This window comes from Barbus barbus (genome assembly GCF_936440315.1).
Source record: "Barbus barbus genome assembly, chromosome: 34".
Lineage (NCBI taxonomy): Eukaryota > Metazoa > Chordata > Actinopteri > Cypriniformes > Cyprinidae > Barbus > Barbus barbus.
In genome coordinates this window covers 3,163,621-3,218,157 of record NC_136762.1, presented here as the reverse complement: position 1 = coordinate 3,218,157, position 54,537 = coordinate 3,163,621, and the positions used below count along the sequence as shown (strand labels likewise).

Here is a 54,537-nt window from a genome sequence, read left to right as displayed (position 1 = left end):
TCTTATGTTGCACGGTTATATTTGTAGCAATAGCCAAAAATACATTGTATGGGACAAAATTATCGATTTTTCTTTCATGCCAAAAACCATTAGGATCATGTTCCATGAAGATATTTTGTAAATTTCCTACCATAAATATATAAAAACTTCATTTTTGATTAGCAATATGCATGGCTAAGAATTTGGACAAATTTAAAGGCTATTTTCTCAGTATTTAGATTTTTTTGCACCCTCAGATTCCAGATTTTCAAATAGTTGTATCTCAGACAAATATCATCCTATCCTAACAAACCATACATCAATGGAAAGATTATTTATTCAGCTTTCAGATGATGCATAAATCTCAATTTTGAAAAATGACTACTGGTTTTGTGATTCAGGGTCACAAATAAATACAAAAAAAAATTAAAATCTAAAATTAAATACATAAAGTAAATAAAAATATATCAAGGAAGGAAGGAACAGAGATACAAACAGGTGAGGGGGAAGAAAGGTGAGAACATTGCGTGGATTTGGGGCATGCTCCACACAGAGTTTGCTTTACATGCACATTTGCAGTTACTTTTTTTTACTAGTAGAATTTTATATATATTGTATGTATATATATATATACTGTATATATATATATATATATTTATTTTATTTTATTTTTTTTTCTTCTTCTTCTTCTCATTACCTTGTCCAAAACTGTAATTTTTCACAAAAAAATAAATTCTTCTTGCAACATTTTACAAAAATCAAGATTGAATATTTGGTCAAAATGCCATGTTATACATTAAAAAAAAGAAGTGCTATTTAAGACAATATTGGCTGATTAGACTGCAATGCTGACCTAAAATGCAAAAATGTTTGCCCTCTCTCTCTTTTCACCGTTCCCACATCTCAGACCTCAAATACATAAAATGTTACCCTTTTTAGAAAATTTTTGAAGTAAAGAATGAAGAAAATACCATGTAAAACGTATTGAAACATCCAGTTCTTTTTTCCCCCCGTTTTTGTTGTTTTGTTTTTTGATGGTCAACGGTAAATATGAAACATTCAAAAACACCCCTACATTACAAAAAATCTTTTCTGTTCAAAACATTATTCCAAAACACACATTCAATCAATTTACAAAGGGAACAGAAAATAAACTAACACGAAGATTATAGATAAAAATAAATCCAGGTTTTGTCCACAAATGATCCTGTACGAGAAAGAAATCACCTGTGGAGAAAATTCAGAAAAAGTTTCAGAAAATTCATGAAATAATTATAAAGTGTATTGCCACATAACAGCAGATACATACAGTCAGGAAAGATGATCAGCTGAGTTAGTTCAACTGCTCTCCCTAAACACACACACAATACTATTTTAACCAAGAAATTGTGCACTATGCGTTAGTCTAATAATACTCAAATAAACTCCCAGCTCAAGTGAAGTTTGGTTCATGATTACAGCCATTGGTTATCAACACCAGGGGTGGGGGTCATGCTGTTTATACCTTATTTTGAGACTTGTTGCGAGGACATTTTCTCAGTGAGAGTGGAGATCTGCTTCCTTACGACACTTCAGGCCTCGCTGATGCCTTTCAGTGAAGTCCAACTAAAACACAGCTGCACATGAAACTAGGTTGAAACCTCAAAAAGACAGTAGGATTCGGTGTAAACCAACCCGAGCCTCCAAGCTTTTGACTTTGGCCTTCCCCTGATCTCGTTCCATCTGAAGATCTTCGACTTCTCTCCTGCTGGCCTGCAGGGAGTTCACAAGAGATTTCTTCATCTCCTGTGCCTCCTTGTTTTTACCACTGTAATGCTGTAATTGTGTGAACATGATCTTCAGCTTCTCCAGGAGGTCTTTATTCTGCTGCTCCCATCGTCGAGCTATGTTTTTAAGAGCGAGAATGGAGCCGTTTTGCTTTTCCACCTTCAGCTCCAGCTGAGCTCGAAGCCTCTCGGATCTCAGCTGTTGATTCTTCATTTCAGCTTGAAGAGAACTTATTTCAGCATCTCTCTCTGAGTATGATGTTCCCTCACAGCCCTCTCAAGCTCCTGAGCTTTTTCTCTTAGCATTGTTTGATGGCAAAGCTCCCGTTTAAGCTCAGATTCCTTCACCTCGGCCAACTGGTTCTGAATAGAAGTCATGTATTCCTTCAACACACTGTGTTGTGCCTCTAAAACAGACAGTTCTTGTTGTTTCCGCACTTTATTTTCACTGTAACAGCTCTTTAAGAGACATTACCTCTGCTGACCGAGCCAGCATTTCTGCTTGTTTTTCTGAAGCAATTGAAGAAGCAGAGTCAAGCTCTTGCTGAAGTTTCTTAACAGTGTCCTCATGCACTTGGCAATTTGATTTGATCACTTCTTTTAATTCAATATTTTGTTCCTTCACAAGCTTCAGCTCATGGTCTACAGAGTCATACTTGTTCCTCAAATTTGTGATTTCTTCATCTTTTAGGGAAATCTGCTCGGACAAATCCAGAATTTGAAATTGAACGCTCTCGATTTTGGTCAAAGCCAGAAAAGAGACAAGGTTAACAATAAAAGTTTTATTTTATTATTATTTTTGCATACTAGTAATTTATAGTCAACAATGACGAGAGATTCAATAGACATTTCAAAATATATAAATCATGTTACAAAACGTTAATTTAAAAAAACATTTTAAAACAAATTAAACAAGCTGTTTAAATGCATTTTTCAATTTCAGTGTATCTTTTTGAAACTGAAAAAAAAGACAATTCAAATGGTTTAATGTTAAAATAAAAATAGTCCATTTTAAATTATTAAACGAATGACTTTAAAATTAAATCTTTTCATTTAATTCATGTTATAAAATATAGTTAAAATAAAAACAAATTAATAAACCTTTAACAATTTAAAACATGAAATAATAGGATAAAATTTTAAATAAAACTCATGTTTTACAATAAAAAAGGTACACAAATTACTTTATTTTAATTCAGTTTTAAAACATGAATTAAAAGTTTTAAATATGTCTATCAATTTGTCCATTTAAAAACAGATTTCCAATTTTATATTGCATTATTTCATTGATAATGTGTCACGGGGCTGACGAGACGTGAGACGTGCAGATCCATGTGCAAAGCTTTATTATAAAACATGGTCATACAGGCAGGGTCGGGAGACAGCAAACAGGTATGGCAGAGGCAAGACAGAGCAATCCGTGGAGCAAGCGTGGGTCGACGATCGGCGTACAAAATCCAGACAGGGCAAGGCAGAGAGAATAATCCAAGAACTCGGGCAGGAATCAAAACACAGGAAAACTGACTAGAAAACAGGGAAACGCTTTGTAGAGTAGACGGGCTAACAATACTCGGCAGTGAGCAAGAGCAAGTCCCAGACTTAAATAATGAGTGATGGTGATTGTGAAATTGTGATCAGGTGTGGACGAGATAGTGAACAGGTGTGCGTGTCGTCAGTGCAATGGATTGTGGGAAATGGAGTCCAGTGTGTTGTGAGTGAAGTCAATGTGTTGAACGGGTGACCTCTAGTGGTGGTTGACCGGGAGAGCATGGACCAGATTCGTGACAAATGGATTCCTTCATTTTATTTAAGCATCACTCCTAGTCATCACCACTCACCTCAATGCTGGTTCCCAGAACCTTCTCTTGAGATTGATCTTTCTGGAGTTTATCCTCCAGAACGGAGCTCTTTCCCTGAAGTATCTGGGCCTGCTCACTTAGACTCTCCTGCATGAGAATAACAGGAGGAGGAGATGAACAGTAAAGCATTCATAGAACGAATGGCTCTTCACTAGTCTACAAAATTACCCATCGAGTGATGGCCTCGTTCAACGAAACGTTTTACTGCTCTTCCACTCAGCTTGTGCCGATTCGTGAGCCAGCGCGAGTTTGGCAATGTTCTCCTCAGCTCTCGCCAGTTGAGCGAAGGCGTTTTGCACCTGATGGGCCCAAGTATGAAAGAGGAATTGGTTTTAAGCAGGTTAGCAAAATAGAAAGGAGAAACAATTCAATTGTATCTCACCGGAGCAGCAAAAGTTTGGTTCTCCTTTGTTAGTACATCAATAATTTTCTTTTTCTGAGTGTTTTCGGTTTGCAAGTCTTGGCATTGCTTTACAGCCTCATGCACTCTGTGGACGTTTTTTTATACTAAATTACTGGAAAACCAAATTTTGCCCTTAGTGCACCTCACCTCTCGTTCTTCTCCTGGAGCTCCAGCAGTGCAGCTTCATGGTCGTTCTCCAGCTCTCCTTGTTCCCGCAGCATTCGCTCCACCCTGTGCTGTAACTGCGAAATCACACCCTCTGTGTGCAAAAGAGAGAGAAATTCCACCAACATCATATCAAGTTTCTCTCATTCACTTTAGGCAGCATAAAGGAAACCTTTCTCTAAATTGATGCTGATCTGATTGGCCAGTTCTTTCTCCAGCTCGTCTCTCGCGTCTCCCTCACGTGCCAATACCTTCTGGAGTCTCTTCAACAACGGTGGCGTGCTCATAACATCCTGCACTGGAGAGCTGGAGAGCAAAGATGAGAGCGTGTTGTATTGCAATTTGCCATTCAGCCACAGTCAGTAAGTGAACCCACTGATCATTTGCATGAATTGGCCATATTATTTTCTCTCATCTTCAAGTTTGTTAAAATCGCAGGGCAGAAAAGTGTAAGGGAAAAAAAGTTAACTGGTAACAATGTGTTAAGAATGGGACTCAAAGATTTGACAAACAAAGAAAACATTTTCTCTGATGACCCAGTCAGGCAAGTAGTTCTGTTTTTTTATGTCCTGCCAACATTTTTCTCTGGAACCACAAAAGAATGATCCATTTTCATTTTAATTAGCTTTGTCTCTTTGTGTGTGAATGTAAGCATGTCACTTTTGTCAATTTCTTCTATAATGAAAACCAAATAATGAATAAAAATATTTTAGTAAAAATCTCAATTTTTTTAAATTTACTATAAGGTGGATATTATATAGCTATAATGCAACTCAAATACAGAAATAATTCTCTTCCGTTCACTAAGGCTGCATTTTTTGACCAAAAATACAGAAAGAACAATAATACTGTGAAATCTTTTAAATAACTTTTCTATGTGAAAGCATTTTAAACTAATTTGTTTCCATGACGCGCAGCTGAATTGTCAGCATCATTTCTCCAGTCTTCAGTGTCACATGATCCTTCAGAAATCATTCTAATATACTGATTTGCTGCTCAAAATACATTTCAGATTTTTGTCAATGTTGAAAACAGTTGTGCTGCTTCATATTTTTTGCGGAAACTGATACATTGTATTTTTCAGGATTCACAGATTAATAGAAAGTTCAAAAGAACAGCATTTATTTGAAATTAAAATCTCTTTTCTGTTACTTTTTATTAATTTAATGCATCCTTAAAAGTATTAATTTCTTTCTGAACCCAAGCTTTTGAGTGGTAGTATGTACAACATAACAGGTCCTACCTGACTGAACTACAGGCCACTGTGAAATGCTCTTGAAACTGAACTCTGGGAGGGTTTTGGACTCGGCTGAAGATCGGTGACTCGTCGTCAGTGTACGAGCAGCAGCTGTTCTCGCTGCTGGAGGTGGAGAAAGTCATGACAGCTAGAGAGTGAGACAGAAAGAGAAAGACGATCAATAGACCTGCAAGGATGGAAATATAAACATTAACATCACTCGTTTATTAGTTTACTTTAACACCATGTCAGCATCCAAGGCTTTAATGTCCAACTGAATATGGACTGGATGAATTAAAAACTACTTCTACGGTATAATGCATGAGCAGAGAAACAAGATTTCTTCAAAAGACTGGCGTCAACTCAAAAGGTGTTTTACAGGTTGTAAAGTAACAAATGTGATCATGTGGCTGCTTACTGGCTTTGGTGAGGAATCTATCTAGGCCTTCGTCAAAGGACAGACCATCAGCATCATCTTCTACAAAGTGAAACATGGATGCGATCATCAACTGACACAGAAACACAGAGAGAGAGAGAATGATGAGAAAATGCACAGATGTCCCAGAACCGTCGGTCAGTACTGGACACTAACCCCTGTCTTTGTTTCCAAAGGCACCACGTTGTATGTTTCAAAACCACAATAACAAGGACCACCTGTACACACACACACACACACACACACAAATGCATGAACAGTATTCATCTTCTTTTTTAAACTAACACAACACTAAAAGTGCACATTCAAATGCATGTTTTCCAATGTGGAAAGTCATTTTTTTTAAAGTCTAAGTTACATGTTTTTGAAAAAAATAAAATAAAGAAGAATTTCTCTAATTAATTTAATATCTTGAATACATGCAAGTAAGTCTCATTTCAAAAATGTTTATGTAAATTAATTTAAAGTCAAAAAGGCTTCTTGTGATTTAATCATAAATGATCTAATATTTAAGCAACTTTGACTTGTGAGACAGTTATGAAGATCTTTCAACATCATTTTATGGGTTTCTTGTTAAAATGACTTCCTTCTGGCATTACCAAGCAAACTTTGATTTGGAGGATGTTGCAAACATTATTAATAGGTTATTTATCCATTTTTCCATGGTTTTAAAGAAAAACAAAAACAAACTAATTTTTGAAGATTCTTTTAAAAAGAGTAAAATTAATAAGAATAACAGTTTTCAAAGGTTTCTACAACCTTTAGACAAAATCTTAAACAAATGCTTGCATATGAGTTTTTATACACCAGGTTTTTATGGTTCATGTTGTATGATATAGTGAGAATATGGAGCTCATACTCAATTTCTAAAAAATAAATACATATGGAGAATCACGTAAACCTAGTGTTCATCTTGAAATATCAGTAACAATAAAGTTATTCTTATACTTCATAAAAATCAGTAAACATTTCACAGCACAAAGACACATGAACAAAACAAAAAAAAGGCTTAGAGGACAGAAGGCATGTAGTAGATTGTGAGCAACAGTTGTTGTTTTTTTCAGCAAATCTTAATTTAGAAGACTTTCTAGTGCCAATGTATTATTTACATTAGCAGATACTAATGTCACATCACTGACCGCACCTTGGCAAGCTGAAGCTCAGGCTCCATTCCCTGACTGATTTTCCCTAACATGAGGGAGGCCTGTCTCGGGCTGAAATGGAAGTCAGCTGCATGTAGAAGGAAATAAAGGTAAGCAGCAGTTTATCCAAACATGTGTGGAACCATCGCACAGGGATCCCGATGCCTCGACAGGCCCTGTCAGCAGGAACCAGCATTACTCTGTGTGGCGTCTGGGACTACAGCACTGCTCGGCTCAGCAGCCACACTGGGACCAACCACAGACTGAACGATCACAACCCGCTCTGACCCGGAATCGAACCTGCAACCTTCTCACCCACGGTCCAGCTCCTCATCCACTGACCCACTGTTACTCAGGACTGGTCTGACGAGTCTGGAGTTGACACTCACCCTGTAGCATACTGAAGATCACTTCCATCACATTAGGAAACGGTGACAACAGCAAACCATCACAGAAATCTTTCCCCTGCCTACAAACAAGACACACATTAACCATTTAACACATGCTTTCATCCAAAGTGACTTACAATAGGGGAACATCACAAGGAATTTGTACTGCCAACAACATTCACAGTATACAAAACCAAGTTTATTAAAACTAGACTAGTAAACAAGTTAAATGCAGAAAGGAGAAGCTATTTAATAAACCACAAGTGAGTGGAACTTTTTCAGTGGCTTCTGTTCAGTTTTTTCCACTGGCATTTTTATGAACTTTGATTTGAAGAAACAAAAAAGTACAAATCAAAAGGTACAAGACTATATGAGAGAACTACAATCCAATAAGGCATTGCGACTAAAAATCAAATTAAATGTTTTCGAATGAAAAAGTAATGTACAAGTATAAAACCTTGCATATTTTGCAATTAATATTAAATATTAAGTAGTTAGAGATTGCCAATTGCAAGTCTTTATGGGGGCAGTTAAAGAATCATGGGAAATGTAGTTTTAACCAGGAACTGTGCTGTTAAATAGCACTATTTTAAAAAATAAGGTAAAATAATGCAGGCTGATGGCTTCAACAAAAGCATATACCACCAATTAACAACAGTAAGTGTGTCTTTAACAGCTCATAAGTTGAAAGTTAAGTCAATTATCCTATGGAGAAAGTGAATGGGATTTTTATGCATATGCAGTGTGACTCATTCACAACATAGTAAATGTATGGTAGTTCACAATATAAAGTAAGAGTAAGTGAAAATGGACATATTTCCAGATGTTACACACTTAGGAGATTATATATCTATATATTCATCTGGTTCTGAATTATGAAGTTCAGTATTTCATATCTGACCTGACCAATCTGAATGTGATGCATTGTGATTCAAAAGCCAGAAACACTGAGGGAACTACAAAATAAGTTACGAAAAGGCATTTCTATCATAATCACAGCTCACACTCTATGCAAACTTAAGGAGTCGATGACCGTCCGTCATCTGGATGATTTTGGTGAAGGGCTCCTCAAACACTGTTGATCTGTCAGAAGAACATCAGTCACTGTAAACGTCTGTTTAAACGTAATGGTAAGCTACAAAACATTAAAAGATGCCTCCTTCACCTCATTATGGACACTTAAAATAGATAGTGATGACACAAAAAGTGGATTTAGATGGGTACATTTGTGAGCCTTGACCACAAAACCAGTCATAATTGTCTTTTTTTTTAATTTTTTTTATGAGATTTGAATAAATAAGCTTTCTAGTTATGTATGGTTTGTTAGGGTAGGACAATATTTTGGCCGAGATACAACTAGGCCTACTTGAAAATATGGAATATGAAGGTGCAAAAAAAAAAAAAAAAGTTCAAATGAAGTTCTTAGCAATGTATATTACTCATCAAAAATGATGTTTCGATATATTCACGGTAGGAAGTTTACAAAATCTCTTTATGGAACATCATCTTTACTTAATATACTAATAATTTTTGGCATAAAAGAAAAATCGATAATTTTGACACATACAATGTATTTTTGACTATTGCTACAAATACGTATACCCGTGCTATGACCCTCGACCACAAAACCAGTCATATTTTATAATTGTAAAAAATTAACAGTAGATCACGTACTCCGAATCTGATTTAAATGCACAGCTGGCAGAAATCAAGAGGACATATGCTAACAATCAGGGTATGTTCCGTTAATTCGCTTTTTTATTTAATATTAAAAACAGAAAAATAAGAAAATTTAAAAAACAAAACAAAAAAAACAAGAATTATGCTTGATTTTCCATTTTTACATTCAGGGCTAGAAAATTAATTAACTACTTGAATATTCCATCTCTGCATGTGGGCGGGAATAAAACGCCCCTTTCCGCTGATTGGTCAACCAGACAGTAACCCGTGTCGTCATTAGTTCTTCCACAGTTCCGTGCAGTCCTGCTGCTACAGTTGTATGCATTCTTAACGCTTTATTGCAACTATATTTCATCACTTTCTCATCAAACAACCAGAATAACAAACTACAATGTTTGTAACATGAAAAAACAAACCTCTATAATCAAGCGACACAATAATGTTATGTATTTAAAGACTCTATACCACTTTAAAACGTGAAACGCGAATTTCTGACAGTTTCAAACACTTTGGTTTGGTTCATCTTCGATCAATAACGGTAGGCATAATTATATAATTAAAAAAATTACCGTTTACCGTATTTGTATGAATAAACAACGTGCAGTCTTATCACCTACAACACCTCATCAAGAAACGACCTTCATTAGTAATTTATATATAGGATGACGTAAGACTTCTTCCTCTGTGTTCATTGGCTACTATAATTACGTGACCAATGGGAACACTCCTTTTCCCGAAACATAATTTTAAAAATAATAAGCAATATAAAGTTTATAAAATCTTAGAATAAATAAATAAACCCGTAAAAATCAAGAAACAGACAGTATCCTTATCCTTGGGAGTCACATTGTTTTTCTATCATATCTTTTAGTAATCATAAATTAGGTAAGGTTATCATTCGAAACACTCAAAATTCATCATCTGGAAACCTTATTAGAAATTAATTTCTTCAACTATGCTAATGTTTCTAATATTATCATCCCTTTAATAATACCACCACATGTATGTGTAGACTGCTTGTTCATATACAATAATTTGTTACCTGACTATACACATACGTTTGAATGCAATCCTCTGAGAATCGAGAGCTTGACTGTTAAAAGGACTTTGATGGGGAGTTTACCACATCTGAAAACATTCAGAGTATGAATCCCAGTAGCAATACTTTTATTGAACACCTGGTTGATTTCATGCAATCAGTAATTTAATATCGTTTGGTTTTGTTAGAGTTCTAATACGGAACACTTTTACAGTCTCTCAGCTTGTTAATTAATATTGAACATTAATTCTATTAAGTTTTATCTGACTGGTACATGCATTATCTCAATTTTCCTGGCAAAAATCGAAAACTCTTTAAGATTTCTCTCAAATATAGATGTCTTTAATTGCTCACATTTTAATATACAAGCAGAGTTCTTCAACATCCAAAATATATCTTGCAGCAGTAAATTTAAATTACACGTTTTAAAAAGGTAAAACAATATACATCTCATTATATAGCTAATTTATTCTTTATTCAACTCGAATAGCTTTAATATTATAAAAACAATACATTTCTAAAGCACTAAACATTAAACAGAACTGCGAAAATCATTGCATCCACTCTTAATGCATATTAACTTTCAATAGAAATTTATGGACAGCAACAGCTGAAAAACCTGAAAGATTTGATATAAAAGACTTTATTACAGAACAAGGAATACACTTAAATATTATACAACCGGTTACATAAACAGGACAGTAATTAAGACCACTGCATCCCATAATAAAACTTTTGAAAAGAGAAACAAATGGTTTTGGAGTTAAAAATCCTCAAATTTACACCTTAATCCTGATCTTCGTCTGAGGAGAGAAAGAAAGAGTGGAGAGATTATTCAATGCATTAAAATACATATGAGCATGAAAGTTAGAAATTACAATTGAAATAAGACGACAAATCACGTTTTGAAAGTGAGACACTAGATGTTACTCTAGAATAGATCTGGAGTTACACCAACATCGGGTGAAATGTGCAGAAATGCAGTGAGACCACCACCAAACCTATACAGAACTGAACTGTGATTTGTTTTCCTATATCATGTACATAGCCTATATTTGCATGTATATCTGTGGACATGACCACTATGTTAATCACATGCAAAAAAAAACCTGATCAAACAAATACACGGAGAAGCTCAAGTATAGACACACCGTAAAAGGGGAGTTTAGATTTTTACATTTGCTGAGCAATTACTATAGAAATTAACTGATGTGCAGCCATGTAACAACAACTTCAAATGTGGTTAATTTGGTTGGAACTGATCTAATATTTATAATATTTAATTCTTATGCAAATACTTAAAAACAAAAGACTAAGCATTATAAGGATGATGCCAGACTTGTGTGAAACCATTTCCTTCAGTTGAAAGAATTAAGTACAAATTTATAAGGTTTTACGTTGAATGCATCATCCAAAAATTACCTTTTTAGCAAAATTTCATGAAATAAAATTAGGTCACACCGGCCACCAAACTCACAAAGCCAGTTTGTTTTGGTGAACTGAATATTTCACCCAAATATAATCTGGAAATGTACTCCCTTTCAGGCCATCCAAGATGTAGATGAGTTTATTTCTTCATCGTTTATGATGGACTTGCTCAGCAGTGAATGGGTGCCATCAGAATGAGTCTCCAAACAGCTGATTAAAAACATCACAATAATCCACTCCATCTTGTGAAGCATCTTTACTTTAAACTTCTGGTTATGTCCTCCATCCATAACATTGCTCTCTCTAATGCAAAAGTCGTCTTGTCTGAATCAGGAGAGAAATATGCTGATATATCAATTATTGATTTCAAATCAAAGCCGTCCAAAACATTTCAAGTAAATATTTTGGAAACTTTTAATGTGAGGCACCATTATTATGGATATTTTGTCTACAAGTGACCATTTAAATTTAAAACATCTTAATGATGGATTTGTTTTTTTGTCAGAAGCCAAAAGCAACAAACAGCTGTTGGCTTCTGTAGACATTAACTGATGGACTGGAGTGGTGTGGATTGCTTGCGATGTTTTTATCAGCTGTTTGGACTCTCATTCTGACGGCACCCATTCACTGCAGAGCATCCATTGCTGAGCAAGTGATGGAACGCTACATTCCTCCAAACCTGATGAAGAAACAAACTCACCTACATCTTGGAAGGCCTGGGAATGAGTAAATCTTCAGCAAATTTTCATGTTTGGGTGAACTATTCCTTTAACCCCAGAAGATGAGTGAAATAATCCCACACAGTGGAAAGACACCCGCAGTGTTAAGTATTACTGCCACACATAACAGCAGATACATACAGTTAAATACTTAGGCATAGATCAGCAGAGCGAGTCACTGTGTTTCCTAAACACACAGCAAATGCTTTTAATACACATGCAATTTCTAACCACAAATATTGGAATTTAAAGAAATAAAACAGATTTTTGGTTTTGGTTAAAGACTACAGAGAGCGTTTTCCTAAGTGATTATTTACCTTTTTGGCATTGGAGGATTTGGGGGATTTGTTTCGGGGAGATTTTCTCAGAGCTGAGTCCAGAGGAGACTTGCCGGCCACCGCCGAGCGCAGGGCACGACTGGCCACGGCGGGAGATTTGCGGGCGCTGTTACGCAGCTTGTTGAGGCCGCGCTGTAGCCTGCTGTCACCACGACCGCTGTTCTTTGGAGTATTTACAACAGAGAACATCACAGATTGCCTTCGCTCGGCCTACAGACAAAAGAAAGTGAGAGAAAACAAATATAGTTCATCTATAAAATGCACTCTTTAACAACATAACATAAAATTACATTTTAGTACATTTGGCATGAGCAATTTTCATAAATTAAGTGATCAAGTTTACTCTCAATTAAAGTCTAGATTAGTAACCACAGATGTCTAATAAAAGTATCTTACCGGCGAGTTTGGAGGTCTGTTTTGACTGTTGCCAAACCTGGCTTTAGGTGTCATTGGTCGCGGGAAGCAACTTGCCAGCTTCTTCATCTGTGAAAACACAATTACTTGTGAACAACATTTTATTAACAGTTTATTAGATTGGTTTAAAGACATTCAGAACTAATTCTGAAATTCTGGTGAAGTACAATGAGTTTTATTATTTCCACAAATTCTGTTTTTTCCCATTTTAATTTTCTGGATTCAGTTTTAATGATTTAATTAAACTTTAATAAACAGAAAGCATGTCTAAAAAAATTTATTAATTGAAATATTTTTTTTTTTTACATTTTAAATCTTTTATGATAATAGGGCCCTAAGAAATGTTTTATTTTCAATAAATTCAGTGTTGTCCATTTAAATTGTTCTGGATTTATAATTTAATACACATTTATCATAAAAAAAGTTAATCAAATATTAACCATTTAATTAACCTTTTAAAATTTAGTCAAATGAAAATTTAACAATTTAGAATTTTAAAATTAACAACAATTCCTTTGGTTTAGTTTTTTTTTTTGCATACAAATCAAAACAATGAAGAAATTACATTTTTTATTTTATAATTATATATTCTATTTTTTTCTTAAAGGTTGTCGTGAAGTGAGCTCAATCAACTGGGATCTATAATTGCCCCTTCACATTTCCTTAAACATTTTTGTCTAAACATGGGTTTTTATATTTTCATACCTCAGGTGTGTCTGGGTCTTGCAGTTGAGAGCCGGGGCGTTTGGGAGCCAGCGGGCTGCGTTTATTTTCTGAGGCACGTAGGTTTGAGCTTGTTTTTTTGAGCTGAGAGGCCCGGTGAGCCGCAGTGCTGGACCGGATCTGACCCGGCAACATGGTGGCGCGCTGGGGCTGGGAGTTGGCAGAGCTCTGGCTCGAACTTGGCGCAAGGGAGAAGCGGCGAGAGTTCAGGGACTCCTGGATCTGACCTGGCATCATGGATGCACGTCGGATCGTCTCATCCGGGTCACCCATTCGCAGGTCATCATCCGTTACAGTGAATGAGGGTCCCAGACTAGGCTGTCGAGGCAGAATGATAGTTTGACTCTGGTCTTCCACAAACAATGCAACAAAAGCGAACTATTCCAAGCTTACCCTAGACTCCAGCGGGTAGCTGCTCTTCAAGTGAGGCAGACAGGCTTTGTTTCGTGCCTGCAGTTCTGCGATGCGCATCCAGTCGTCAGCAGCATGTTCTGGTTCATTCTCCGCTCCGATACAGAACGTACTGGTGGCTATGCAACACACAACATAAGTTATTATATTACTATTTTACTAAGTTATTGTATATATTTTACATATCAATATTACTATAAAATATCAATTATATTTGACAATCATTAAAACAAGAATATTAAAATAAGAAATATTACTATTCTCATACCCTTAATATGAACACGATATTGCGTAGCTACAATTTACTACTAATCAAAGTACCGGCTTTACCGACGAGATGCGCATGACTATTGCATTCGATTAATAAAATAACTTATTTCAGCAAGTTGCCAAGGCAACATTTCTCATTTCATTTACCTGTTGTACTAAAACAACAAAGTAAATCTGAAATAAAATTAATATTTTATCATATAACAAAAAATATAAACTAATAAAAAATATAAATAAAAAACTAACAGCATCTCAATGATAGTAAAAAGTCACTGGTAATTCACTAAGTAACTGTAAGCAATGAGGTCTAATGACAACATTTCACCTCTTGGTGGGCCAACATTGTGCACAGTGCTTCTGCGATATCCAGGCAGACTCTGAAGGGTGTCTGCTTTTGAGAAAGTTGCTGTAGCACTTTCCTCTGAGAGGTCCATGGAGAACGGCCGTGAATGTTGAGCTGCCAAGTTGGGCTGAGATCGGGCAGAGTGCAGACTAGAAAATGACTCATCGCCTTCAGCACTTCCTGATGTCTTCTAAACAAGCAAGAATAAAAGAACCAAAAACACTTTACAACCTTTATGACCCAGTACTAGAGAAAAAAAAAAAAGAGACCTGATAAGGGAGCCACAACAGTAGTAGTACTAGACAAAGAGCATTTTAAGGCAAGTCAGTTTACTAGGGATGTAACGATTCACTCAACTCACAATTGAATATATACATTAAGAACATGTCTCTGAAATGGTTTTCAAAACGGGTCAGAAAATGGTGATAAGAGTTGAGAGAAACTACGATGCGTGTCAGATCCGCGTCACGTTAGCAGCTGCAGCTCTTAAAGAAATAGCAGCCAAAAACAACCTACTCAACCTACTAACCCAGAGGCTGTGATGTCTGTTCATCCAAAAAGAGGAAATCAATAACTTTTATATAGCTGTAAGTGTATATCTGTATTTAGTGTTTGATAACTTTATTCAATTTCTGTATATTTCTGCTGAGGGGCACAGGTAGCCTAGCTAAATATAACATTTATTAATGGGTTCATGTGAAGATTGTTCACTTAAATTGGAAGTTATTTTTAAAGTATTTTTAAAATTGATAGCTCTTAATTATAATGTTTAACGGCTATAGTCAATGGTTAAATATTAGGGGAATTTTTTTTTATAGGGAAACCAGTATTACTTGGTATCAATGATACTGGCCTTCAGTCATAAAAAAAGATGCCATTAAACAAATATTAAATACATGTTGTTTGTACATTCATTTGAAGATTGAATGTGAAATTAGGTGGGATTAATTTCAGAAAAATGTGCGATTAATTAGTCATTTTTTTAAATCAATTGACAGCACTAATATAAATACATAAATTAATAAGTACAAATATACAAAAACATACATAATGAAAATCTTAAAATAGCGTATACTCCAGGTTGGTCCAGCCAAAGTTTCATGTGAAGACCTGACAGTGATTGTGCTGATTGGCTCTAATTTGGAAGGTGGGACTTACTTTACAAATAACTTTTTTTAACCCAATAAAGTGCAGAAGGCAAGTAGAAGGCTGTGCATTTCCTACCTTAGCCATGGTGATGTTGATAACCTGCATAGTATGACGCCTGTGAGCCGAAGCGGTGAGCTTCTTTGCAGAGTCAACCACAAGATCGCCAATGGAAGTGATGCTGGACTCTAGTTTGTGCTCAAAGAAGTCATTGTGGTCCCCTTTACGCATATTGCCTTGTTGACTCATAGGCGTGAAGTAGAGAGTCTCCAGGGATTCAGCCCCCAAGGCACGCCGTTTAGCGGCCAACCGCTCCGAACTACGTACCAGTGGAGTGCTGGATTCACCAGGTATTACCGAACGACTGCCAAATTGGGAAAAAATGTACCATAAATTACCTGGAATACAATGCGAGAAGCTTTTAAGATTGGGTTCATTGCATTACCTGTTAGCGTTGAGCGAATCGTTCAGCTCAAACTCCAAGCTGTCAGTACTGGTGTCCTGCTGTTTCTCCTGGACTCTGGTGTATAGACTGTCTCTGTGTCTCATGTTCTCTTTGTTATTGGTCATCTTCTGCTCTCGCAGTTGCCTGTCAGCAAAGTCCACCTATGACAAGCTCACAATTAGACATGTAACTGGACAGGAAACTCAAAATGCAAAGCTTGATTCAGTCTCATGTCCACATTCTTTAAATATTAAACTGTAAACTAACTTGTGCTTCCAAGCTTTTCACTTTGGCCGCAAGGTTCTTCTCCTTGGTGCTCGCCTGGCCTAGTTCCATGCGAGCCAGTGTCAGTTCCATCTCCAGAGCTTTGACTTCCCTCTTGCTGGCCTCCAACGAATGCTCAAGAGTATTATTCAGCTCCTGAGCCTCCACCAGCAGCTGCTTTTTACCGTTGTAATGATTCTTGGCCTTCTCCACCTGAAGAAGTATAACAAGGGATGTCAAACTGTAGGTTGTCCAAAACAAATTCTCAGAAACATAAACACTCATAAAAGAATCATAGAAAGATCTAATTCAAAACAGACCTGTGCTTTGTAGTGCTCCACTGCTTCCAACTTTGTCTTTAGCTGCTCCAGGAGTTCGTGATTCTGTTCCTCCCACTTTTGGGAAGCCTTTTTAAGAGCAAGGATGGAACCATTTTGCTCCTCTACCTTCAACTCAAGCTCAGCTCGAATCTTTTTGGAGGCGTCACACTCCCTCTGGAGAGACTGGTTGAGAGAACTCAGGTGGTCCCTTTCTTGCCTCACTATCTCCATATTCTGCTGGAACCCGTCAAGTTGACATTTGTCGGCATTAAGCTCAACAATCCTCTTCTCCAGATCTTCCTTTGAGTGTTGGATCTCAATTATATCTTTCTCCTTTTGTTGGCACAGAAGTTCCATCTTCCTTAGCTTCTTATCCAAAGTCTGCAGGAGTTGGTCTTTGTCCGAGACGTCATGACTGGTAGTTTCTAGTTGTCTCTGTAGGATTACAACCTTCTCTTCCAGCACTCTGCGGAGATCATGTTCAGACTGTTTGACCCTTAACTGCTGATCATTTATTTCAGCTTTAAGACAATCTATTTGAGCTTCCCTCTCAGAGGCAAGAGTGGAGGCCTCTAGTATTTTAGCCTGAAGTGAACTTACATCCTTCTCAAGCACCCGAGCCCTTTCTTTAAGGTTATCTTGCTCACAAACCTCCTTTTGAAGCAACAAAAGCTCAGATTCCTTCTGAGAAGCTGTTGTTGTCAACTCTGCCACTTGTGTCTTGAAAGTAGCCAGGTTGTCCTTCAATGTGTTGTGTTCAACCTCTAAAACAGAAATCTCCTGTTGCTTCTGCACTTCATTTTCTTGGTAACTTCGGATTTCATCTTTGAGAGAGGTTACTTGTGTTGATAGGTTGTCTCTTTCCTTTCTCACAATTTCCAAATTCTGCTGGTACTCCTCCAGTTTTTGTTGTTTCTCAACAAGAAGCTCGCCAATCATCTTCTCCAGATCTTCCTTTGAGTGTTGGATCTCAAGGACTTCAGTTGACAAGATTTCTCTTTCCTTTCTCACCATTTCCAAATTCTGCTGGCACTCCGCCAGCTGTTGTTTCTCAACAAGAAGCTCATTAATCTTCTTCTCCAGGTCTTCCTTTGAGTGTTGGATCTCAAGGACATCTTTCTCCTTTTGTTGGCACAGCAGTTCCACCTGTTTTAGCTTCTGATCCAAGGACTGCAAAAGATGGTCTTTGTCCGAGATGCCACAACTGGTAGTTTCTAGTTGTCTCTGTAGGGTTGTAATCTTTTCTTCAAGCACTCTGCGGAGAGCATCTTCAGACTGTTTGGCCCTTAACTGCTTATCATTGATTTCATCTTTAAGAGAACTTATTTGAGCTTCCCTCTCAGAGGCAAGAGTGGAGGCTTCTAGTATTTTAGCTTGAAGTTCTCTTACATCTTTCTCAAGCTCCCGAGACTTTTCTTTAAGGTTCTCTTGTTCGCAAACCTCCTTTTGAAGCAACAAAAGCTCAGATTCCTTCTGAGAAGCTGTTGTTGTCAACTCTGCCACTTGTGTCTTGAAATTAGCCAGGTTGTCCTTCAATGTGTTGTGTTCAACCTCTAAAACAGAAATCTCCTGTTGCTTCTGCACTTCATTTTCTTGGTAACTTCGGATTTCATCTTTGAGAGAGGTTACTTGTGTTGATAGGTTGTCTCTTTCCTTTCTCACAATTTCCAAATTCTGCTGGTACTCCTCCAGTTTTTGTTGTTTCTCAACAAGAAGCTCACCAATCATCTTCTCCAGATCTTCCTTTGAGTGTTGGATCTCAAGGACTTCAGTTGACAAGATTTCTCTTTCCTTTCTCACCATTTCCAAATTCTGCTGGCACTCCGCCAGCTGTTGTTTCTCAACAAGAAGCTCATTAATCTTCTTCTCCAGGTCTTCCTTTGAGTGTTGGATCTCAAGGACATCTTTCTCCTTTTGTTGGCACAGCAGTTCCACCTGTTTTAGCTTCTGATCCAAGGACTGCAAAAGATGGTCTTTGTCCGAGATGTCACAACTGGTAGTTTCTAGTTGTCTCTGTAGGGTTGTAATCTTTTCTTCAAGCACTCTGCGGAGATCATCTTCAGACTGTTTGGCCCTTAACTGCTTATCATTGATTTCATCTTTAAGAGAACTTATTTGAGCTTCCCTCTCAGAGACAAGAGTGGAGGCTTCTAGTATTTTAGCTTGAAGTTCTCTTACATCTTTCTCAAGCTCCCGAGACTTTTCTTTAAGGTTCTCTTGTTGGCAAACCTCCTTTTGAAGCAACAAAAGCTCAGATTCCTTCTGAGAAGCTGTTGTTGTCAACTCTGCCACTTGTGTCTTGAAAGTAGCCAGGTTCTCCTTTAATGTGTTGCGTTCAACCTCTAAAACAGAAATCTCCTGTTGCTTCTGCACTTCACTTTCCTGGTAATGTCGGATTTCATCTTTGAGTGAGGTTACTTCAGTTGATAGGCTGTCTCTGTCCTTTCTCACTGTTTCCAAATTCTGCTGGCACTCTACCAGCTGTTGTTTCTCAACAACAAGCTCGCCAATGTTCTTCTCCAAGTCCTCTTTTACCTGATGGACATCTTTCTCCTTTTGCTGGCACAGCAGATCCATCTGCTTCAGCTTCTGATCTAAAGTCTGCAGAAGTTGGTCTTTGTCCGAGACGTCTCGATTGGCAGTTTCCAGTTGTGCCTGAAGGGTTTCAACCTTCTCTTCCAGCACTTTGCGGAGATCATCTTCAGTCTGTTTAGACTTCAACTGATCTGTCAACTGATCTTGAAGAGAATTAACACAAGCCTCCCTCTCAGAGGCTAGTGTAGAGAGCTCTAGGATTTTAGCTTCAAGGTCATTAACTGTTCTATCAAGTTCCTCACGCTTGGCAGTCTCAAGCTCCCGAGCCTTTTCTCTAAGGCTCTCTTGCTGGTGAAGCTTATCTTGAAGCAAGACAAGTTCAGAATGTTTCTGTGAAGCTGCAGTTGTTTCCTCCACCAACTTCTTCTCAAGGACAGCCACGTTCTCCTTTAACATGTTGCGTTCAACTTCTAAAACGGATATCACCTGTTGCTTCTGCACTTCAGTGTCCTGGTAGCCACAAATTTCCTCTTTAAGAGAAGTTACATCAGTTGACAAGTGGTCTCTTTCCTTCCTTAATATTTCCAAATTCTGCTGGCACTCAGAAAGCTGTTGCGTCTCAACATGTAGCTCAACAATCCTCTTCTGCAGTTCCTCTTTTGCCTGATGCGTTTCAAGGACATCTTTCTCTTTTTGAAGGAAAAGCCCTTCCATCTCTTTGAGCGTTTGATCCAAAGAGCCCAGCAGTTTGTCTTTATCCACAGCACAACGATTGACTGTCTCCAGTTCTCCTTGTAGTGTGCCAACCTTCTGCTCCAATTCTCTGCGAAGATCATCTTCAGACTGTTTGGCACGCGATTGTTGATCCTTCATCTCATTTTGAAGGGAAATTACTTGTGCCTCTCTCTGAGAGGCAAGAGTGGAGACCTCTACAATTTTGGCTTGTAGCTCGCTCACCTTTTTCTCAAACTCTTCACGCTTGACTGCCTCAAGCTCCAGATCATTTTCTCTTAGGGTCGCTTGATGGGAAAGCTCCTGTTGAAGCAAGAGGAGTTCAGATTCCTTTTGGGAAGCTGTATTTGTCACCTCCAACAATTGGTTCTGAAGAGCAGACAAGTTTTCCTTCAAAACATTGTAATCAGCCTGTAACACAGACATTTCTTGTTGGGAACGGCAGATTTCTTCTTGGAGAGATGATACCTTAGTGGACAGATGGTCTCTTTCTTTTCTCAGCATTTCAAAATTCTGCTGGCACTCATCCAGTTGTTGTTTCTGCTCAATAATCCTCCTTTCCAGGTCTTCCTTTGCTTGGTGCATCTCAGTAACATCTTTCTCTTTTTGTTGGCACAGCAATTCCACCTGCATCAGCTTCTGATTTAAAGACTGCAGAAGATGGTCTTTGTCTGCAGCATCATGACTGGCAGTATTTAGTAGTTCCTGTAGATTTCCAATCTTCTCCTTCAGCTCATTGCGTAGATCATCTTCACACTGCTTGGCCCTCAATTGTTGATCCTTCATCTCATCTTGAAGAGAACTCAGACAAGCTTCTCTCTCTGAGGCAAGAGAGCTTACCTCCAGGATTGTAGCCTGAAGTTCACTCACAGTCCTCTCAAGCTCCTCACGTCTGGCTTTCTCAAGCTCCTGAGCTTTTTCTCTGAGGGTTTCTTGATGACAAAGCTCCTGTTGAAGCAAGTGGAGCTCAGATTCCTTCTGTGAAGCTGTACCTGTCACCTCAGACAACTGGTTCTGAATAGAAGTCATGTTTTCCTTCAACACCTTGTGTTGTGCCTCTAAAACAGACAATTCTTGCTGTTTCTGCACTTCATTTTCACTGTAACGGCAGAGCTGCTCTTTAAGAGATGCTACCTCCGCTGAGAGAACCAGCATTTCTTCTTGTTTTTCTGAAGCAATTGAAGAAGCAGAGTCAAGCTCTTGCTGAAGTTTCTTAACAGTGTCCTCATGCTCTTTGCAATTTGATTTGATCATTTCATTTATTTCAATATTTTGTTCCTTTACAAGCTTCAGCTCGTGGTCTACATGGTCATACTCGTTCCTCAGATTTCTGATTTCTTCATCTTTTAGGGAAATCTGTTGGGACAGATCCAAAATTTGTGTTTGGAGGCTCTTGATTTTGGTCAAAGCCTGACTAACCTTGTTCTCCTCCTCTGTTTTCTCCTGTCTGAGAATATTTATTTGCTCCTGAAGGTCTCCAATGGATTGCAGATGCTCATCAAGATCTTGCTGCAGTGTGCATGCCTCCTTTTTCAGGGATTCATTTTCTTGCACCACTTTCTGATGATCTTGCAGCTTCTTCTCATAATCCTGAACTGTGGCTCTGGCACTTTGCAAGTCAATAATAAGGGCATTCAGAGCATCCTGCTGTGATGCTCTGTCCACTTCCAAACCCTGGATCTCCACATGCAAAGTGTGAACCATCTTATCTAAAGAGGCTACCTTCCCCTCCAGCTCCTCTCTCTGTTGGCGTAGGTCTGCAGAAATTTTGATCTCTGCTGTCAACTGCACTTCCACCTGTTGCAGGCGAGAGACGTCAGTTTCCAGAGCTGATATTTGTGTGGTGAGCATTTCCTTCTGTGTCTGTAAAGCCTCCTGCAGTGTTTCTCTCTCCAAACGGATGCTATTGATAGACTGCTCCAGATCGAACACCACCATTTGGAGTCTTTTGGTTTCCTTTTCAAAAGAGCCTCTCTCCTCAGCCAACAAAGCCTCAACTTCTGCCTTTTCCTTCTCAAGACAGGAAATAGTATCCTGAAGCTGAGTAAGTTTAAGAGTCAGATCTGCCAACTCTTGTGTAAGCTTCTCCCACTGAGAAAATCAAAAAGAGATAAAAAAATATTAATCAAAACTAGACAACTCCAGTAAGATGTTTTCAGCTCAGTATTTAACTGTTTTATCTTATAATATTTCTCATTTCACAGTGAATTCATATACTGGTACTGCAAGAACATGATGTGAGCTTCAGACTCTGATTAACCAAGCTGGTATTATTATTTTTTACCGTCTTGCATTTAAACTAAAGGCAGAGCTGATGAAAATGTTCAATAACAAATTTGGTTTGATATTGAAGACAAGGTGAAAAATGTGCATCTTAACAATGATTAATACATGATTAAAAATAAAAACACAGTTAATGAAATGACTAGAATTTTTCTTTTTTAATAATTGACTAGAAATTAACTCCGATTGGTAAATGCTGTAGAAATATTGGCAATGTTAGGTCATGTAAACCTTATTGTTTACTAATAAGTCTAATAAATTTGCAACAACGTAATCATAATATCACACATTAAATCTTGTGATGCAAAAAAGGATGCAAATGAACTTAAACTTAAGTAATACAAGCACTAGGCTGAATAACAGTCCCATTGTGGATGCACTCTTTCTGCAACATCAAACTAATAAATAAAAATATTAAAATTTGTCACAAAAAAAAAAAACATTTAAAGAAATGTACAGATAGACAGAACATCTCACCTCCATGATGGGCCCCAAAACCTCTCCTTTCTCTTGAGATTGAGCTTTCTGTAGTTCATCCTCCAGAACGGAGATCTTTCCCTGAAGTATCTGAACTTGCTCACTCAGACTCTCCTGCACGAAGAGAAAAAAAAAAAAAAAGAGAAAACCAGAACACAGATTAATGCCAGAGAGTACAAAGCATACAGAACATGATTAATATGATAAGAATAATGATTGCTTTCCAATATGTAAGAAATTATCTACCTTGTGTGTGACAGCCTCATTTAGCTCCTTCTCCAGAAACTCTTTTCTGCTCTTCCACTCAGTCTGTGCCGATTCGTGAGCCAGTGTGAGTTTGGCAACTTCCTCCTCAGCTCTTGCCAGCTGAGCGAAGGTGTTTCGCACCTGATGGGACCAGAGACAGGTAGAAATGATCTGATCTGATCATTATTTTAAGCAGGACTTCAAAACAAGGAACCAGCATTTCACCTGTGCAGTAAGTGTTCCATTCTCCTCAGTCAGTTCATCAATCTTTCTCTCTTTTTGGGAGTTGTCTGTTTTTAAGTCTTGGCATTGCTTTAGAACCTCATGCACTCTGTGGAGAAGACTGTACAAGAAAAATTTTCCAGTTGGGTTTCCAGTAATTTTTTCAATTAATTACTGGAAACCCAAATTTAACCTTTAGTGCACCTCACCTCTCGTTCTTCTCCTGGAGCTCCAGCAGTGAGGCTTTATGGTCGTTCTCCAGCTCTCCTTGTTCCCGCAGCATTCGCTCCACCCTGTGCTGTAACTGCGATATCACACCCTCTGTGTGCAAAAGAGGGAAAAAAGTTCAACAAGTTCATCAGACCACCACATTATGTCTCATTCACTCCAGGCAGCATAATAAAATTAAAAGAAACATAGTGATGGATGGGTAGATCTTTGGTACCCTTCTCTGAGATGATGCTGATCTGATTGGCCAGTTCTTTCTCTATTTCGTCTCTCACGTCTCCCTCATGTGCCAATTCTTTCCGGAGTTTCTTCAGCTGGAAATGCGGCGTGCTCATTACATCCTGTACTGGAGATCTGGAGATCAATAATGTAAAGGTATTCTTTAAGAATTTATCATTCAGTAAACGATCACATGCAACTCTACGCGTTTACAACATCAAGCAACATTTCTGTCTTCCCTGAAACTAAAATATTCCAAAATCAGTAAATATTTCAAGCTTAAAATACTCTTCTATCATTGAGTTACGCTTAATCTGTGCATGTGTGCTGATAATGTTGATTACCACAAAACTAGCTTTTTTTAATTAAGGAAAAAAAGATCATGGTTATGGCAAGGCATTCATAATCGAAGTGAACCAATTTTGAAGGTTTTAAATCAGAAAGTTTATAAAAAAGATGAATAAGATAAATTATTTTGTTAAAATTTAAACATAATATTTGAGCTGTAGCCATGTTTAAATAATTTTAGGATTTATGACATTGCACAGAAAATAACTTTTTATAACCAAACGTTTAAAAAATAAATTTATTGATTTAGTTAATAAAAATAATAAAACAGAAAGTGTGGAAATTCATTTTTTGTGGTATTCAATAATATGAGCTTAACTTGCAATTGAACCCAGAATATTCCTTTATATTTGAACATATAAAAAGTCAGTTATATTAATCAATAAAATACTGATTTTAATGTAAATCTACATTTTCTATAGCATTGCCTTATTCGTCACCATAAAATTACAACTTTTAAAGCAGTGACTTATTTAACCTTTTTTATGGTTTTAGTCAAGAAGCTGCTTTGTCCTTCAGCAAATAAACGCACTGACCTGTCCGAGCTGGAAGCCACAGTACAAAGCTCTTGAAACTGAACTCTGGGAGGCCGTTGGAACCGGCCGACGATCGGAGACTCATCATCTGTGTATAACAGCGAGCTGCTTCCACTGCTAGAGTCCACATCGTTCATAAAAGCTACAGAGAGCAAGCATGTGAGAGATAGATGATTAATAGACGAGAGTAGATTTCATTTAATATTATCCAATTCACTAAGCATCGTGATTACTTACAGTCTTGGACTAGAAACTGATCAAGGCCTTCGTCTAAAGAGAGACCATCAGCATCATCTTTTACAAAACGAAACATGGATGTAACTTCCGACTGACACAGACAGAGAAAGAGAGATAAATAAGAACCTATGTTAGAGAGAGACAATCTTAAAATCCAATTTTTATTGCAGTAACACTAGATATGGAGCTAAGAAAAGCAAAGCATCTAGTAAGTGACAGAGTACGGTCCTTAGTAAACACTCACCTCTACATTTGAATCCATGGGGAGCAGAAGGCCCTTTTTAAAAGAGCAGTAACAAAGCAAAAGTGCCACCTGCGCACAAACATTAACACAAATAAGTGCACATTTGATCTGCATATCATTAAAGGAACAATTCATCCAAGAAATAAGCTTGGTATAAGTGACCACAGTCACAAAAATGTAGTGAACTCAGCAAAGGTAATTGCTTAAATTTTGGTCTGTTCCTCACACAAAGTTTCAGAAAACTTAGAATATAGGAGGATAAGTCAGTCTTACGAACAACTTTAATGTTGCTTTGTTATTAAAGCTTGACAACATGCGAGTACATAATGAGATGATTTAGTTTTTGTTACGCAAAAACATTTCCACACGTGCAGCATAAATACAAAGTCATGATTAGCATGTCATTTGCAATGGGTTTACAATCTTTTTGATACCACAGACCCCAAATATGACCACTCATGCAATCAGACGACCATCCTAATTATTGTTTTGCAGTATTGTTAATTACAATATTATTATTAATGTATTAATTTAAGTATTATTACTTATTTTTACGTATTACTACTACTTAATTAGTCGAAGTAATTTTCTAGTCTATTTTAATGTATTTACTTTGACATCATATTATTATAATTTCCATTTATTTAATGTTTTTATCGTTTATTTATTTAATTTGAGCACAAATGAATACCTTAGCAAGCTGAAGCTCCAGGTCAATCCCTCCACTGATCTTCTGTAAGATGAGGGAACTTTGTCTTTTGGTGAAATGAACATCATCTGTACATGCAAGACAGAAGTTGTAAGCAAGGAAATATTATCTCAAGAGCATTTTTGTATTAAAATACACACACATATACTAATCGAGCATTATTATCTATGACAGCTGATGCAAAGCCAGAGATACAGAACATAAGCATCAAATTGTAAAAAGACAACAATTTGAAACTCACCATGCAAAACACTGAAAATGATTTCCACTATCTTGTAAAGGGATAAAGTCTTAAAATCCTCAGTGTTCTCCATGCCCCTTCTAAAGTAACAGATAATGCATTCGTCAGAAGTAAACAGGGTTAGTGCAAGTTCCATATTTACCATCCAAGAGTATCAAAATGGCAACTCACAGTTTAAAGCAGATCTTCAGGAGTCGAATCCCATCTCTCATGGGAACGAACTCCCAGATGGGCTTCTCTGGAAACATGGTATTCATCTGTCAAAAGAGCAACAGTCACTACAAACATCTTATAGAAGAAACATTAAGTGTTTTAGACTATAAAACCAACATGTCAACAGACTAAATACCGGTGACTAACAATATCTTTTATTTGTCAGTTCTTTGAATCACGGTAAACAAAAGTTCAAGTTAAGTTCAAGTTCAAGCTGAGCTTTATTGTCATTCTGCTACATGTGTGGACATATCGTCGTGTCTCGCAAGACCACGGTGCTACATACTAGTTAAACATAAGATAAACATACAACAATGCAAGTATAAGAGAGAAAAACAATAGAGCATCTAACTATACATATACTATAACTACTATACCTAGTTGCCTAGACATACACAAACTGAGACTGTACAAGAACTTTACATAAATACTGTACATTAAATTATGCCTAAATAAATACATTTTGTACATTAAATTCTTACCCATGCCAAGAGCGGTCCCGCCTTGCTCATATTAAACTTCATGGCGGACTCTATAAAAAAACATATTTTGAAATTATGCTACAGCAAATAATGTCAATGTATAAACAAATCAATGTATAATATCCAGTGACATTCCTGTTGTGATCATACCTGGAAAACATCACACAGACTAATAAGTGTGCTTACTGTTTACACTTGGATTGTTACACTGTTGGATAAAAGATACTATAACAGGCCAAAGTGCACTTTTCTAAGGATATACAGCATAACATTTGTATATTTTAATGGTAAATTATCACATATGTTTTAAATCACAAACACATATCTATTGTAAAATATGGTGAATATCAATAGCCTTTATATAAACTTGCCAAAAGTGTTAAACAGTGCAAATAAATGCAATATAATAATATCTGCAGGATAATCACATTCAACAAGTTAACTGTATTTTGATTTGTTTGTTTACTCTGTAAGTTTGCCCGCTAACTGTCTCGCAGTTTAAACTAGTACATATCATCGTGGCATAAACACTGCCCTCATAAAAGGCTGAATATAATTATTATACATTAATGAATTCAATGTTTTTACCGTGATTCGAGGGTGAGATGAAGGAAAGACACGCATCGAAACATCAGCTGAAACGTTTTCAAATTCAAACTCCCTGCGTTGACTGTTTCCGAACCGTTCTCATTGGCTGACTCAAATCAAAGTAGCCAATGAAAACGCAGCTTCTTCAGCAACGCCCCTGTAGGGTTTGCAAACGCATCCCGCCAAACTCACAGAAGAAGAAGAACGCCCCTGTAGTTTTTCAAAATCTACATATTTTGCTGTCGTTATAAAACGCCAAAAAGTCATATATTCCACTTATAGTTTTAGAGATTTGAAAAGATAAAGTTTATAGTCATGTCTAATGATAAAACAGACAAAGTACGTACGAAAAAGAACCCGTCCGAAAAACGAGCGAACTACATCTCCCAGAATGCAATACTATACTTATGGTTTTCATGGTAACTTGCTATGAGTAAAGAACACTTAAAATGTACGATGAGAATTTTTTTTTAATTACTAATTTATTTTGGGTTAACATTTTAATTGCCATTGTATGTAAATCCGCATTTTTTTGCTCTATGGTCTTAATCTTCTTTTCGAGATTAATCAGTTTTGCATCGTATTGTAATTTGTAGTTATTAATCTTGTTTTCTGGAGGCTGGAACATGTTTGGATCTCCAGCTGATTTTCATTTAGGAGCTCAACACAGTTTCAGGTGTGTTTCTACAGTTCATACTTTAATCGTTTGAAAGTTTTGCTTAATTCAAATAACGTTAGCTCATTAAACTCCTTAATTTTCACGTCAGCATTAATGTTAATCGAAACGTATTTATTGTTCCTAAATGAGGCACATCGAGTGAAACATGATAGAATTGTCAGAAATATAAACGAGTCGTTCTTTTGATTCGGATCTTTCCAGTGAATCGGTTCAGAACCGAGCAGGTTTGGTGTGAAACCCTTTATTAACATATAAAGCAGATATGTTGCTAACAAAAATAAAAATATGTAATTAATATTTTTTAATTACATATTAAAAAATATTATTTTTTTAATATGTAAAAAAGATGTTCAGGTTTTATCAGGAGTGAAACATATAATATCCTAAGAGTGTTACTAAAATTGTACATTTTAATAAATCTGATGTTTACTAAATCCCACAGATCCAAATTTCAGGATCTTTTTTGCTTTTATTGAAGAAATAGTCAAATAAATTGTCTAAGAAGAAAAACAATCTGTAATTCTAAAAACTTGTCATTATTTCCTGGTTATATTGCTTTTAATCCCTCTGTTTTTTCCTCTTGTTTGATTTAGTTTTTCTTACTGTATTGTTCTTGGCAAAAATAATCATAATTTTGTAGAGGTAACTAATTTACCATATGATTCTCATCATAAAACTGTATAAAATGATTATTAGTCTATAAATATGTGTAGAAATAATGAATGCAGTGCATTGCTGTTTACTCTGTGTTCTCTGATGAGCCTAATCCAGGCGCTGGTGCACTAAAGCGTGACTCAGAGCAGAAGATCCTCAACAACAGCTTCCTCTCAGACTTGACGGGACTGATGGACACGCTCTCCTCTCTTTACGCTGAGCCCAGTCCACCCAGTATGCAACACATCCACCCAGTTTGCACCTTTCCACCTGCTTCTGACAACTGAGCACAACAATTTGTGTAATTACTGAAATACAAAAAAACACCATTATCTCTCTTTCCGTCAGGTTCTCGCTGAGCTTAAAGAGTTAAGCTTGTTGTATCTGCATGGAAACCGTGTTTGTAAGTTGTCAGGCAATCCCATAGTGACCGAGCGTGCCTACAGGTACGGACGGTCAAAGGTCAAGTAGATGCACAAGTCAGGGAGCAGAAGGGTTTCCAAAAATGACAATTCAAGTCTTTCTAAACCTGTATGACTTTCGTCTGTGCAACACAAAAGACAGTAAAATAGCACATGACTAATGCTGAGTAAAGGATAACAGAATTGTCATTTTTGTCTCTGTACACCATAAAATGAATGTTGTCGAATGCAATGAGCTCGTCCTGCCGTATCTGAAGTCAGTGATTTTCCACTGTGGATGTCTGTGTACTGTGGCGTTCCTGACACAACAGGTGCTGAAACTACGGTTAGGATCCGGTTACAAACCTCTGCTGTCCTGTGCATAGCAACAGTAATCACATATAGTCCTGATATGCACACGGCATGCAGTAAAACCATTCTCAGCACACGCCCTACAGTCTCACAAGAATATGTCCAGATCATACTTTCTTCTGAATATATAAAATATATTTTGCACAAAGCAAACTAAAATTGCATTTATAAGTATATTTTAATGCCAAACACAGTTTCCCTCTCAATACTGCAATGCAAAAAATCTTTAAAAATTGTAAAATGTTTATATATTATGGTTTTATTTGTTGCATTTCTATTAGTTACTAAAAATGTTAATTAAAAAATTACTGTGAAATACAATTATGCAATTCAAAAAAAATATAACAAACGTCGAATTGCTCAGAATTGTTTATAGAATCACAGTTCAGCTCACAAAAAAAAACACTAAGTTGCTTGTCTGCCTCTCTTGCAGGGCGCATTTGATCGCCACCCTTCCTCATGTGAAGATGATTGATTTCAGCGCCGTCACCAAATAGGAACGAGAGTTGACTTCAGTTTGGCAGAGGAGCAGAAACCCATGCAAATCCATCGGTCACAGCAAAGTGGACTGAACCTTCTCCACAGTCTGCCACAGTGAGGTGACTTTAAATGATAAACTAGGCTCTTATTATAGCCCTAGAGTTACTTTAGTCAGCCAGAGTGTTTCTTCATTAGCTGTTGATGAAGCCACATGAGTAAGTGGTGAAACATCTTAAGCAACAGAGAAACGTCCATTTGACTAGAAAATCTGAAGCCATGGCACGTTTCTTTGAGAATTGCAGTAAGCACTTCAAGAATAGATGAACAAAGCATTCTCATTGTACACCAATGCATATCTGCTAGACAAAATAAATAAATAAACACTACAATTTTGAAAGTCTTTAATGCATAATTTTATTCAACAGTTTTAACAGAATATTGAGATTAATTTTTTGGTACTAGCCTAAGAAATGTTTTCTCTGTAAATCAGGTAGTATTCCACATTTAGGTAACAAACAAACAAACAAACTTGAACACTATTAGTGCACTGCAACAGAAAACAAAATATTTGCAGCGCATTTTATCCCTTTAAAAACCTCAAAGAAAGACAAAGGTGCCTTGCCATGATCTAGAGAGCTAATTGTGCCACACTGGTCTGTGAGCTTGCATAAATACATAATCAAAATAAATAATTACACAAACATACTGTGTGGCATCTCAAACCCTCTCAGGAAAGAACGCTAGTTGTTTGAATTCAGAAGTTCTTTCCTTGTTTTTCGGCACAACAGCAAAAAATTAGATGGACTAAGTTAAAGCAATGTAATATTTTTTATTGTGTTAAAAGTGGACCAGGCAAGGTAAAAGCATCCCCGTTTGCTTAGCTAAAAACAAGCTATCGATCGTAAAGCCTTAGGACTAAGGCATAATGCAGCCAGGGGGCGCCATAGAGCCGCTTACACTTCCCGCTACACACTTTAATCATTCATCTCGAGTCATTTTACACTCTGTACATTAAAGGCATCGACACAAAAACATCATTTACAAACTACGAATCCAATTCAAACCCGCCTCCCCATCCAGAACATTCAGAGTGGACCGTATGATTATTCGTTAGACAGGCCACGCTGTTCTGGCTCGGTTTAACCGGGGTTCGCCTTTTCCGTTACGACTGCATGACTATGGTTATAGGAGAGGTGCACGGTAAGAGAAATACTTTCTCTTCTGTTAAAAGCAATAGCAGAGGATTCAATATCTCAAATTAAATTTCTGATATGACACGTCAAACATCCCGTGATATTTACCATCCGCCATAAAAACAGCATACAGACCACTGATCTATATCTGCTTGTGTTGTAGACCTTCGTGAGAGTAACGTTAATGCCATGTTTAATTTCTGACGTGAATGAAAATGAGGCTGTGAGGGACTGAAGTGTGGATTGTACTATTGTTTAACAGTGAACTGACAAAACTTCTTTTAAAAAAAACTTCAGTAGACAAAAACTCTATAAACAGTTTAAAAGTTATATGATTTTTATACAGTAAGTGCTATTGTAAAGACTAAAGTAAGTCTGTCCATCACAGCTTTGTTTTCATCTGTGTCAAAATTCAATATGGCATCCAACCTGATTACGATCTATTGGCAAACAGAGGTAAACGATTAGGAAAAAACACTAATTAATGTCTAAAGTTGCAGGACATCCCATGCTTTCAGCTCTTGGGTAGTAAACAGTGATTGACTCTAATCTAAACCAGTTGAAAATCAAAAGAATTTCAAGCAGATCAGCCACAGAATGCAAATTAGTTCAATAAAGAATTAAAAAGATGGTTAATGCAACATTACATGTGTGTTATTCTGGTTAGACAAGTATTATGTTGCCCATATTAATCCACATCCCAATCTGGATCCTCAGTGCATACAATGAGAATGAATTAGAAATAATGAACTCTAAACCACAGTGATTCAAGAATACTACAGGAGAATTCATTACATTACTGAACCATAACCTGTGTGTTAAGATGACCCAGCCAAACTGAGTAAATATACAATTAACTTTAGTACAAGTATGAGAATAATTGAGAAGTCTGGATGTGCTACTTGGTATCTCCAACTAATCAGGAAACTGAAAAGCCAACAGAAGAATCAACAAGAACGAATAAAACTAAACAAAAGCTCACCAAAGCGATCGTAGCAGCTCGACGCCGTCGAGTTTAACATTTCTGATGTATTTAGTGAAAAAGGGTTTGATCAATGCATGAAAAACTACCAGTAACTAATCAAAGCAAAGATAGTAGATCAGATGTTTTTACCCTCTCGGATCTGTGCCGTGGCGGGTGACAGATTTACACAAGGAGATCTGGTTGGGGTGAATTATATTTATCTGCAGGGCATTCTGAGAACAAAGACATGGGCGTCTGCATCTCATGAAGTCTGGAAGGAGAACGGAGGAGTGAAAGGGCTAGAAAGAGAGACAGAAACAGAGGAACTGGGGAGGGAGGAGGTCCATCTTTTCAATCATGGTATAGCAAACTGCACCACCAGCTCTTCCTTGGCATCTACTTTGATTTGTGAGATGGCGCTGTAGGAGTACGCAGCGATCTTAGAGACCTGATGAGGAAAGAAAGGCAATAAATCAAAACGCCAAATGATAGACCAATGCATCGACTGATATTCAGTACATCGCCAACAGCCTGATCAATGGAAAATGCACAATTTATGTTATCAATTTTTTTAACTAATGTACACTACTGCTCAAAAGTTTGGGGACAGTAGACGTTTTTGAAAAGAAATTAAAATTTATTCAGCAAGGATGCATTTCAATGATCAAAAGTGACAGTAAAGACATTTATAATGCTACACGAGATTTCTATTACAAATAAATGCTGTTCTTTTGAACTTTATTCATCATAAATAACTAAAAAAAAAACAGTTTCCACAAAATATTAAGCAGCAGCACAACTTAATTTATAAAACCTTAACACTGTTACAGAAAACTGCTTCATTAAATTATAATTTCACAGTATTACTGTTTATACTGTACTAAATGCATCCTTTGTGAACATCATTATTTTTCGAAAATATAAATTAAAAATATCCTAAATGAACCTCTAACTTCATAACAGTAGCGCATGTAGATTTATACGTGTATCTTTAAATAAAAAAGTATAAAAACAGCTGTTTATAGGATATATGCATACATTTTAACTGCTACAATTAAACTACATTAGCTTATTGATATATTGCAATATATATTGCATACTGACTGAATTGATCTCTAAGTTTTCACTGTCTGTGATCAATCACTAATAAGTTCCACACCAGGCCTGGACATGCCAAAAGTATTCTAAGGGTGCTTTCACACCTCATTTAGTTCGGTTGTATCGCACTAGAGTTCGTTTTCCCTCTTGGTGCGGTTCGTTTGGGCAGGTGAGAGTGCAGCAATCGCACCAAAAGCGGACTAAACAAGCGTACAGAGACCTCCTTGAAGAGGTGGTCTCAGCACGCTTTCAAACGAACCCTGGAGCGGTTCGTTTGTGGTGAGAACGCGATCTGACCTCAAACAGACCCAACTGCAAAAAGAACTGCACATTTTTGGACTAAACCAGCTGCGCTGTGCATTATGGGATGAGGAAGTGATTGTTGATAGTTTAGCATGGCAGGTCGCGGACAAACTTGGGGGTTGTGAGGAGGTGCGGAGCCTCGTAGAAATTTGTTATAATAATGTAATAGCAGTGTGCTGTCTGCTGCATTTTACTCCTGTCTTTGTTTACTTGGAATTTTCCCGCACGCTCTTTCGGGCAAATCGAAAAGCAGTTTAGGGAATGCATTCAAAGACACATCTAGGCAACAAGTGAAGCGGGTGTTGTCACGTTTCAGCTGGTTCGGACCAGAGCAAACAGTGTGGTGTGAAAAGGAACCAAAACAGCTAAAAATAGCTACAATGTATAATTTTGTGCCTTTGGTCCAGACCAAATGAACCGAACTCCAGATGTGAAAGCATCTCCGTTTACACTAGTGTGTTTTAGAATGAAAACGATCCCCGTTTACACTGGCGCTTTTACACTGAAACGCAACCCTGGAGTTTAAAACTAAAACGGGGTCTGCAGCGTTTTCAAAAGTCTCAGTTTTCGACCTCGTAGTGTAAACGATGCAAAAGTTATGCGTTTTAAAACGAAACCTAATATACAATGAGACGGTCATTTAATAACAGCGTCTGACCTGCTGTACATCTGCGTAGGGGACCAGGTCAGCGGCGAGCACCTGGTGAGGTTGGCTGGTCAGTGATGGAAGAGGAACGGGCTTCTTCTGAGACAGCGTTCTGCTCAACACCTCCAGCTTGGTGCTTTAACACAAACACACACGATTCAGCTCAATACACAATCTATGTGCAAAATTTCATCAGTTCAAAAATTGATCATATCCATATCAATGGCATTTCAGTAGAGTAACACACCTGTACTGTCTGGCTTTGTCCATGTATTCATGTTGCTCCATGCCTTGAGAATCAACAGCCGACACGTCAATGATGTTCCTAACCAACAAGAAAAGAAAAGTGAGTTTTAATCTACCAACAGCCCAGACTGTGTAATAAATGACTGGATAAAGGACTGCAGCAGTGAAAGGGAATGTGTGTCGTACAGGGCTGTCCGCTGCAGGATGGTCGTGAGCAGGGCCTGTTCATCGGTGCGGTTGGACGGCAGGCTGTCTGCATTTCGCTCCGAGCCATTGGTGGGTTTTCTGTCTAAGTTTGGGTCAGGAATCAACGGCTTCACCTCTTCATTCTGCACAAAAGAGCCAAAAAGAGGCTGGTCAAAAACATGATCATCGGATCTACTGAAAAACCATCGGTTCATTCTTTTGAGGCGGCAACGGTGACTAAAGAGCTATTTGTCTATGCCACATGCCCTAGCTGAAAATAAAGTTGTGTCAGAGTCTGCAAATTATTACATTTTAAAGAAACCTGTCATGAATATACTACAAAACTGCTCTGGTTAACAACATCTGCTAAATGACTTCTTGCATCATATGTCCAAACATCAACTTCTTACTGAATTACATCATATAACCAAACTTGAACCCGCTCAAAAGTGATTTATCCATTTTTTTTTAACTATTAGTGATACAAGTATAAGGGTTTTAGTTAGAGATATAGATTTGCTTAAATTAATTAATTAAAATCAAGTCTATAAAATAGAGCACAGGTAGAAAAAAATCCATTGTGGTCTGAGATCATTAATAATAGTTTTACACTGCTTGTATAAAATAGTTAATAAAATATAATATATTAAGCATAACAATGTGAGAGTATAGCAATAGCTGCATGTAATTCAGATTGCAGGAACACATTCAGCTGTGTTTTACAGCTGTTTGGGTGTATACTGATTAAATCTGATCTACCTGCTCCGATGTTTCGCTATCGCTGCTGAAACAGCACCCCATGACAGCCGTCCAGCAGGTTTGAGAAGAGCTTTTTCGTTTTGTTTATCTGTTGTCTGTAAAGCGCTCCGCTGCAAACTCAGGAACCATCACATGACAGAACTCCCAGTCGGGTCACGTGACTTCCGTCTCCTCGCAATACGCGGTCACGTCAGTTCACGTAACGTCCGCACGTCACCTATTTTGTATTTGACTGAGCAGAGGCGTTATTTTCCCTTTCGACTATGACTTGAAAATAAAATAAAGGTGCAGTAAGCGATTTCAGACGTTTATATTTAGCTTCTGAATTAAAAACATGGAATTATCGTCCGTTCGTTAAAAAAAAAAATATATATATATTAAAAACAGAAAAATAAGAAACCGGTTGTTTTTTTTTTTTCATTTTTTTGAAAAAAAAAATATATATATAGAATTATGCTTTATTTTCCATTTTTACGCTCCTGGCTAGAAAATTAATGAACTACTTGAATATTCCATCTCTGCATGTGGGCGGGGATAAAACGCCCCTTTCCGCTGATTGGTCACCCAGACATTAACCCGTGTCGTCATTAGTTCTTCCACAGTTCCGTGCAGTCCTGCTGCTACAGTTGTATGCATTCTTAACGCTTTATTGCAAATTTCACCACTTTCTCATCAAACAACCAGACATTCAGAGATCAAAAATTCAAGCTGTTTATTAATTTTCTAGCCCTGAATGTAAAAACGGAAAATCAAGCATAATTCTTTTTTTTTTTTTTAATTGAAAAATGAAAAAAATAACCATTTTCTTATTTTTCTGTTTTTAATATTAAATTAAAAAACAAATGAACGGAAGATACCTTGATTCTTCTTATTGGCTAAATACTCCCGTGATTCATTTTTCAGTTCACAGAAAATGATTAACATTCAAAAATACAGCACTTGTGATTAAAATATTGACATTGAAAGATGCAGATAAACTTGTTCAAAAATACAGAGAGACATTTAGCAGACATTTATTAGACGTTTTACAACTATAGCAAACTCTTTTTTCCCCTTTTATTAAAGCTTCTGTAGCAATATTTGCATTAGTACTCTACGAACATGTTGTGGGATAATTATGGGTTTTCCTTAATTTTTATTACCAGAACACAATATTGAACAGCAAAAGAGATGTAAAGTCACACCTCTTCTCTTGCACGTAGCCTAAATGGCTGTGTTTTGTTTTTTGGGGGGCAATTATTTAGAGCTTAATAATTAGACCTGTTATTAATCTTGTGTTGGTGAGACTTGAGCAACAGGTTTTTAGCATAAAAAAAAAAAATCAATACTTTATAATTGTGAATTTCTTTATTGCATAATTTTATTAAAAACAAAAATAACTGTATTAACAGTATGTTGAGTGTATTGGTATAGCCTAAGTAAAGTATTCTCTGTAAATCAGGTAGTATTCCACATTTAAGTAATAAACACTATTAGTACACTGCAACAGGACAAATACAATGCATTGCATTTTATCCCTATGCATTGCATTTAAAAAAAAATGCATTGCATTTAAAAAAAAAAAAAAAAAAAAAACTCAAAAGAAACACTAAAGTGCCTTGCCATGATCTAGAGAGCTAATTGGGTCTGTGAGCTTGCATAAAAATACATAAAATCAAAATAATTACACAAATATACTTCAAACTCTGTTAGGAATGAACGCCAGTTGTTTTGAATTCACTAGTTCTCTTCTTGTTTCTCAGCACAACAGCAAAAAAAGCAATTTCACATTATGGAACAGGCATGGTAAAAGCAGCACCGTTTGCTTGGCTAAAAACAAGCCATCGATCGCAAGACGGGGTGCCATAGAGCCATTTACACAAGTAGGCCTATAATTCATTCATCTCGAATCATTTTACACTCTACATTAAAGGCATTGACACAAAAACATCATTTACAAACTACAGACTCCAATTCAAACCCAACTCCTCATCCAAAACATTTGGAGTTGACAGGATGATTATTCGCTAGACAGGCCACGCTGAAAACAAGGCTGTGAGGGACTGAAGTACGGTGTTTACTGGATTGTGCTGTTGAGTAAAGCAATTGTTCAGTAGACAAAACATCTTTCTGGAAAAAATAAAATAAACAAATCTAAACAGTTTTAATAGTTCTGGAGTTACATGATCTTTTATAAAGACTACAGGTTTATCCCTCACAGCCTCATTTTCATCCATTTATTGAGTCTATTGGCAAACAAACTGAATTACGAATAATGAGATCTAAACCACAATGATTCCAGAATTCTACTGAAGAACGTAAACCAATCTATGTTACGATGACCCAGCCCAACAGAGTAAATACAATTAAGTTTAATACAAATATTAGAATAATTGAGAAGTCTGGATTTAACAATCTCCAACAAATCAAGACACTGAGAAGCCAACAGAAGAAGAAACAAAAACAAATCACCAAAGCAATCGTAGCAGCTTGACTGTTTTGAATCATGGTATAGCAAACTGCACCACCAGCTCTTCCCTGGCATCTACTTTGATTTGTGAGATGGCGCTGTAGGCGTACGCAGCGATCTTAGAGACCTGAGGAGGAAAGAAAGGCAATAAATCAAACAAAACTCTGAATAAAATGCATTATGTACTTCTTTAATATATACACTACGGTTCACAAGTTTGGGAACAGTAAACGTTTTTTCATTTTTTCAAAAGAAATGACTCTTTAATCAGCGGGTGCATTACATTTACATACAGTAACATTTGAAATGTTACAAAAGACTTTAAAAAAAAAAAAAAAAAAAAAAAAAAACTGTTCCTTTAAACTCTCTTCAGTTGTTTTCAGGATTCTTTGTTCTCAACATTGATAATAATAATAATAATAATAAAAAATCAGAAATGTTTCTTGAGCTGCAAATCAGCATATTAGAATGATTTCTGAAGGATCATGTGACACTTTAAGACAAGTGTTGCAAAGGGGTGGAACATTTCAAGTAAGTTTCCAGAAACTTTACAAAAATCCCCGGAAGATTTTTAAAAAATCCTGGAAAGTTTCCAAACTTTTTGGAATATTTCTTAAATTTACTGGAAAATAAATAACATTTAAATATATTTAAAACAGAAAACTTGTAAAAAAAAATTCCACAATATTACTGTTTTTACTTAATAAATGCACCCTTTTGAACATTCTTCTTTCATACGTGTCCCTGGAGCACAAAAGCAGTCATGAGTAACAGGTATATTTGTAGAAAAAGCCCAAATACATTGCACGGGTCAAAATTATTGATTTTTCTTTTATGCCAAAAATCATTTGGATATTATGTAAAAGATCATGTTCCATGAAGATATTTTGTACATTTTCTACCATAAATCTATTAAAACTTAATTTTTGATTAGTAATATGCATTGCTACGAACGTCATTTGGACAACTTTAAAAGCAATTTTCTCAATATTTACATTTTTAGATTTCAGATTTTCAAATAGTTGCATCTCGGCCAAATAAGTAGAACTGCTGAAACAGCCAATAAAGCTCATTCTGATTCTGATATTTTCCGATCCTAACAAACCAAACATCAATGGAAAACTTATTTATTTGGTTTTTAGGTCCAGGGTCACATACTGTATACCTTGGCATGTCAAAAGTAGTCTATGAGTGAGACAATGAAACCGAGTCTGACCTGCTGTAAATCTGTGTAGGGGACCAGGTCAGCGGCGAGCACCTGGTGAGGTTGACTGGTCAGTGATGGAAGAGGAACGGGCTTCTTCTGCGACAGCGTACTGCTCCACACCCCAAGCTTTGTGCTTTAACATAAACACACACGATTCAGCTCAATACAGCTCTAAAACACACATGGACACACTGCAGGGACATTTAAAAACTAAAAAGCAAAACTTAAGAAATGGTGGACCGTTACAGAACTGACAAGTCCATCCAAAAATTTAAACGTTCATCATTTACTCCCCCTCTGTGTCATTGGAACACGAAATAAGATATTTTGAAGAATGTTGGTAAACGCATGGTTTCAGGTCTCATTGACCTCCATGGTAAAGACGGAAAATGGGACCCGAAATGATTAGCCACATTCCTCAAAATATCTTCTGTGTTTCACAGAAGAACAGGGTTTCTGCAGGATTTATGAAAGTCAATTTAGGACTTCTTAAGACCAAGTATAGAAAATACAAGGAATAAATTGAATGGAACACAATGCGGCAAAATGTAAATGTCTTGCATTAGCAACACTTCAAAGTTTGAAAACAAAAAAAAAAAAAACTCCCAATCCCTAGAATGTGGAAATAACTTTCACTGATCCTTCTGATCACGTTAACAAAAAGAGCTTGTTTTCCAGTGCAAATGTCCAAAGACTTTGAAAACAAGATAAATTTATTTGAAAAGCAAAATGACAAATTGTAACAAATATCTGCCAATGGCCTCAATCAATTTAATACACATGAAAAACAAGTTTTCATTTGCCATTTATGGGTGTTTATTCTTTTTTTTTTTTTGTCTAAACTTACATTTTTTTCCAGTTTCTCAGAAAGCAAGACTTCAGTTTGCATCTCAAGTAAACATCTTGATTTAATGATGTTTAGATATAGAAAAACAAAAAATACACAGTAAGATATTCTTTTTTGCAGTGCATGCAACATCTAATGTGATAGCTATGAAATTTAAGACTCTGATTTTGGACATTTTTAGTGTGGAAGAATGAATAAGACTTAAGACCTGCAGAAAACTGTAAAAAAAAATTACATTACACAGATGGTGTTGCACACAGCTAGTGTTTGTGATGTCACATCATTGGCATCAATGGCATTTCAGTAGAGTAACACACCTGTACTGTCTGGCTCGGTCCATGTATTCATGTTGCTCTAGGCCTTGAGAAATAACAGCCGACACGTCAATGATGTTCCTAACCAGAAGGACAAGAAAAGTGAGTTGTAATCTAACAGCGAACAGGCCAAACTGCAAACAAACTAATAAATGACAACGGCCACAGTGAAAGGGAATGTGTGTGTCGTACAGGGCTGTCCGCTGCAGGATGGTCGAGAGCAGGGCCTGTTCATCTGTGCAGTTGGACGGCAGGCTGTCTGCGTTTTGGTCCGAACCATTGGTGGGAATTCCGTTAAAGTTTGGGTTGGGAATCAATAGCTTATTTTGGTCGCCCTGCACAAAAGAGCCAAAAGGAAGCTGTTCAAAAGCATAATCATCGCACCTCCTGAAAATCCATCGGTTCACTCTTTTGAGGAGGCAATATTGGCCTAAAACAATGACTAAATAGCTATTTGTCTAGTATGACAAAATAAAGTTGTGTCAGAGTTCACGAGTTATTACATTTTGAAGTAACGTGTGAAATTGAGTCAATCTGATTCCATTTTAAATTCAATCCGAGGTTGCTCCAGGTAATCTAAACCTGCCATTAATATACTGCAAGTTGGTTAACAACATCTCTTAAATGACTTGAGTTCTCCAAACATCAACTACTTACTAAATGACATCATATAACCGAACTCAAATCAAAGTGATGAAAAGAATACATTTCCATTACCAGTGTTGGGGGTAGTGCATTAAACACAAAGCGAGTTATATAATCAGATTACTTTACCAGTTACTTGAAAAAAAAAAATGCATTATTTTAATTTACAAGAAAATGCCTGAGTTACTTTTTCAAATAAATAACACTTGGTTTCCCCATTCATTGACTGACTGCTCTCCTGTCCCCGTGTTGAGATAAATTAGGAGTAAGTGCAGAGGCGTTGTGTGCACGGTGTAAACATGATGCTTATAGATCTAGACTAAATGTGAACATGCATTTATTTATTCATTCATCTCACATGTCTTTGCTGCTGACCTTTGCTGATTCAGTTCGTCCATACCAATAAGCAAAAACTGACTTTAGATATACATAATATTTATGTCAATTTTTTTTAATGGCTTAAGTGTGTTCTATTCTTCATGCAATCCAGAAAAGCAGCAGTTGAAAGGTGTTTGAGCTGCACCCCCGATACTGTACAGATGTGAATTTCCTTCAGCCTGACGATTATTAGTCTCACTTTTGGTGTGCAAGGGCTGTTACATATGCATATATATATATATATATATATATATATATATATATGCAAACCCAGCCCAGATGGGAAAATGTAACGCATTCCATTAAATGTAACCAACACAATTAGTTACTTTTTAGGGAGTAAGGCAATATTGGAATGCATTACTTTCAAAAGTAACTTTCCACAACGCTGACCATTACTTTTTTCAACTGTTAGAGATTCATGTAAAAAGAGTTTAAGTGATGTTTTTTTTAAATACATGATGGTCGGAGTAAGTTTGATGAAACACCACATGGAGGTGTATGGGTCTAACACATCTAGACACAGACACGAGCCTAATTCCCAACATATACTTTCAGTTTGTGACAGTTTACCTACTCATCACGGTACCAGAAGTAAATCATACAAAAGTAATGTAAAGAAATTGTTTTAGTTTTGAAATACACTCACTAGCCTGTTCTTAAAGAATTACAAACACACACACACACACACACACACACACCAATATTAAATTTAATGTGTTTGTTACATTTATGGGTGTTGTAATTCCTGTTGCAGGGATACAATCGCCACATTCAGTTGTATTTTATAGCTGTATATTGGTTAAATCTTCTCTACCTGGTTCCTCCCGGTGCTAAAACAGCACCCCATGATAACCGCGCAGCAGGTGCTGTCTCTTCTCTGGCTGAGTTTTCCGTCTTAGAAGCGGCTTGTGTCGGTTCACTGCAAACACATGAATTATCACATGACAGAACGAAAGCAAGTCTGCAAGTTAGCAAAAAAGCGTCCACCAGCGACACGCAGCGACACAATCCCATTCATTTAAACAGAGCTATCGATTGCGAGGACAGAATGTGGGCATGCACCAGCGACGCGACAAGCTTGAGATCTGTTTAGATTTTCAACCCTGTTCCTGGGGACCCACTATCCTGAAGAGTTTAGCTACAACCCTAATCAAACACACCTGAAGCAGCCAATCAAGCTCCTCAAGCTGCTTGAAAATTGCAGGCAGGTGTTGCTGAAGCGGTTGGAAATAAACTTTCCAGGAGAGTGGGTCCCCAGCTGGTTTAAACCAAGTGGACTGATCTGTTTCTACATTCTGTAGTGGAGCCTGAAAGTACATGAGCGAGTTCATAAGAAGCTGTACCACTCAGTGTGACATTCAAACACTGTAGAGATTCATATGAAAAAGAATTGTCTTAAGTTGACATGATGAGCAAAGTATATTCATCCAGTTAGTTTCCAGGTGCTGTTTGGCATGACAAATATTTATACATTCATACTGTTAAAGTGATGCATGCAATTAAAAAGACGTTCCTGTAACTCAGAGCATGGCGCTAGCAACGCCAAGGTCATGGGTTCGATTCCCAGGGAAAGCAAGAGCTGATAAAATGTAAAAACTGTAACTTGAATGCAATGTAAGTCGCAGCGTCTGCTAAATGCATAAATGTAAGAAAAACAAAACCGAGTAATTGACAATTAGTGTACTGAGATATCTTTAATACTTGTTACATACAGGAGTGCAAAAAAGTGCTTTTTCCCATTCTTGAACTGTCACAATGCAAAAATTATTGCTGAAGTCAACTGACTGGACTAAACGAATTACTTTATATTTTATTTTTAATTTATAAATTAGATAACGATGCTTCAATCTGTCTATGAAGTCATTTTTCCACCCTGTAATTTGGCTCCAGATCCCAGATGGAAATGGTTGTCTTGACTGTCCTCTGCAAAATAATGGATTACTCAGTAAATAGCCATCCAAATATACTTTTTTTTTTTTTTTGTCTTTCATACTTATGTTTGTCTTTCTTCTAAATAAAAATATGAACAAAACCAAAATTTTGAGTTTGGGAAGTTTCTGAAATTTGGTTGTTTTGGCACAAAATAACTTTATACTAAGCTCACTGGTTTGTACTGGATTTGTTTCAGAGTTGTGTAGTTGATCACTGTGATTGACACGACCAATGAAATCTTCAGAATCTGTGGTGGGCGGGGTTTGTGCTTTAACTGAGTAAAAAAGGTGAGGAATATTCACATCATCTTACATGACAGGTACAAACTCCAGGTGCAGCAGCTGAAATCTGTGACATACTATGTTGTGCATTAGAAGGGGTTTTCATAGCTTGTGCATCAAAGGGTTAAACTTAGAGGTTTAAATAAAATAAAATGCACATGCAATTAAAATATGTGACTGACTGAAAAAAAAAAACAGTAGATTTCTGACAAAAACAAGTCTCAGAGAGGTGTTTATTATAAATAAAAATGAAAATTAAAGCAAATGGTAGTATCTGTTTATAAATCACTCAATGGCTTACATTGCAGATGTGCTCACTGAATATAAACAGATAAACAGATCATTAGGAACAGGTCAGTTAGAAATACCAAGGATTCACTCAAAACAATGGGAATCTGCTTTTAGCTATTATGCCACACATAGTTGGAACCAGCGTCCAGAAGAGATCAGATGTGCTCCAACAGTAGCCACACTCAAATCAAGTCTCAAAACACATCTGCTTAGCTGTGCATTTGCTGAATGAGCACTGTGCTATACAGGTACATCTAAAAAAATTTGAATATCATGAAAAAGGTCAATATTTTTTGTCATTCATTTCAGAAAGTGAAACCCATATATTATATAGATTCATTACACATAGAGTGAAATATTTCAAGCCTTTATTTCTTTATTTCTTGAAATTTTGATGATTATGGCTTACAGATAACGAAAACCCAAAATTCAGTGTCTCAGAAAATTACAATATTACATAAGATCAATAAAAAGGGATATTTTAAACAGAAATGTCAGGCTTCTGAAAAGTATGTTCATTTCTATGCACTCAATACTTGGTTGGGCCTCCTTTTGCATGAATTACTGCATCAATGCGGCGTGGCATGGAGGTGATCAGCCTGTGGCACTGGTGAGGTGTAATGGAAGCCCAGGCTGCTTTGATAGCGGCCTTCAGGTCATCTGCATTGTTGGGTCTGGTGTCTCTCATCTTCCTCTTGACAATAGCCCATAGATTCTCTATTGGGTTCAGGTCAGGCGAGTTTGCTGGCCAATCAAGCACAGTAACACCATGGTCATTGAACCAGCTTTAGGTACCTTTGGCAGTGTGGGCAGGTGCCAAGTCCTGCTGGAAAATGAAATCAGCATCTCCATAAAGCTTGTCAGCAGAAGGAAGCAAGAAGTGCTCCAAAATTTCCTGGTAGATGTCTGCGTTGACTGTGGACTTCAGAAAACACAGTGGACCAACACCAGCAGATGACATGGCAGCCCAAATCATCACTGACTGTGGAAACTTCACACTGGACTTCAAGCAACATGGATTCTGTGCCTCTCCACTCTTCCTCCAGACTCTGGGACCTTGATTTCCAAATGAAATGCAAAATTTACTTTCATCTGAAAAGAGGACTTTGGACCACTGAGCAACAGTCCAGTTCTTTTTCTCCACAGCCCAGGTAAGATGCTTCTGACGTTGTCTCTGGTTCAGAAGTGGCTTGGTAGCCCTTTTCCTGAAGACGTCTGAGCGTGGAGACTCTTGATGCACTGACTCCAGCTTCAGTCCACTCCTTGTGAAGCTCTCTCAAGTGTTTGAATCAGCTTTGCTTGACAGTATTCTCAAGCTTGCGGTCATCCCTGTTGCTTGTGCACCTTTTCCTACCCAAATTCTTCCTTCCAGTCAACTTTGCATTTAATATGCTTTGATACAGCACTCTGTAAACAGCCACCCCTTTAAGTAATGACCCTCTGTGACTTACCCTCTTTGTGGAGGGCGTCAATGTTTGTCTTCTGGATCATTACCAAGTCAGCAGTCTTCTGCATTATTGTGGTTTCAAAGAACAAGAGATACCCAGAATTTATACTGTAGGGATGGTCATTAATTGAAACTCAAATATAAATACTCTAATATTCTGAGATACTGATTTGAGAATTTTTTTTTTAAATGTTTTACTTTACATGTAATGAATCTAAACTTTTTCACGATATTCAAATTTTTTTAGATGTACCTGTACTGTACGGTTTTTATTCTAAACAGTTTTAATACATTTTAATAATTTGTATTGTAATTATTTTGATTTAAAAATGTTCCTTATATAAAATTCTTTGAATTGCCATTATTTATGAAAAGTGTATCAATATCCTTAGCGTAATATTTTATTTGCTCTTATTTATGACACAACATAAACAGTTGGCAGTAACTGCTGATGTGTAGTAATTGCCTACTAGCCTACTAATTACCTACTAATTTGAAACAAGCCTTTTTTTTTTTTGGTCCGTTTCGAATGCCATAAATTGGGGCAGCCCATGCAGCTGTGACACAATCACACTTTAAACGTGGCTTTTCAAGTGCGGGACGCAGCTGAAGAAAACTATATCTGGTCAAGATCGTTTAGTCTTGCGCAGTGAGAGTGAGAGTATGCCTGCTGCTGTGACTCTAGCGCTGCTGTTCTTCTTGTCTGTGGCACTGAACGAGCAGGGGACTGACGGCTGCAGATGTTTACCCAAACACCCTCAACAGCAGTTCTGCGCGTCTGACCTCGGTACGTCTAACACATGCGTAGCTCATCAAACACGAACAACAGCTGCTGGGTTCAAATCTGTAGGTTGTGTGATGCTTTAAGATGTTACGAGATGTTCATTTTCTTGCACTTCACTTACAGTACTTGAATCATAGACCTACACTTAAGGGTTATGGAGACGGTGATGGAACCTTATTTAATTTATTATTATTATTATTATTATTATTTATTTTTTTTTTTTAAATGACGTAAGACAGGGCTGTCCAAACTCGGTCCTGGAGGGCTGGTGTTTAATTGGCTCCAACCCTAATTAAACACCTGAAGCAACTAATCGACCTTACTAAGCGTACTAGAAGCTTCCATGCAGGTGTGCTGAGGCAAGTTGGAGCTAAACTCAGCAGGACACCAGCCCTCCAGGGCCCGGTTTTTCAAAAGTAATCCACTAGGATTTTGGATAACGGATTGGATCAAATCTTGAAAATGGGTTTTTCAAAAGAAAAAACGGATTACATAATCGGATTAGATCACGTAATCCAATTTTGGTTTTGATCCGGATCAAACCTTTAGTTTGGGTTTTTCAGAATTTTTTTTTTTTGTAGGATTTGGATCACTTTGATCCAAAAAATCTGGATTAAACTGATCCCATCAGAAGGGTGGATTCAGCGTGGATTTCATGCCCAAAATGTAATAAACTTAAAAAATTTATCAAATAATACTATATTTGGATCATGCAGTATCTTATAAGATATCCTATTTATTCATAAGGTTTTAATTATTTGTTCATCCGTCAGGCTACAGTGATTAGGTAGGCTTTAACGTATTCAGCCTTTCAGTATAGGCCTACAGCAAAGTAGAAAGAGTTTGGCCTCCTAAAATAATCCCCCAAACAGCTGTCAAAATTGACCAAAAACAATAAATTTTATTCTGTCACTAATTGATATATTCATCACAATCAAAAATATTTTTGTTTTTAGAATATTTATTAGTGATGCATGCAATGATGACAGAATAACCAAAAAAGTGCAAAGAATGGCAATCACTGATTTTTGAAATCCAAAACAAATCCAAATCAGAAATAGTGTCTAACTATTGCGTCCCTTGTTGCTCTTTACATATCTATAGTTCTACATTGTGATTTCCTATCCTGTTTGAGCACTGGTTTTCCAGATTTGGTGATCCTGAAAAGTTCCTATCCGGATCAGATTGATCCAATCCGATGTTGCTTTGAAAAACTGGCTCAAAAGTAAACTGGATTACGTGATCACGGATCGCAAAAAAAAAAGGATTACTAAATCCGGATCAACTTTATCCGGATTAAACCTTTTGAAAAACCGGGCCCAGGACCTAGTTTGGACAGCCCTGGCATAAGATAATGGCCTTTTAAAGTTTGTTTAGGAACGAGCTCTTTTGTGTATAGTGTCAAATAAAGGAATGCTTCACTTCACACTAATTTATTCACCCAGGTCGTATCACACCTGACCTTGACTTATTTTATTTTTTTCTGTGACACAAAGATATTGAGATCTCCAGTGTTTTTTGGTTCTTAACATTCATTCTTGTATGTTTTGTTCAGTCTTGGAAGACCTGAAGTGCAAAATATGAACCGTGTGTTTTCTTTGGACAAAAATGTAAATGGGAACATTTAAATAAAATGAACACTTGTAACATCTGACTTTTACCAATTAGTGATTCGAGCTAAGGTCATTGGAAAGGTTTCCCACGCTCCCCCTCATTTAACTGCATACAGAATCAAAACTATCAAGGTAATATACATGTACTGGACTCATTTTCCTATTATTTTATATATAATATTAATATATATTATTTATATATATATAATTTTTTTTTTTTTTTTTTTTTTTTATTATTAAAAACAAGTTTATTTCCTTACAGACCTTCAAGAAGCACTTAAAGCCAACTTCGCTCCTCTACATATCTCATGTGGCATCTTCATGTGGCATGGATCTGAAGAATGGCGACTATCTGCTGTCAGGTAAAATAATTTTCCCAGCTCTAGGAAGAGTTGGTTGAAACCAAACACCCTGATTTCTGATGCTGGTAGTGAACATCAGTTGAGGCTGATTTTAGCCCAATTTATAGTCTGGACAGATTTTGGGCCATGTGAGTTGACCGATTTAACAATCACATTATATTCCCTCTGATTTCATCCAGTCTGAAAATTTCACATTTTTTATAATATTTGAGATTTTAGAACACACTTTTTCAATTATCATGGCTGTATAGCAACAACACCTGTTGCTTAAGTTTGGAACGAGTTCAGGGTCTGCTTGTTTGCAAACCTTAGTTGTTTAGTTTATGACTTCCAATTTTTCCTCTAACATTTACAAAGTTGGCATGGCATATTTGTTCAGATTAGATCTGTATTCCAGTCAGATCAATTAAGCCTGGTTCCTTTCATTAGCTCAAAAAAACATTAAGAACTTAATGATAACATGCTTCATTATTAAATCGTAACTGCCCAGAGTGACGTTACACAAAGAAAAGGCTAATATTATCCAGGACTTCAAACCTAAACTGAGTCTCAACAGAACATGAGGGTTCAATAAGTGAGGACCTCTATGTACAAAAGTGTGTGTATATTAGTTAAAATGAACTTTAACTGTGTAATTGCGCTGTGTAAGCAATTTTATTTATTTTCTACCCAAGGACGTGTCCGTAACGGTGTGATGGTGGTTAATTTATGTGACCGTGTGGAGCCTTGGAACAACCTCTCCCCAGTTCAAAAGCAGTACCTCTGCATGTATAAGATGGGCTGTGTCTGTGGGGTAATAATCCAAATAATACTTTTACATATTTTGAATGTTGTAAATCACTCACTCAACCCTGGCTCAGATATTATTTTTTTTTATACTTGTAGCCCTTGTATTAGCCACTGACTGTTATAACTTAGTTTTTAAAGTATTAAAACAGTTGTTGTAAGTATAAATGAGTTCACTCATCTCTCGAACTGTGCTCTCCTACAGATCTCGCCCTGCATTGGAGCGTCCTGTTTGATCGAGATTCTTCAGAAAAAGTGTCTGATAAGAGTCAATGATTCATTCGTTCTCGACGATGAAAAGGCTCTTCAGTCTATTTGCCTGCCAGGCAATGCTGGCTTCTGCACATGGCAAACATATTCTGACCTACAAAAGCTCTTAAAAATGACGCCCTGAAGAGCAAGTGCATCAGCCATTCATCAGTATGCAGTTTTGCCCTTTATTCTCCAGAATGCTTGGAACATTTTGAAGTGGATTTGCTTTGCAATGCAGTCATCAAATACACACTGTTAAAAAGGACAGTATAATAAAAAAAAACCTGCAATAACCAACAGCAACGTTTAAGGTTTATTCCACCGCTACATCAGACAGTGGGAAATATCTACTTTACTAGAAACCATAGAAACTGTGTCCTAGCTTGTTTGCCCAATGCAGAAAGCTGATGGTTTTAGAACTGCGTTACAGGGTGTTATATTGAAACCCAGAGGGGGTGCCACTGAGACAGATTGAGTCCACTGCTTGACAAGATTCTTTTGGAAAAACAAAGATTAGAAATGTATTTAAATCCAATCAATTTATGCTTGTATTTTTACTTAAGGCAAAACAAAATACTTTGACCAAAATATCCAAATAGTACAAGTGGTTTTTTTTTTTTTTTTTTTTTTTAATGAAAAATTCCTATTTAGCATCTCATCCAAAGCCCTGCAGCAGAACCAAACCCTTAATAAATGTGCACTGTAGCACACTTTATAGTTAAATATGTACTGTCTTTAAAGGTAGGCTAATATCAATCAGTGCTGTGAACTGACCACCTCATAGAATATTTAGTGTAAGCCTTCATTGGTTTGCGGTCCACAACAAGCCCTAACCAGCACAAAAACAGACTATAATGTTGGCAGTATTGTGCACTCCTAATGTAGCCTTTCTTTTTTCCAGGCTAAACCCTTAAATTTGATTTTAAAAAAAATGTGCATTCACCCTAATAAGAACTGTTATAAGCACAAAAGGTTTTTGTCTTATACCTTTTTTTTTGTATGGTAATCTCAAGCTGGCTGGTATTTCAAGTTATTGAACAATATTTGTTTAATTGCTGTTGCTACAGACGGTTTCACTAGTTTAATATCATTTTTGCAATAGTTGTACTATGCATAGCCTAATGCAAATCGTCCTGTCTTTACCCATCATGTTCATGCAGACGTCATGTTCAGTGAGACGAGTGAACGGAGCATTAGGCTTGTTTGAGATGATCAGAATTAGCTTTATTGCCAGGTATGTTTGCACTTGCGAGGAATTCGTTTTAGTGACCGTAGCTCCACAGTGCGACAATGACAGCAACAGGACGGGACACAGATAATAAAAAATAAAAAAAATGGACAAATATACAAAAATGGACAATGTGCCAAATAGCACAAACACAATAGACAAAATAATTCAGTATATTAGGTGCAAATTTGAGATGTAATATGTGTGTAAAATAAAAAGTATGATAGTGTTGTGTGTTTCATGTTTATTAAGAGTTCAAGTGTTCATGAGATGGATTTCCTGAGGGAAGAAACTGCAACACCCAGACCGACCAGGGACTTATGTGAGGATCCTGTTTGGGGACTTCAGCTCGGCCTTTAACACTATCATTAGAGACCTCCTCCTGCCCAAACTAACTCAGCTCTCTGTTCCTGTGTCTGGTCGTTCTGGTGCACAGAGCTCTGTAACGTCGACCAGACGGTAACAGTTCAAAGAGGGAGTGTGCTGGATGTGAGGGGTCCAGAGTGATTTTACCAGCCCTTTTGCTCACTCTGGATAAGTACAGCTCTTGGAGAGTGGGGAGGGTTGTACCAATGATTCGCTCAGCAGTCCGGACTACCCTCTGTAGTCTTCTGAGGTCAGATTTGGTAGCTGAGCTGAACCAGACAGTTATTGAAATGAAGAGGACGGATTCAATGATGGCGGAGTAGAACTGTTTCAGTAAGTCCTGTGGCAGGTTGAACTTCCTCAGCTGGCGAAGGAAGTACAAACTCTGCTGGGCCTTTTTCACAGAGTCAATGTGAATGTCCCACTTCAGGTCCTGAGAAATTGTGGTGCCCAGGAATCTGAATGACTCCACTGCAGTCACAGTGCTGTCCATGATGGTGAGTGGGGGGAGAGCAGGGGGGTTTCTCCTGAAGTTCTCCTGAACTTCAGGAGCTTGACAGAGGGGTCTTTAGCTGTGCAGTCGTTGGTGTAGAGGGAGAAGAGCACTGGGGAGAGAACGCAGCCCTGAGGAGCTCCAGTGCTGATGGTGCGGGTGCTGGATGAGAATTTTCCCAGCCTCACTAGCTGCTGCCTGTCTGTCAGGAAGCTGTTGATCCACTGACAGACGGAGGTGGGCACGGAGAGCTGAGTTAGTTTGGGCAGGAGGAGGTCTCTAATGATAGTGTTAAAGGCCGAGCTGAAGTCCACAAACAGGATCCTCACATAAGTCCCTGGTCGGTCTGGGTGTTGCAGTGTGTAATGCAGTCCCATGTTGACTGCATCATCCACAGACCTGTTTGCTCTGTAGGCAAACTGCAGGGGGTCCAGTAAGGGTCCAGTGATGTCCTTCAGATAAGCCAAAACCAGTTTTTCAAATGACTTCATGACCACAGATGTTAGAGCCACAGGTCTGCAGTCGTTAAGTCCTGTAATCTTGGGTTTCTTTGGGATGGGGATTATCTGTGCAGAACAGATCACCGCGAGATGCATGCCGGTTAGAAAAGTGTCCCAAGTTATGTCCGACTTGTTCTGATGTCATGCTGACGTGTGCCAAAAAACTCTCGAGGCGGCTGTGTTGGATTGTGCAGTCGAGCGCAGTTGCTCTCTACTGACTGCGCTGACCAAAACCACGATGGGAAACGACTGGTTGACGTCACTAGAGGTTTGCACGGGCTTGAAACTGAAGCCCGAGCCCGGCCCGTACCCGAGATCGTTTGACGCAGCCCGAACCGACCTGTTAAATTTACAGCTCGAACCCGAAATAGGTTTCTCACAACATATAGCCTAACGTCTTGACGCTGTAAGTAAACAAATATGTGTAAAGCAACAATTTAATCAAGGCACGGCGGCCCCTTCAGCACAGGAGCAAAAGAGAAAACCACGTAGGCTACTTACACAAAAATCTGGAGTGATGTAGTGGCAAGTGATTAAGAAACTGTTCTTGTGGTAATTGTCAGTCCACATGTCAGTGGGTCATCCCAAAATTAATGTTACGCATAATATCCAATATTTCTTTGACCACAGTCTGATGTTTTGATGCTGCAGCTTCTTTACATCTTCGAGAGATTGTTGTGGGATCAGGCAGCACACTCTCTCGGCTGAGACGCGGCCGTAGGTAGCCCCCACATTTAGTAGGTCTTGCGCTATAGGTTGATAAAACCTTCTCCCGCAACCGTATGAAATGACCTAATAGCGTGACGGCAAAATTCCACACATTTTTCTGTGAGATTGGATTTTACTGAAGCAGGTACTGACTTAGTTGGTGGAGATAAAAAGTCTGAAACCGATGTCTGTTTGTAGCTACTAGTGGACAGGCATGCTGTAGAATGAGTGCATCCATGGTCAGTGTGTTGCCGTAGAGAAGATGTACCTGTCTTCTTACTGTCGTAGGCCAAGACGGTTTTGCAAGCCCTACACTGCACGTAGCCGCTGTGCTCTTTATTGCTCGTAAGGACAAGATCGTAATTCCTCCATATTGCAGCTTTTCCTGCATCGTTTGGTATTGTAATAAGTTTCCCCTCACTATGTTTTTGCTTATTGCACTCATTCTGTCTGCCATTTTGTGAGAAAACGTGCGCGAGATCAGGAGCACATGCGCAAAAGTTTTTTCCTTTATTTCTTGAAATTTTGATGATTATGGCTTAAAGATAACGAAAACCCAAAATTCGGTGTCTCGGAAAATTACAATATTACATAAGATCAATAAAAAAAGGATATTTTAAACAGAAATGTCAGACTTCTGAAAATTATGTTCATTTCTAAGCACTCAATACTTGGTTGGGCCTCCTTTTGCATGAATTACTGCATCAATGCGGCGTGGCATGGAGGTGATCAGCCTGTGGCACTGGTGAGGTGTAATGGAAGCCCAGGTTGCTTTGATAGCGGCCTTCAGGTCATCTGCGTTGTTGGGTCTGGTGTCTCTCATCTTCCTCTTGACAATAACCCATACATTCTCTATGGGGTTCAGGTCAGGCGAGTTTGCTGGCCAATCAAGCACAGTAACACCATGGTCATTGAACCAGCTTTAGGTACCTTTGGCAGTGTGGGCAGGTGCCAAATCCTGCTGGAAAATGAAATCAGCAACTCCATAAAGCTTGTCAGCAGAAGGAAGCAAGAAGTGCTCTAAAAGTTCCTGGTAGATGGCTGCGTTGACTGTGGACTTCAGAAAACACAGTGGACCAACACCAGCAGATGACATGGCAGCCCAAATCATCACTGACTGTGGAAACTTCACACTGGACTTCAAGCAACATGGATTCTGTGCCTCTCCACTCTTCCTCCAGACTCTGGGACCTTGATTTCCAAATGAAATGTAAAATTAAATTTCATATGAAAAGAGGACTTTGGACCACTGAGCAACAGTCCAGTTCTGTTTCTCCACAGCCCAGGTAAGATGCTTCTGACGTTGTCTCTGGTTCAGAAGTGGCTTGGTAGCCCTTTTCCTGAAGACGTCTGAGCGTGGAGACTCTTGATGCACTGACTACAGCTTCAGTCCACTCCTTGTGAAGCTCTCCCAAGTGTTTGAATCAGCTTTGCTTGACAGTATTCTCAAGCTTGTGGTCATCCCTGTTGCTTGTGCATCTTTTCCTACCCAAATTCTTCCTTCCAGTCAACTTTGCATTTAATATGCTTTGATACAGCACTCTGTAAACAGCCACAGCTTTCAGTAATGACCCTCTGTGACTTACCCTCTTTGTGGAGGGCGTCAATGTTCATCTTCTGGATCATTACCAAGTCAGCAGTCTTCCCCATTATTGTGGTTTCAAAGAACAAGAGATACCCGGAATTTATACTGTAGGGATGGTCATTAATTGAAACTCAAATATAAATATTCTCATATTCTGAGATACTGATCTGAGAAAAAAAAAACTTTTGAAATGTTTTACTTTACATGTAATGAATCTAAACTTTTTCACGATATTCAATTTTTTTTAGATGTACCTGTACTGTACGGTTTTTATTCTAAACAGTTTTAATACATTTTAATAATTTGTATTGTAATTATTTTGATTTAAAAATGTTCCTTATATAAAATTATTTGAATTGCCATTATTTATGAAAAGTGCATCAATATCCTTAGCGTAATATTTTATTTGCTAGCTCTTATTTATGACACAACATAAACAGTTGGCAGTAACTATGGCTGCTGTGTCGTAATTACCTACTAGCCTAATAATTTACCTACTAATTACCTACTAATTTGAAACAAGCCCTTTTTTTGGTCCGTTTCGAACGCCATAAATTGGGGCAGCCCATGCAGCTGTGACACAAGCACAATTTAAACGTGGCTTTTCAAGTGCGGGACGCAGCTGAAGA

The 54,537-nt window shown here is 37.5% G+C and overlaps 3 protein-coding genes across 3 annotated transcripts; all 3 read right to left on the bottom strand.

The window, feature by feature from the left end:
- Positions 1-10,151: 10,151 nt before the first annotated feature.
- Positions 10,152-27,540, bottom strand: LOC306854207 (uncharacterized protein). Its single transcript, XM_079392039.1, has 24 exons — positions 27,457-27,540; positions 27,019-27,076; positions 26,869-26,918; positions 26,345-26,430; positions 26,174-26,253; positions 25,915-26,000; positions 25,224-25,292; positions 24,980-25,070; positions 24,743-24,884; positions 23,857-23,993; positions 23,621-23,732; positions 23,415-23,532; positions 23,190-23,330; positions 22,944-23,057; positions 16,917-22,274; positions 16,600-16,809; positions 16,333-16,493; positions 15,966-16,251; positions 14,724-14,931; positions 14,111-14,247; positions 13,700-14,035; positions 12,977-13,063; positions 12,560-12,790; positions 10,152-10,898 (listed from the first exon to the last, which is right to left on the bottom strand). The coding sequence occupies exons 3-24, from the start codon at positions 26,908-26,910 to the stop codon at positions 10,875-10,877; spliced, it is 8,256 nt and encodes a 2,751-aa protein (XP_079248165.1). The 5' UTR covers positions 26,911-26,918; positions 27,019-27,076; positions 27,457-27,540; the 3' UTR covers positions 10,152-10,874.
- A 2,887-nt stretch (positions 27,541-30,427) lies between these two features.
- LOC306854324 (ragulator complex protein LAMTOR1-like) lies at positions 30,428-35,611 on the bottom strand. Its single transcript, XM_079392233.1, has 5 exons — positions 35,438-35,611; positions 34,679-34,821; positions 34,494-34,571; positions 34,259-34,382; positions 30,428-32,647 (listed from the first exon to the last, which is right to left on the bottom strand). The coding sequence occupies exons 1-5, from the start codon at positions 35,477-35,479 to the stop codon at positions 32,555-32,557; spliced, it is 480 nt and encodes a 159-aa protein (XP_079248359.1). The 5' UTR covers positions 35,480-35,611; the 3' UTR covers positions 30,428-32,554.
- A 1,160-nt stretch (positions 35,612-36,771) lies between these two features.
- On the bottom strand, positions 36,772-42,192 carry LOC306853851 (ragulator complex protein LAMTOR1-like). Its single transcript, XM_079391502.1, has 6 exons — positions 42,095-42,192; positions 40,447-40,589; positions 40,258-40,335; positions 39,103-39,226; positions 37,889-38,013; positions 36,772-37,506 (listed from the first exon to the last, which is right to left on the bottom strand). The coding sequence occupies exons 1-5, from the start codon at positions 42,125-42,127 to the stop codon at positions 37,921-37,923; spliced, it is 471 nt and encodes a 156-aa protein (XP_079247628.1). The 5' UTR covers positions 42,128-42,192; the 3' UTR covers positions 36,772-37,506; positions 37,889-37,920.
- Positions 42,193-54,537: the final 12,345 nt, after the last annotated feature.

Bases quoted from the DNA above. Each gene is read 5' to 3' on its own strand.
- LOC306854207 (XM_079392039.1), bottom strand. From the start codon at position 26,910: ATGAAGTTTAATATGAGCAAGGCGGGACCGCTCTTGGCATGG. The intron at 14,248-14,723 runs GTGAAATGTTGT...TGTGTTGCATAG, and splicing joins CAATGTTGGCCCACCAAGAG to CCACCAGTACGTTCTGTATC. The intron at 13,064-13,699 runs GTATGAAAATAT...GTGTTTTCACAG, and splicing joins AAGACCCAGACACACCTGAG to ATGAAGAAGCTGGCAAGTTG.
- LOC306854324 (XM_079392233.1), bottom strand. From the start codon at position 35,479: ATGGGGTGCTGTTTCAGCAGCGATAGCGAAACATCGGAGCAG. The intron at 34,572-34,678 runs GTACGACACACA...CTTGTTGGTTAG, and splicing joins ATCCTGCAGCGGACAGCCCT to GAACATCATTGACGTGTCGG. The intron at 32,648-34,258 runs GTCAGACGCTGT...TTTCCTCATCAG, and splicing joins CCTACGCAGATGTACAGCAG to GTCTCTAAGATCGCTGCGTA.
- LOC306853851 (XM_079391502.1), bottom strand. From the start codon at position 42,127: ATGGGGTGCTGTTTTAGCACCGGGAGGAACCAG. The intron at 40,590-42,094 runs GTAGAGAAGATT...TCTTTTGTGCAG, and splicing joins TTAGCACCGGGAGGAACCAG to GGCGACCAAAATAAGCTATT. The intron at 39,227-40,257 runs GTGTGTTACTCT...TTTATGTTAAAG, and splicing joins GACCGAGCCAGACAGTACAG to CACAAAGCTTGGGGTGTGGA.